General features: G+C 27.5%; 1 long non-coding RNA gene and 1 pseudogene across 1 annotated transcript; one reads left to right on the top strand and one right to left on the bottom strand.

The window, feature by feature from the left end:
- Positions 1-704: 704 nt before the first annotated feature.
- Positions 705-1,705, bottom strand: LOC126992571 (uncharacterized). The gene is made up of 3 exons (XR_007746651.1): positions 1,557-1,705; positions 1,010-1,314; positions 705-776 (listed from the first exon to the last, which is right to left on the bottom strand). It is a non-coding gene; the product is annotated as an uncharacterized LOC126992571 (long non-coding RNA).
- Positions 1,706-16,178: 14,473 nt separating this feature from the next.
- Positions 16,179-17,177, top strand: LOC126992574 (ADP-ribosylation factor-like protein 4C; annotated as a pseudogene).
- The last annotated feature ends 54,912 nt before the right edge of the window (positions 17,178-72,089 follow it).

Below are 72,089 nucleotides of genomic sequence, written 5' to 3'. Positions count from 1 at the left end.
GCACGCACGCACGCACATACGCAAGCACACACGCACGAAGGAACAGATGAACACACGCTCGCACGCACGAACACGAGCATAAACACGCACGAAGGAACGGACGAACACGCTCGCACGCACGAACACGAGTATACATACCCACGAAGGAACGGACGAACACACGCTCGCAGGCACTGACCGCCCAACGCACGCAGCACACAAGCACTCACACACGCAAGCACACACAATCACGTACCCACGCATGCACACGCACGCATGCACACACACTCACGCACAGACGCACGCATCACGCAAGCATGCAGGCACGCACGCACACACTCACACAAGCAAGCACGCAGCCACGCACGAACAAATGCACGCACTCACGCAAGTACACAAGCACGCACGAACGCAAGTACACACGAAGGCACGGACACTGATGACGACCCACGCAACAAGGCACCTTGACAACCCCTGGACACTCTCTGAACAATGGACGGACACTCTGATGACGACCACGCATCTAGCATTAAGGCCTTAGGTGTTGTGTGTTGGGTAGGGTTGCTGACTCCTCTGGGGTGATGGAGACTCATCCTGAGCAGCATGCAGCACCAAGATAAGGCGATATAGCTAGCCAGCACAAGTCAAGGGAAAATAAATAAAATAAAACCGAAGAATTAAGATTACAATATAAAGACCACAAAATAAAGAAGTGATAGAAACGCAAAAATCAAGAAAAGGAAAAAAATCTAGCAGAGTAAGTCCTTTGGTGCTGTGTGTTGGGTAGGGTTGCTGACCTCTGGGGTGAGGAGACTCATCCTGAGCAGCATACAGCACCAAGATAGGGCGATACAGCTAGCCTGCACAACAACAGGGAACGTAAATAAATAAAAATATCATCGAAGAATGGATATTACTGAAAAAGGAACACGATAATAATGAACTTGTAGAAAACATCATGAAAGTGAAAACCAATCATTGGGGCAAGCATTAAGGCCTTTGGTGTTGTGTGTTGGGTAGGGTTGCTGACTCCTCTGGGGTGAGGGAGACTCATCCTGAGCAGCATACAGCACCAAGATAAGGCAATATAGCTAGCCAACACAACACCAGGAAACGAAAAATAATGATAAAGCACACCGAAGAATGGATATTACTGAAAAGGAGCACGAGAATAAAGAAGTGATAGAAACACAACATCATGAAAGTGAAACAACTCATTGAGGCAAGCATTAAGTCCTTTGGTGTTGTGTGTTGGGTAGGGTTGCTGACTCCTCTGGGGTGAGGGAGACTCATCCTGAGCAGCATACAGCACCAAGACAAGGCGATACAGCTAGCCTGCACAACACCAGGGAACGAAAAAAAAAATAATAATAACACCGAAGAATGGATATAACAAAAAAAAAAAAAAAACATCACGAGAAAAATAAAGTGATAGAAACACAACATCAAGAAAAGGGAAAAATATCTAGCATTAAGGCCTTAGGTGTTGTGTGTTGGGTAGGGTTGCTGACTCCTCTGGGGTGAGGGAGACTCATCCTGAGCAGCATACAGCACCAAGATAAGGCGATACAGCTAACCTGCACAACGCCAGGAAACGGAAAATTAAATACCGAAGAAACGATATTACAGAAAAAGAATACGAAAATAAAAAAAAGTCATGGAAACACAACATGGACTGACACTCTGATGACGACCCACGCAACAAGGCCCCTGACACTCCCTGGACACTCTCTGAACAATGGACGGACACGCTGATGACGACCCACGCAACAAGGCCCCTGACACTCCCTGGACACTCTCTGAACAATGGACGGGCACGCTGATGACGACCCACGCAACAAGGCCCCTGACACTCCCTGGACACTCTCTGAACAATGGACGGGCACGCTGATGACGACCCACGCAACAAGGCCCCTGACACTCCCTGGACACTCTCTGAACAATGGACGGACACGCTGATGACGACCCACGCAACAAGGCCCCTGAGACTCCCTGGACACTCTGAACACTGCCCTGACCATTTGCAACAAAAAATCTCCCCACGACGTAACCTAAAAAGGACAAAATCCCCCCCGACAAAAAAAAAAAAAATAGTTAACTTTCCAAACTATAACGAAATAGTTGTCACCAACAAGACATCAAAATAAAGAAGCCATAAAAAAGAAAAAGAAAAAAAGCAACAAAGAAATCAACTCAAGCAGTAGTAAAAAAAAAAAGACCTAACAAATCTAAAAAGGTCTACTCCTGATCAATCAAAAAATAGAAAACTAAAAACATATAATGCCAAAATGTAACGAAACGTATGAACTCAAAACCAAGAAAGAAAAGTAAAAAAAAAGAAAAAAAAAATTAACCAAAAATCAAATCAACACCAAAAAAAAAAACGAAACTGAGGAAAACTAAAACTAAGAGAAAAAAGAAAACCGGCAACGGCTTGATTATCTTTGGCTTCAGCCTGGCTTAGATGGACAGACGAAGGAACACAGCAAGACAGGAATAAAGGGACGAACTGAAGTGTAAGAGAAAGAAGAAAGAAAAGAATATTATTATAAAGAAAAAAATTATAGGAGAGAGGGAAGAATGGAGGGAAGGATGGAAAAAACGAAGAAAGAAAGGAAGAAAACTATAAAGAATAGGAGAAAGGGAGGAAGTAAACAAAGAAGGCAACAAAGCAGATGTAGATTCAGAAAAAAATATACAGATGGACGGAATGAGATGAAAGGAAGAAAGAAAGGAAGAAAAATAGTTGCCTGGGTGGGATGCTGCTTAGTGTTCAGGGTGAAATGCTGACCCTGGCTTAGCGTTCAGGGTGAGATGCTGACCCTGGCTTAGTGTTCAGGGTGAGATGCTGACCCTGGCTAAGTGTTCAGGGTGAGATGCTGACCCTGGCTTAGTGTTCAGGGTGGGATGCTGACGCTGGCTTAGTGTTCAGGGTGAAATGGTGACCCTGGCTTAGTGTTCAGGGTGAGATGCTGACCCTGGCTTAGTGTTCAGGGTGAGATGCTGACCCTGGCTTAGTGTTCAGGGTGCAATACTGACCCTGGCTTAGTGTTCAGGGTGAGATGCTGACCCTGGCTTAGTGTTCAGGGTGAGATGCTGACCCTGGCTAAGTGTTCAGGGTGAGATGCTGACCCTGGCTTAGTGTTCAGGGTGAGATGCTGACCCTGGATTAGTGTTCAGGGTGGGATGCTGACCCTGGATAAGTGTTCAGGTGAGATGCTGACCCTGGATTAGTGTTCAGATTGAGATGCTGACCCTGGCTAAGTGTTCAGGGTGAGATGCTGACCCTGGATTAGTGTTCAGGGTGGGATGCTGACCCTGGCTAAGTGTTCAGGGTGAGATGCTGACCCTGGCTTAGCGTTCAGGGTGAGATGCTGACCCTGGCTTAGTGTTCAGGGTGGGATGCTGACCCTGGCTAAGTGTTCAGGGTGGGATGCTGACCCTGGCTTAGTGTTCAGGGTGGGATGCTGACCCAGGCTAAGTGTTCAGGGTGGGATGCTGACCCTGGATTAGTGTTCAGGGTGGGATGCTGACCCTGGCTAAGTGTTCAGGGTGGGATGCTGACCCTGGCTTAGTGTTCAGGGTGGGATGCTGACCCTGGCTTAGTGTTCAGGGTGGGATGCTGACCCTGGCTTAGTGTTCAGGGTGGGATGCTGACCCTGGATTAGTGTTCAGGGTGGGATGCTGACCCTGGCTAAGTGTTCAGGGTGGGATGCTGACCCTGGATTAGTGTTCAGGGTGGGATGCTGACCCTGGCTTAGTGTTCAGGGTTGGATGCTGACCTTGGCTAAGTGTTCAGGGTGGGATGCTGACCCTGGATTAGTGTTCAGGGTGGGATGCTGACCCTGGCTTAGTGTTCAGGGTGGGATGCTGACCCTTGCTAAGTGTTCAGGGTGGGATGCTGACCCTGGATTAGTGTTCAGGGTGGGATGCTGACCCTGGCTTAGTGTTCAGGGTGGGATGCTGACCCTGGATTAGTGTTCAGGGTGGGATGCTGACCCTGGCTTAGTGTTCAGGGTGGGATGATGACCCTTGCTAAGTGTTCAGGGTGGGATGCTGACCCTGGATTAGTGTTCAGGGTGGGATGCTGACCCTGGCTTAGTGTTCAGGATGGGATGCTGACCCTGGCTTAGTGTTCAGGGTGGGATGCTGACCCTGGCTTAGTGTTCAGGGTGGGATGCTGACCCTGGCTAAGTGTTCAGGGTGGGATGCTGACCCTGGCTTAGAGTTCAGGGTGGGATGCTGACCCTGGCTTAGTGTTCAGGGTGAGATGCTGACCCTGGCTTAGTGTTCAGGGTGGGATGCTGACCCTGGCTTAGTGTTCAGGGTGGGATGCTGACCCTGGCTTAGTATGCTGACCCTGGCTAGTGTTCAGGGTGGGATGCTGACCCTGGCTTAGTGTTCAGGGTGGGATGCTGACCCTGGCTTAGTGTTCAGGGTGAGATGCTGACCCTGGCTTAGTGTTCAGGGTGGGATGCTGACCCTGGCTTAGTGTTCAGGATGGGATGCTGACCCTGGCTTAGTGTTCAGGGTGGGATGCTGACCCTGGATTAGTGTTCAGGGTAGGATGCTGACCCTGGCTTTGTGTTCAGGATGGGATGCTGACCCTGGATTAGTGTTCAGGGTGAGATGCTGACCCTGGCTTAGTGTTCAGGGTGGGATGCTGACCCTGGATTAGTGTTCAGGATGGGATGCTGACCCTGGCTTAGTGTTCAGGGTGGGATGCTGACCCTTAATTAGTGTTCAGGGTGGGATGCTGACCCTGGATTAGTGTTCAGGGTGGGATGCTGACCCTGGATTAGTGTTCAGGGTGGGATGCTGACCCTGGCTTAGTGTTCAGGCTGGGATGCTGACCCTGGCTTAGTGTTCAGGGTGGGATGCTGACCCTGGATTAGTGTTCGGGGTGGGATGCTGACCCTGGCTTAGTGTTCAGGGTGGGATGCTGACCCTGGATTAGTGTTCAGGGTGAGATGCTGACCCTGGCTTAGTGTTCAGGGTGGGATGCTGACCCTGGATTAGTGTTCTGGGTGGGATGCTGACCCTGGATTAGTGTTCTGGGTGGGATGCTGACCCTGGATTAGTGTTCAGGGTGGGATGCTGACCCTGGATTAGTGTTCAGGGTGAGATGCTGACCCTGGCTTAGTGTTCAGGGTGGGATGCTGACCCTGGCTTAGTGTTCAGGATGGGATGCTGACCCTGGCTTAGTGTTCAGGGTGGGATGCTGACCCTGGATTAGTGTTCGGGGTGGGATGCTGACCCTGGATTAGTGTTCAGGGTGGGATGCTGACCCTGGATTAGTGTTCAGGGTGAGATGCTGACCCTGGATTAGTGTTCAGGGTGGGATGCTGACCCTGGCTTAGTGTTCAGGGTGGGATGCTGACCCTGGATTAGTGTTCAGGGTGGGATGCTGACCCTGGCTTAGTGCTCAGGGTGGGATGCTGACGACAGTAGGAGCCTGTGGCGGGGGTGACGTTCGAGGGACAGTAGGATGCGGTGTCGGGGGTGGCGTGCGAATGACAGAATGAGGCGGTTGCGGGGGTGCCGTGCGAGGGACAGGAGCAGGCGGTGGCGGGGTTGGCGTGAGAGGGACAGGAGGAAGCGTTGGAGGTGGTGGCGTGCGAAGGACAGGAGGAGGCGGTGCCGAGGATGTCGTGGGAGGGATAAGAGAAGGCGGTGGCGGGGGTGGCGTGCTAGAGACAGAAGGAGGCGGCGGCGCGGGTAGCTACCAAATGACTGGAAGAGGCGGTGGCGGGGGTAGCGTGCGAGGGACAGGAGGAGGCGGCAGCGGGGTTGGCGTGCGAGAGACAGGAGGAAGCGTTGGCAGTGGTGGCGTGCAAAGGACAGGAGGAGGCGATGGCGGAAATTGCGTGCGAGGAACAGAATGAGGCGGTGGCGGAGTTAGCGTTCGAAAATAGGAGGGGGTGGCGTGCGAGGGAAAGGAAGAGGCGGTGGCGGGGATGGCGTGCGAGGGAAAGGAGGAGGCGGTGGCGGGGATGGCGTGCGAGGGAAAGGAGGAGGCGGTGGCGGGGATGGCGTGCGAGGGAAAGGAGGAGGCAGCTGCGGGGCTTGCGTGCGAGGGAAAGGAAGAGGCGGTGGCGGGGGTGGCGTGCGAGGGAAAGGAGGAGGCGGTGGCGGGGATGGCGTGCGAGGGAAAGGAGGAGGCAGCAGCGGGGGTGGCGTGCGAGGGAAAGGAAGAGGCGGTGGCCGGGATGGTGTGCGAGGGAAAGGAGGAGGCAGCAGCGGGGGTGGCGTGCGAGGGAAAGGAAAGAGGCGGTGGCCGGGATGGTGTGCGAGGGAAAGGATGAGGCGGTGGCGGGGTTGGCGTGCGAGGGAAAGGAAGAGGCGGTGGCGGGGGTGGCGTGCGAGGGAAAGGAAGAGGCGGTGGCGGGGATGGCGTGCGAGGGAAAGGAGGAGGCAGCAGCGGGGGTGGCGTGCGAGGGAAAGGAAGAGGCGGTGGCGGGGGTGGCGTGCGAGGGAAAGGAGGAGGCGGTGGCGGGGATGGCGTGCGAGGGAAAGGAGGAGGCGGTGGCGGGGGTGGCGTAAAAGGGAAAGGAGGAAGCGGAGGGGGGGTTGGCGTGCGTGGGTAAGGACGAGGCGGTGGGGGGGTTGGGGTGCGAGGGAAAGGAAGAGGCAGCTGCGGGGTTGGCGTGCGAGGGAAAGGAGGAGGCGGTGGCGGGGTGGCGTGCGTGGGAAAGGAGGCGGTGGCGGGGGTGGCGTGCGAGGGAAAGGAAGAGGCGGTGGCGGGGGTGGCGTGCGAGGGAAAGGAAGAGGCGGTGGCGGGGGTGGCGTGCGAGGAAAAGGAAGAGGCGGTGGCGGGGGTGGCTTGCGAGGGAAAGGAGGAGGCAGCAACGGGGGTGGCGTGCGAAGGAAAGGAAGAGGCGGTGGCGGGGATGGCGTGCGAGGGAAAGGAGGAGGCGGTGGCGGGGGTGGCGTGCGAGGGAAAGGAAGAGGCGGTGGCGGGGGTGCCGTGCGAGGGAAAGGAGGAGGCAGCAGCGGGGTGGCGTGCGAGGAAAGGAAGAGGCGGTGGCGGGGTGGCGTGCGAGGGAAAGGAGGTGGCGGTAGCGGGATGGCGTGCGAGTGAGAGGTGGAGGCGGTGGCGGAGGTGGCGTGCGAGGGACAGGAAGAGGCGGTGGCGGGGATGGCGTGCGAGGGAAAGGAGGAGGCAGCAGCGGGGGTGGCGTGCGAGGGAGAGGAAGAGGCGGTGGCGAGGGTGGCGTGCAAGGGAGAGGAAGAGGCGGTGGCGGGGATGACGTGCGAGGGAGAGGAAGAGGCCGTGGCGGGGGTGGGGTGCGAAGGAGAGGAAGAGGCGGTGGCGGGGGTGGCGTGCGAGGGAAAGGAAGAGGCGGTGGCGGGGATGGCGTGCGAGGGAAAGGAAGAGGCGGTGGCGGGGGTGGCGTGCGAGGGAAAGGAGGAGGCGGTGGCGGGGGTAGCGTGCGAGGGAAAGGAAGAGGCGGTGGCGGGGGTGGCGTGCGAGGGAAAGGAAGAGGCAGCAGCGGGGGTGGCGTGCGAGGGAAAGGAAGAGGCGGTGGCGGGTGGTGTGCGAGGGAAAGGAGGAGGCGGTGGTGGGCGTGGCGTGCGAGGAAAAGGAGGCGGTGGCGGGGGTGGCGTGCGAGGGAAAGGAAGAGGCAGCGGGGTTGCGTGCGAGGGAAAGGAGAGGCGGTGGCGGGGGTGGCGTGCGAGGGAAAGGACGAGGCGGTGGCGGGGTTGGCGTGCGAGGGAAAGGAAGAGGCGGTGGCGGGGTTGGCGTGCGAGGGAAAGGAGGAGGCGGTGGCGGGGATGGCGTGCGAGGGAAAGGAGGAGGCAGCAGCTGGGGTGGCGTGCGAGGGAAAGGAAGAGGCGGTGGCGGGGATGGCGTGCGAGGGAAAGGAGGAGGCAGCAGCGTGGGTGGCGTGCGAGGGAAAGGAAGAGGCGGTGGCCGGGATGGTGTGCGAGGGAAAGGAAGAGGCCGTGGCGGGGGTGGCGTGCGAGGGAAAGGAGGAGGCGGTGGCGGGGGTGGCGTGCGAGGGAAAGGAGGCGGTGGGGGGGCTGGCGGGCGAGGGAAAGGAGGAGGCGGTGGCGGCGGTGGCGTGCGAGGGAAAGGAGGAGGAGGCGGTGGCGGGGGTGGCGTGCGAGGGAAAGGAAGAGGCGGTGGCGGGGGTGGCGTGCGAGGGAAAGGAGGAGGCGGTGGCGGGGATGGCGTGCGAGGGAAAGGAAGAGGCGGTGGCGGGGGTGGCGTGCGAGGGAAAGGAAGAGGCGGTGGCGGGGATGGCGTGCGAGGGAAAGGAAGAGGCGGTGGCGGGGGTGGCGTGCGAGGGGAAGGAGGAGGCGGTGGCGGGGGTGGCGTGCGAGGGAAAGGAGGAGGCGGTGGCGGGGGTGGCGTGCGAGGGACAGGAGGAGGCGGTGGCGGGGTTGGCGTGCGAGGGAAAGGAAGAGGCGGTGGCGGGGGTGGCGTGCGAGGGAAAGGAGGAGGCGGTGGCGGGGGTGGCGTGCGAGGGAAAGGAAGAGGCGGTGGCGGGGATGGCGTGCGAGGGAAAGGAGGAGGCGGTGGCGGGGGAGGCGTGTGAGGGGATGGAGGAGGCGGTGGCGGAGGTGGCGTACGAGAGAAAGGAGGAGGCGGCGACGGGGTTGGCGTGCGAGGGGAAGGAGGAGGCGGTGGCGGTAGTGGCGTGCGAGGGGAAGGAGGAGGCGGTGGCGAGGGTGGCGTGCGAATGACAGGAGGAGGCGATGGCGGGGGTGGCGTGCGAGTGAGAGGTGGAGGCGGTGGCGGGGGTGGGGTGCGAGTGAGAGGTGGAGGCGGTGGCGGGGGAGGGGTGCGAGTGAGAGAAGGAGGCGTTGACGAGGGAGGGGTGCGAGTGAGAGAAGGAAGCGGTGGCGGGGGAGGGGTGCGAGTGAGAGAAGGAGGCGGTGACGGGGGAGGGGTGCGAGTGAGAGAAGGAGGCGGTGGCGGGGGGGCAGGAGGCAGAGGTGGAGTGCGAGTGAGAGAAGGAGGCGGTGGCGGGGGTGGGGTGCGAGTGAGAGGTGGAGGCGGTGGCGGGGGTGGGATGCGAGTGAGAGAAGGAGGCGGTGGCGGGGTGGGTGCAGGAGAGAGAAGGAGGCGGTGGCGGGGAGGGTGCGAGGAGAGAAGGAGGCGGTGGCGGGGTGGGGTGCAGTGAGAGAAGGAGGCAGTGGCGGGGTGGGATGTGAGTGAGAGAAGGAGGCGGTGGCGGGGGTGGCGTGCGAGTGAGAGAAGGAGGCGGTGGCGGGGGTGGGGTGCGAGTGAGAGGAGGTGGCAGGGGTGGGGTGAGGAGAGAAGGAGGCGGTGACGGGGTTGGGGTGAGAGTGAGAGAAGGAGGCGGTGGCGGGGGTGGGGTGCGAGTGAGAGAAGGAGGCGGTGGCGGGGGTGGGGTGCGAGTGAGAGGTGGAGGCGGTGGCGGGGTAGGGGTGCGAGTGAGAGAAGGAGGCGGTGGCGGGGGAGGGGTGCGAGTGAGAGAAGGAGGCGGTGGCTGGGGTGTTGTGCGAGTGAGAGGTGGAGGCGGTGGCGGGGGAGGGGTGCGAGTGAGAGGTGGAGGCGGTGGCGGGGGTGGGGTGCGAGTGAGAGGTGGAGGCGGTGGCGGGGGAGGGGTGCGAGTGAGAGGTGGAGGCGGTGGCGGGGATGGCGTGCGAGGGAAAGGAAGAGGCGGTGGCGGGGGTGGCGTGCGAGGGAAAGGAAGAGGCGGTGGCGGGGATGGCGTGCGAGGGAAAGGAGGAGGCGGTGGCGGGGATGGCGTGCGAGGGAAAGGAGGAGGCAGCAGCTGGGGTGGCGTGCGAGGGAAAGGAAGAGGCGGTGGCGGGGATGGCGTGCGAGGGAAAGGAGGAGGCGGTGGCGGGGGAGGGGTGCGAGGGAAAGGAAGAGGCCGTGGCAGGGGTGGTGAGGGAAAGGAGGAGGCGGTGGCGGGGGTGGCGTGCGAGGGAAAGGAGGAGGCGGTGGCGGGGATGGCGTGCGAGTGAGAGGTGGAGGCGGTGGCGGGGGTGGGGTGCGAGTGAGAGAAGGAGGCAGTGGCGATGGAGGGGTGCGAGTGAGACGTGGAGGCGGTTGCGGGGGTGGGGTGCGAGGAGAAAGGAGGCAGTGGCGTGGGTGGGGTGAGGAGAGAAGGAGGAGGCGGTGGCGGGGGGGGGGTGCGAGTGAGAGAAGGAGGCGGTGGCGGGGGTGGGGTGCGAGTGAGAGAAGGAGGCGGTGGCGGGGGAGTGGTGCGAGTGAGAGGTGGAGGCGGTGGCGGGGGAGGGGTGCGAGTGAGAGAAGGAGGCGATGGCGGGGGAGGGGTGCGAGTGAGAGAAGGAGGCGGTGGCTGGGGTGTTGTGCGAGTGAGAGGTGGAGGCGGTGGCGGGGGAGGGGTGCGAGTGAGAGGTGGAGGCGGTGGCGGGGTAGGGGTGCTAGGGAAAGGAGGAGGCGGTGGCGGGGATGGCGTGCGAGGGAAAGGAGGAGGCGGCGACGGGGCTGGCGTGCGAGGGAAAGGAAGAGGCGGTGGCGGGGATGGCGTGCGAGGGAAAGGAGGAGGCAGCAGCGGGGGTGGCGTGCGAGGGAAAGGAAGAGGCGGTGGCCGGGATGGTGTGCGAGGGAAAGGAAGAGGCCGTGGCGGGGGTGGTGTGCGAGGGAAAGGAGGAGGCGGTGGCGGGGGTGGCGTGCGAGGGAAAGGAGGAGGCGGTGGCGGGGATGGCGTGCGAGTGAGAGGTGGAGGCGGTGGCGGGGGTGGGGTGCGAGTGAGAGAAGGAGGCGGTGGCGGGGGAGGGGTGCGAGTGAGAGGTGGAGGCGGTGGCGGGGGTGGAGTGCGACGGACAGGAGTAGGCGGTGGCGGAGATGGCGTGCGAGGGATAGGAGAAGGTGTTGGCGGTGGTGGCATGCGATGGACAGGAGGAGGTGTTGGCGGGGGTGGCGTGCGGTAGACAGGAGGCGGCGGTGGCTGGGGTGGTGTTTGAAAGACTGGAGGAGTCGGTGGCGAGGGTGGAGTGCGAGGGACAGGAAGAGGCGGTGGCGAGAATGGCGTGGGTGGGAGAGGAGGAGGCGAGGGCGGGGATGGCGAGCGAATGACTGGAGTAGGCCGTGTCGGGGGTTGCGTGCAAGGGACAGGAGGAGGCGGCGGCGGGTTTGGCGTGCGAGGGACAGGAGGAAGCGGTGGCGGGGGTGGCGTGCGATGGACATGAGGAGGCGGTGGCGGTGATGGCGTGCGAGGAACAGAATCAGGCGGTGGCGGGGTTGGCGTGCGAGGGACAGGAGGAGACGGGGGCGTGGGTTGCGTTTGAGGGACAGAAGGAGACGGTGGCTTGGGTGGCGTGCGAGGGACAGGAGGAGACGGGGGCGTGGGTGGCGTGCGAGGGACAGGAGGAGGCGGTGGCGGGGGTGGCGTGCGAGGGACAGGAGGAGGCGGTGGCGGGGTTGACGTGCAAGGGACAGGTGGAGGCGGTGGAGGCGGTGGCGTGGGTGGCGTTCGAGGGACAAGAGGAGGAGGTGGCTTGGGTGGCGTACGAGGGACAAGAGGAGGAGGTGGCTTGGGTGGCGTGCGAGGGACAGGAGGAGACGGGGGCGTGGGTGGCGTTCGAGGGACAGAAGGAGGCGGTGGCGGGGGTGGCGTGCGAGGGACAGTAGGAGGCGGTGGCGGCGTTCGATAGATAGTAGGTGGAGGTGGCGGGGGTGTAATGTTGTGTGATATGTTTCCTTTCCAGGTAATGTTGTGTGATATGTTTCCTTTCCAGGTAATGTTGTGTGATATGTTTCCTTTCCAGGTAAGTTGTGTGTATTTTTTCTCTCCAGGTAATGTTGTGTGATATGTTATCTCTTCAGGTACTATTGTGTGATATGTTTCTTCTCCAGGTAATGTTGTGTGATATGTTTCTTCTCCAGGTAATGTTGTGTGATATGTTCCCTCTCCAGGTAATGTTGTGTGATATGTTTCTTCTCCAGGTAATGTTGTGTGATATGTTCCCTCTCCAGGTAATGTTGTGTGATATGTTCCCTTTCCAGGTAATGTTGTGTGATATGTTTCCTTTCCAGGTAATGTTGTGTGATATGTTTGCTTTCCAGGTAATGTTGTGTGATATGTTTCCTTTGCAGGTAATGTTGTGTGATATGTTCCCTTTCCAGGTAATGTTGTGTGATATGTTCCCTTTCCAGGTAATGTTGTGTGATATGTTCCCTTTCCAGGTAATGTTGTGTGATATGTTCCCTTTCCAGGTAATGTTGTGTGATATGTTCCCTTTCCAGGTAATGTTGTGTGATATGTTTCCTTTCCAGGTAATGTTGTGTTATATGTTCCCTTTCCAGGTAATGTTGTGTGATATGTTCCCTTTGCAGGTAATGTTGTGTGATATGTTCTTTTTCAGGTAACGTTGTGTGATATGTTCCCTCTCCAGGTAATGTTGTGTGATATGTTCTTTTTCAGGTAACGTTGTGTGATATGTTCCCTTTCCACGTAATGTTATGTGATATGTTTCCTCTCCAGGTAATGTTGTGTGATATGTTCCCTCTCCAGGTAATGTTGTGTGATATGTTCCCTTCCATGTGATATGTTCTTTTTCAGGTAATGTTATGTGATATGTTTCCTTTCCAGGTAATGTTGTGTGATATGTTCCCTCTCCAGGTAATGTTGTGTGATACGTTTCCTCTCCAGGTAATGTTGTGTGATATGTTTCCTCTCCAGGTAATGTTATGTGATATGTTCCCTCTCCAGGTAATGTTGTGTGATATGTTTACTATCCAGGTAATGTTGTATGATATGTTCCCTCTCCAGGTAATGTTGTGTGATATGTTTCCTCTCCAGGTAATGTTATGTGATATGTTCCCTCTCCAGGTAATGTTGTGTGATATGTTCCCTCTCCAGGTAATGTTGTGTGATATGTTTACTATCCAGGTAATGTTGTGTGATATGTTTACTATCCAGGTAATGTTGTATGAAATGTTCCCTCTCCAGGTAATGCTGTGTTATATGTTTCCTCTCCAGGTAATGTTGTGTGATATGTTTACTATCCAGGTAATGTTGTGTGATATGTTTCTTCTCCAGGTAATGTTGTATGAAATGTTCCCTCTTCAGGTAATGTTGTGTGATAAGTTTATTCTCCAGGTAATGTTGTGTGATAAGTTTCCTTTTCAAGTAATGTTGTGTGATATGTTACCTCTCCAAGTAATGTTGTGTGATATGTTTCCTCTCCAATTAATGTTGTGTGATATGTTTCCTCTCCAGGTAATTTTGTATGATATGTTTCCTCTCCAGGTAATGTTGTGTGATATGTTCCCTCTCCAGGTAATGTTGTGTGATATGTTTCCTCTCCAGGTAATGTTGTGTGATATGTTTCCAGGTAATGTTGTGTGATATGTTTCCAGGTAATGTTGTGTGATATGTTCCCTTTCCAGGTAATGTTGTGTGCTATGTTTCCTTTTAAGGTAATGTTGTGTGATATGTTCCCTTTCCAGGTAATGTTGTGTGATATGTTTCCTTTTAAGGTAATGTTGTGTGATATGTTTCCTTTTAAGGTAATGTTGTGTGATATGTTTCCTTTCCAGGTAATGTTGTGTGATATGTTTCCTTTCCAGGTAATGTCGTGTGATATGTTTCCAGGTAATGTCGTTTGATATGTTTCCAGGTAATGTCGTGTGATATGTTTCCAGGTAATGTCGTGGGATATGTTTCCAGGTAATGTCGTGGGATATGTTTCCAGGTAATGTTGTGTGATATGTTTCCAGGTAATGTTGTGTGATATGTTTCCAGGTAATGTTGTGTGATATGTTTCCAGGTAATGTTGTGTGATATGTTTCCAGGTAATGTTGTGTGATATGTTTCCAGGTAATGTTGTGTGATATGTTTCCAGGTAATGTTGTGTGATATGTTTCCAGGTAATGTCGTGTGATATGTTTCCAGGTAATGTTATGTGATATGTTTCCAGGTAATGTTGTGTGATAAGTTTATTCTCCAGGTAATGTTGTGTGATAAGTTTCCTTTTCAAGTAATGTTGTGTGATATGTTTCCTCTCCAAGTAATGTTGTGTGATATGTTTCCTCTCCAGGTAATTTTGTATGATATGTTTCCTCTCCAGGTTATGTTGTGTGATATGTTCCCTCTCCAGGTAATGTTGTGTGATATGTTTCCTCTCCAGGTAATGTTGTGTGATATGTTTCCAGGTAATGTTGTGTGATATGTTTCCAGGTAATGTTGTGTGATATGTTCCCTTTCCAGGTAATGTTGTGTGCTATGTTTCCTTAAAAGGAAATGTTGTGTGATATGTTTCCTTTTAAGGTAATGTTGTGTGATATGTTTCCTTTTAAGGTAATGTTGTGTGATATGTTTCCTTTCCAGGTAATGTTGTGTGATATGTTCCCTTTCCAGGTAATGTTATGTGATATGTTTCCTTAAAAGGAAATGTTGTGTGATATGTTTCCTTTTAAGGTAATGTTGTGTGATATGTTCCCTTTCAAGGTAATATTTTTTTATATGTCTCCTTTCCAGGTAATGTTGTGTGTTGTGTTTCCAGGTAATGTTACGTGATATGTTTCCAGGTAATGTTGTGTGATATGTTTCCACGTAATGTAATGTGATATGTTTCAAGCTAATGTCATGTGATATGTTTCCAGGTAATGTCGTGTGATATGTTTCCACATAATGTCGTGTGATATGTTTCCAGGTAATGTTGTGTGATATGTTTCCAGGTAATGTCGTGTGATATGTTTCCAGGTAATGTCGTGTGATATGTTTCCAGGTAATGTTGTGTGATATGTTTCCAGGTAATGTCGTGTGATGTGTTTCCAGGTAATGTTGTGTGATATGTTTCCAGGTAATGTCGTGTGATATGCTTCCAGGTAATGTCGTGTGATATGTTTTCAGGTAATGTTGTCTGATATGTTTCCAGGTAATGTTGTGTGATATGTTTCCAGGTAATGTCGTGTGATATGCTTCCAGGTAATGTCGTGTGATGTGTTTCCAGGTAATGTTGTGTGATATGTTTCCACGTATTGTCATGTGATATGTTTCCAGGTAATGTTGTGTGATATGTTTCCAGGTAATGTCGTGTGATATGTTTCCACGTATTGTCATGTGATATGTTTCCAGGTAATGTCGTGTGATATGTTTCCAGGTAATGTCGTGTGATATGTTTCCATTTAATGTCGTGTGATATGTTTCCAGGTAATATCGTGTGATAAGTTTCCACGTATTGTCATGTGATATGTTTCCAGGTAATGTCGTGTGATATGTTTCCAGGTAATGTCATGTGATAAGTTTCCACGTATTGTCATGTGATATGTTTCCAGGTAATGTCGTGTGATAAGTTTCCACGTATTGTCATGTGATATGTTTCCAGGTAATGTCGTGTGATATGTTTCCAGGTAATGTCGTGTGATATGTTTCCAGGTAATGTCGTGTGATATGTTTCCAGGTAATGTCGTGTGATATGTTTCCAGGTAATGTCGTGTGATATGTTTCCAGGTAATGTCGTATGATATGCGGTGTTGGCCACGGTTCGTCTAACCCACTAACCGCTGATTAGCGAGGCAAGTTTTTTCATTAGGTGATTAGATTTTTTGTTAACTTTGTAAAGTGTTAGTGAACCAATTAGCTTCCACTGAATATAGTTTCTCGTCCGCCAACTTTAAGTCCACTAAAAAAATCATACAGGTTTGTGGGCAGACACAGCACCAGCTGAGCCTCATGGCGCAATAATTCCAGGGCTTCCACTTTTGGGTAAATTAATCATTAAAATAGGGTAATTGGACGCTTATTAGTGAAATCTATTGTCTAAGCTACAACTCATTGAAATTTCAGTTCACTAGGTCTGTTTTTAAGGATTTTAGAGCCATAATACTAAACCGAAGATAAATCCATATACAGTAAAATAGCGGTTAGCGGTTAGCGTTAGCTTCCACTAATTTCTTTATCGGTTTAGCGGTTTAGCATATGCGAAGTTAATATTATAGTCAGTGGATTACCAGTTAGCAAAGCTAACTTTTTGGTTAGCGGTGCCCACCACTGCTGGACACACTGCCGCTTCCAACACGCTGCAGCGTCTACTCTGTGACTGTTGAGTAGTGTACTCCGTAGAGTGCCCAACGCTGTCTGCTACTCCAGCTGAGCAGTGGACTGTTTTAGGCTACTACTCAGAAGGCTGCACTGTATCAACTGTGTTGCCTACTGTAGAATGCTACGTAGCAACTCACAGGGGTACTTTGTAGCCACTTACAGGGCACTCTGGCTACTCAGACGAATGGCTGAGGAAAAGGAGGAGGAGGAGGAAGGTGGCCAGGATGAATGTGAGAGTGGCGGCACGCGTGTGGCATGCGGCGGCCGGCCAGGCCAGTGTGGCTGTGTGCGGGTTGGCAGGTGGACACGGGCAGTGCGCACACCGCCGCGCCGCGCCTCGCCACACATGCAGCTGTTGGGGCAGGAGCTGGGGGCCTCGTGGGCGGCGTGCTGGGCGTGGGCCGCGTGGTGGCGGCGGGGCTGGCGGGCCTGGCGGGGCTCGTGGTGGGGCCGCCCACACTGGTGCTCGTGGGCCTCGACTCGTCGGGCAAGACTACGGCGCTGCTGCGGCTCAAGTACGGCCACTACGTGAACACCGTGCCCACCGTCGGCTTCAACTGCGAATGTTTGCGGGGCGGCGGCTGCTCCTGGGTGGCATGGGACGTGGGCGGCGCTAAGCGCGTGCGACCCCTTTGGCGCGCCTACACGCGCGGCGCCGACGCGGTGCTGTTCGTGGAGGATGCCAGCAGCGGCGAGGAGTGGCTGGAGGAGGCACGCCACGAGTTGCACGTCCTGGTGCGCCGGCAAGCGGCATAGAGCGCCGCGCTGCGCCGCTCACGGCCGCCGCTGCTGGTGCTGGCCAACAAACAGGATCTGCCGGGAGCCAGGACGCCCGCCGCCATGGCTGACGCCCTCGGCCTGCACGACCTGCCGCCCGCCCAGCCCTGGGGCCTTGCACCCGCCTGTGCCGTCACCGGCGAGGGTCTGCCCGAGGCCATGGATCTCCTGCGCCGCCTCCTCCTCAAGGCACGCCGGGCCTCGCTCTCACGGGGTTGACTTGCGGGTCACCCTATGCTCCCCGCCGCCCCCACCTCCTTCAGTTTATCCCTGCCCAGCCCCGCACCAGACCCCTGGACCCCCGAGGCGTGAGGCGAGGGAGCCCGAGTACTCGTATGGGGACAGGCGGGGAACTACAGACAACTGAGTGCCACTGGTGGCTGACGTATGTGATAATGTGTGTGTGTGTGTGTGTGTGTGTGTGTGTGTGTGTGTGTGTGTGTGTGTGTGTGTGAAGCGTGCATGCAGTGTTTGAAGGGGTGTATTTATAATATTTATTGTGCAATAGCCAGAAACGTCATACATACACAAGCACGTAGCCCGTACCCAGAGATCCGTCACTTGTGAGTCGCTCATCCGGGAAAAGTAATAGTTGGCAATCGTGAGACTTGTGTGATCAGACCATTACACACACACACACACACACACACACACACACACACACACACACACACACACACACACACACCGCTCCGGTAGCTCAGTCGGTTAGAGCGCGGCGCTGCAAGGCTTCAAGGTCAAACAGGCGGCGGTTCGAGCCCCGCTCAGGCCGGATTCTTTCCGTTGACTAGGAGTGGTTACTGTCCCCCCTTGAGCAAGGGGGATGGGGTGTGTGGTGTGTGAGGTCCTGGCAGTACCCAGAGATCGACGATAATGAGCATGCACTTCCTCGTGTCGGGAGGGTACCTGCTGGCGGAAGCGAGTCCAACTCGTGATCAGGCCTTGGTAAATTACACACACACACACACACACACACACACACACACACACACAACAGGCTCTGGTCAGTGTTACATGTAGTACAGCTGTATTATACGTACGCGCATCCCTTGAAACAAATGTATATGTAAATAGCCGTATTTATAAAGATGTAGGAAATATATTTTGTTATACTGTTGAAACTATGTGGAAGTATTATTATCTTTACCACTCTTCTATCGATCTACGTTGGACGCGCACAGAAACTAATTGTCTTCTTTCATCATTATAGGACAAAACCAGGCACGGAAAAAAAACGAGAAAAACAAGAACAACAGCACCATAAAAAAATACGAGTAGAAAAGAAGAACCAGATTAAGAACTAGAAAAAGATCAAGAACACGAATAACTAGGAGAGCCAGCAGATCAAGAACAGGAGGAAGAACAAGAACCAGTAAAAAAAAGAGGAAAAAAAACACAGACGGAGAAAGTGAACGTAAACAACATTACAAAGAGCAGTATATTAAAACTAACCGCGTGACCTGCTATGCCTCCTGACCCTCCCTGATCTGACCTGACCTCTTGTTTACCGTGACCGTGACCTCTGACCGCTCGTGACCCTTTATGATCCCCGCTGTCCCCACCAAAACAACCGAACATAGAGGATTCAGAGAGCTTCAAAACATCTATTGACCCTCTTGGTAAAGTAACACGCAAACAGGTGATGTGGTGGTGGTGGTGGTAGTAGTAGTAGTAGTAGTAGTAGTAGTAGTAGTAGTAGTAGTAGTAGTAGTAGTAGTTGTAGTAGTAGTAGTTGAAGTAGTAGTTGAAGTGATAATAGATGTAGTTGTTACTGTTGTTGTTGTAATAGTAGAAGTAGTCCCCCAAGACTGGGTGGGATGGGGATCACCAACCCTGAGACGCTGGCAGATAAGGAGAACCAAAACTCCATCAGCCTTACCAGGTCACTCATCAACAGGATCATCGCTCAGGAGGCAGAGGACGAGATAGACCAAACAGAAATAAGAGATATTAAAAGAAAAATCTTAGAAGAAAGGCAACAGGCCCAAAAAGACGAGCTGGACCGTCTTACACACCACCTGTCCACAGAAATGTGTAGAAAAATACACACAGCACAGGAGGCAGGCGCCTCTAACTGGCTAACGTCATTACCAATCAGAGCAAAGGGCTTCAGCCTCAACAAACAAGAATTTGTCGACGCCATTGCTCTGAGATATGGCTGGCCGATTGAGGGACTGCCTGATCTCTGTGCATGTGGATCACCAAATGATGTCACCCACACCATGACATGTAAAAAAGGAGGCTTTGTCTGTATTCGACACGATGAAGTGAGGGATCTGACAGCCAGCATGCTCGGGAAGGTATGCCAAGACGTCACTACCGAGCCGGCACTGCTTCCCCTGGACGGCGAACACCTTCGGTACAGGACAGCCAATACCTCACAGGAGGCACGGGTTGATGTAAGTGCCCGCGGATTCTGGGTGCGCGGACAGCGGGCGTTAATGGACATCCGCATATTCGACCCGATGGCTGCCTGTCACCGTGAGTTGCCCCTGCAAGCCGCCCACCACAGGAACGAGCAGGAGAAGACAAGGGCATACGGTGAAAGAATCCAACATGTGGATCAGGGCAGCTTCACCCCCCTCGTCTTCACCACATCCGGCGGGATGGGTCCCAGGGCCCAATGCTTCTACGCACGTCTCGCGGAACTAATCTCAGAAAAGAAGCATCAGCCAAGGAGCCACGTTGTCGCCTGGATGAGGTGTCGCCTCTCGTTCTCCCTGCTCAGGTCGGCCATCCTATGTCTCAGGGGCACCAGACACTCTGGCCCGAGAGCCACCAACATCTCCAATATGGACTATGAAGCCACAGTGGTGGAGAGTGACATTAGGGTGGGTCGGGAGTGACTGGAGTAGGGAAGGAAAGGGGGATCTAGACGTAATAGATGATAGGTGATTTAGTGTCAGGTAGTATTAGTGATATGGTTGGATGCCACAGTCATTAGCGAACAGAGTTGGGGCTAATGACCTCCAAGCTATGGAGCCCTCCATGATTATGTGTCGGGAAAATAAACATGGGTGGAGGTATCATTTATGTTGTAAAAAAAAAAAAATGTAGAAGTAGTAGCAGCAGTAGTAGTAGTAGTAGTAGTAGTAGTAGTAGTAGTAGTAGTGGTTGTTGTTGTTGTTGTTGTTGTTGTTGTTGTTGTACGAAGAAAAAGAAAAAAATAGAAAAAGAAAAGAAGAAAAAGAAAGAAAGGAAAAGAAAAAAACAAAAAACAAAAAAACAAAAACAAAACAAGAAAAGAAAGAAAGGAAAAACAAGAACAAATGCAAAAACAAAATAAAACAACAAAAACAAAAACAAAACATCAAAACAAAAAGAAGAAAAAAGGAGAGCAAAACAGAGCACCCACACAAAACGTTGGTTACTCAGGAGAAAGCCGCCAGAAACGTTCCTCACAGCCCCACCAACACACACACACGCGGCACTGGAGAAAGCGTCGCTGATTTCACGTTGGGCGACACGCTGGCGGCTGGTTCATATAATTATCCATTTTACAAGTTTCTCTCTTAGCTTCCAGGACTTTTTTATAACTTAATTCCATATCATATTTTTCTATCTCTTAACACAACTCCCAGACCTTCTAAGCATAACTGAATTTGGCATCATATTGTATTTATTTTATTTATTTACAAGCTTCTCTCTCACACACGGTTTCTTTTTTTTTTATAACTGAATTTCGCATCATATATTCATTTATCTCTACCACAATTCCAAGGTATTTTCTATGTATCTTTCACTTTAACCTCATATTGTATTTATTTTATTTATTTACAATCTTCTCTCTCACACACGGCTTCCATATTTTTTTTTTTTATAACTGAATTTCATATGATATATTCATTTATCTCTGACACGATTCCAAGGTGCTGTCTATGTCTCTTTCAGTTGAACCTCATATTGTATTTATTTTATTTATTTACAAGCTTCTCTCTTACACACGGTTTCTTTTTTTTTTATAAATGAATTTCACATGATATATTCATTCATCTCTGACACAGTTCCAAGGTGCTGTCTATGTATCTTTCAATATATATACAAAATATACATTAAATGTTTTAAATATGTATGAAAATATATTATATTATATATATTTTTATTGATATTTCCGTTATTTATGTGTATTTTGAATATGTTTTCTCATAGAAATTTACATTATTTTATTGGTATTTTGTCTATTTATTTTGATACGAATTACATGATTATTTGTGTATTTTGTACATTTTTTTATACGTATTTACATTATTTAATGTGTATTTTGTTTATATATTTTTATACAAATTTACGTTATTATATGTGTATTTGTATGAGTATTTTGATACAAATTTACATTATTTTATGTATGAGAAAACATATACAAATAACGCAAATTTCTATAAAAATATATGTACAAAAATGCACATAAAATAAAGTAAATTTGCATAAAAATATATATACAAAACACACACTAAATAATGTAAATGCGTACATAAAATAACTTAAATTTGTATAAAACTATATACAAAAATACACAAAAATAATTTAAATTTGTTTGAAAGGAAATATACAAAATACACATAAAATTAGGTAAATTTGTATTGAAATACATATACAAAATACACATCAAATAATGTAAATTTGAATGAAAATATATAAACAAATACACTTAAAATAACGTAAATTTGTATAAAATATATATGCAAGATACACATTAAATAATGTAAATGTGTATAAAAAAATATATACAAAAAACAAATAGAATAATGTAAAATCGTATCAAAATAAATACTCAGAATATCAATAAAATAATGTAAATTTGTATGAAAATAAAGATGCAAAATTCCGAAAAATTATCGCATTTTTTATAAAAATATATTTACCAAAATACACATAAAATATTTAAATTTGTATTGCAATAAATATACAAAATGCATATACAGTAATGTAAATTTGTATTGAAAGAGATATTCAAAAATACATATAAAACAATGTAAATTTGTTTCAAAATATATGTACGAATACACATAAAATAAAGTAGATTTCTATAGAAATATATATACAAAATACATATGAAATTATGTAAATACGTATAAAAATATATATACAAAATACATATCAAATAATGTAAATTCGTGTCAAAATAAATAAACAAAATATCATGAAAAAAATGTGTATTTGTATGAAAATAGATAATAGATAATAAATTTGTATAAAATATATATGCAAGATACACATTAAATAATGTAAATATGTATAAAAAAGTATATACAAAAAACAAATAGAATAATGTAACATCGTATCAAAATAAATACACCGAATATTAATAAAATAATGGTAATTTGTATGAAAATAAAGATGCAAAATTCCCATAAAATAGGGCATTTCTTATAAAAAAAATATATACCAAAATACACATAAAATATTTAAATTTGCATTGAACTAAATATACAAAATGCACATACAATAAGGTAAACTTGTATTGAAAGAGATATGCAAAAATACATATAAAACAATGTAAATTTGTTTCAAAATATATATACGAATACAAATAAAAAAAAAGTAGATTTCTATAAAAATATATATACAAAATACACATAAAATTAAGTAAATACGTATAAAAAAAAGTATACAAAATACACATAAAATAATGTAAATTCGAAGTAAAATAAATAAACAAAATACCAATAAAAGAATGTGTATTTGGATAAATATAAATATACAAAAGACACATACAAAATAAACATAAAATAAGGTAGATTTGTAATAAAATATATGTACAAAATACACATAAAATAATGTAAATTTATATGAAGATATATATACAAATCACATAAAATACCATGAATTTGTATAAAAATATATATTCAAAATAAATATTAAATAATGTAAAAGCGTATGAAAATATATATACAAAGTACATATAAAATAATGTAAACTCGTATCAATATAAATTAGCAAAACACCAATAAAATAATATATATTTGAATGAAAATAGATTTATAAAATACACATAACATAACTAAAATTTCTGTTAAAATATATACAAAAATACATAGAAATAATTTGAGTTTGTATGAAAATAGATATACAAAATACACATAAAACTAGGTAAATTTCTTTTGAAATGTATATACAAAATACCCGTAAAATATTGTAAATTTGTGTCAAAATATATAAACAAATACATAGAAAATAACGTAAATTTGTATAAAAATATATACAAAATACACTTAGAATAATGTCAATTTGTATCAAAATGAATGAGCAGAATATCAATAAAATAATGTAAATTTGTATGAAAATAAAGATGCAAAAAACCCAAAAAATAAAGCATATGTTTATAAAAATACAGATACAAAAATACACATCGAATAATTAAATTTGTATTAAAATTAATATACAAAATGCGTATATAATAAGGTAAATTTGTATTAAAAAAAATGCAACATACACGTTTACTCATAAAATTTATATATTTTATTGGTATTTTGTTTATTTATTTTGAGAATTATATGATTATATGTGTATTTTGTACATATTTATATTTACATTTATTATTTATTGTATTTTGTTTATATATTTTGATACAAATTTACATTATTATATGTGTATTTTGTATAATTTTTTTTATACGTATTTACATTATTTAATTTATGTATTTTGTATATATATTTTTATAAAAATCTACCTTATTTCATGTGTATTCGTATATATATTTTGAAACAAATTTACATTGTTTATATGTATCTTGCATATCTATATTTGTGTATTCTGTATTTATTTTTGTTATACATAGAATAATGTAAAATCGTATCAAAATAAGTACACAGAATATCAATAAACTAATTTAAATTTGTATGAAAATGAAGATGCAAAATACCCATAAGATAAAGCTTTTTTTTTTTTTAAATACATATACAAAAATACACATAGAATAATTAAATTTGTATTAAAATTAATATACAAAATGCACACATACAATAAGATAAATTTGTATTGAAAAAAAAACGCAAAAAACAAATAAAACAGTGTAAATTTGTTTTAAAATATATATACGAATACACATAAAATAACATAGATCTCTATAGAAATATATATACAAAATACACATGAAATTATGTAAATACGTATAAAAATATATATATAAAATACATATTAAGTAATGTAAATTCGTGTCAAAATAAATAAACAAAATATTATAAAAAGAATGTGTATTTGTATGAAAATAAATAATAGATAATAAATTTGTATGAAATATATATGCATGATACACATTAAATAATGTAAATATGTATAAAAAAATATATATCCAAAAAACAAATAGAATAATGTAAAATCGTATCAAAATAAATACAAAGAATATTAATAAAATAATGTAAATTTGTATGAAAATAAAGATGCAAAATTCCCATCAAATAGCACATTTCTTATAAAAATATATATACCAAAATACACATAAAATATTTAAATTTGTATTGAAATAAATATACAAAATGCATATACAATAAGGTAAACTTCTATTGAGAGAGATATGCAAAAATACATATAAAACAATGTAAATTTGTTTCAAAATATATATACGAATACACATAAAATAACGTAGATTTCTATAAAAATATATATACAAAATACACATAAAATTAGGTAAATACGTATAAAAAAATGTAAACAAAATACACATAAAATAATATAAATTCGGAACAAAATAAATAAACAAAATATCAATAAAAGAATGTGTATTTGTATAAATATAAATGTACAAAATACACATACAAAATAAACATAAAATAAGGTAAATTTGTAATGAAATATATGTACAAAATACACATAAAATAATGTAAATTTATATGAAAATATATATACAAATACACATAAAATACCATGAATTTGGATAAAATTATATATTCAAAATAAATATTAAATAATGTAAATGCGTATCAAAATATATATACAAAGTACATATAAAATAATGTAAATTCGTATCAATATAAATCAACAAAATACCAATAAAATAATATATATTTGAATGAAAATAGATTTACAAAATACACATAACATAACTAAAATTTGTATTGAAATATATACAAAAATACATAAAAATAATTTGAGTTTGTATGAAAATAGATATTCAAAATACACATAAATCTAGGTAAATTTCTTTTGAAATATATATAAAAAATACCCATAAAATATTGTAAATTTGTGTTAAATTATATAAACAAATACACATAAAATAACGTAGATTTGTATGAAAAATATATCCAAAATACACATAGAATAATGTCAAATCGTATCAAAATGAATGAGCAGAATATCAATAAAATAACGTAAATTTGGATGAAAATAAAGATGCAAAATACCCATAAAATAAAGCATATTTTTATAAAAATACATATACAAAAATACACATAGAATAATTAACTTTGTATTAAAATTAATATACAAAATGCATATACAATAAGGTAAATTTGTATTGAAAAAATAAGAAAAATACACATAAAAGTGTAAATTTGTTTAAAAATCTATATACGAATACACATAAAATAACGTAGATTTCTATTGAAATATATGTACAAAATACACATGAAATGATGTAAATACGTATAAAAATATATATAAAAAATACACATTAAATAATTTAAATTCTCGTCAAAATAATTAAACAAAATATCAATAAAAGAATGTGTATTTGTATGAAAATAGATATACAAAATACTCATAAAATAACCTATGTTTGTATAAAACTATATACAAAATTACACAAAAAATAATTTAAATTTGTATGAAAATAAATATACAAAATACATTTAAAATTATTTTGTATATCTGTTTTATACAAATGTACGTTATTTTATGTGAATTTGTTTTCATTTCATACAAATTTACATTATTTTATGTGTATTTTGTATATGTATTTAAATACAAATTTAATTAATTATGTGTATTTTGTATATCTTTTTTCATACAAATTGAAATTTATGTTTTTGTTTTTTTGTATATATTTTTATTCAAATTTTCGTAATCTTATAAAAAAATATATACCAAAATACACATAAAATATTTAAATTTGCATTGAAATAAATATACAAAATGCACATACAATAAGGTAAATTTGTATTGAAAGAGATATGCAAAAATACATATAAAACAATGTAAATTTGTTTCAAAATATATATACGAATACAAATAAAAAAACGTAGATTTCTATAAAAATATATATACAAAATACACATAAAATTAAGTAAATACGTATAAAAAAATGTATACAAAATACACATAAAATAATGTAAATTCGAATTAAAATAAATAAACAAAATACCAATAAAAGAATGTGTATTTGGATAAATATAAATATACAAAATACACATACAAAATAAACATAAAATAAGGTAGATTCCTAATAAAATATATGTACAAAATACACATACAATAATGTAAATTTATATGAAAATATATATACAAATACACATGAAATACCATGAATTTGTATAAAAATATATATTCAAAATAAATATTAAATAATGTAAAAGCGTATAAAAATATATATACAAAGTACATATAAAATGAAAATTAAGATGCAAAATACCTATAAAATAACGCACTTTTTATAAAATTATTGATACCAAAATACACATAAAATATTTGAACTTGTATTAAAATAAATATACAAAATGCACATACAATAAGGTAAATTTGTATTGAAATAGATATGCAAAATACATATAAAATAATGTAAATTTGTTTTAAAATATATATACGAATACACATAAAATAACGTAGATTTCTATAAAAATACATATACAAAATACACATAAAATTAAGTAAATACGTATAAAAAATGTAAACAAAATACACATAAAATAATGTAAAATCGTATATATGTAAATAAAAAATATACCAATGAAAGAATGTGTATTTGTATAAATATAAATATATAAAATGCACATAAAATAACGTAAATTTATATAAAACTATATACATAAAATAACGCAAATTTCTATAAAAATATATGTACAAAAATGAACATTAAATAAATTTGCATAAAAATATATATACAAAACACACATTAGATAATGTAAATGAGTATAAAAATATGTATACAAAATACCTATGAAATAATCTAAATTCGTATCGAACTAAATTAAGAAATACCAATAAAATAATGTAATTTTGGATGAAAATATATATACAAAATACACATAAAATAACCTAAATACAAATACAAATATACATATAAAATAATTTAAAATTCAATGAAATAAATATACAAAATAAACATAAAATAAGGTAAATTTGTAATGTAATAATTATATGAAAAAATACTCATAAAATAATATAAATTTGTATGAAAATATATATACAAATACACATTAAATAACATGAATTTATAAAACATGTGTATCAAAATATATACTTATACACACAATAAAATAACGTAATTTTTTCATGAAAATGTAAATACAAAATACACATAAAATAATTTAAATACGTAGTAAAATATATATACAAAAAACACAAAAAATAATATAAATATGTATGAAAATATATAAACAAATACACATAAAATAATGTAAATTTGGATAAAATATATATACAAAATGAACATTAAATAATGTAAATATGTATAAAAAAATATATACAAAAAACACATAGAATAATGTTAAATCGTATCAAAATAAATAAAGAGAATATCAATAAAATAATGTAAATTTGTATGAAAATACATATACAAAATACACATAAAATAACGTAAATTTGTATAAAAGTATATATAAAAATACACAAAAATAAATTAAATTTGTATGAAAATAAATATACAAAATACACATAAAATTAGGTAAATTTGTATAGAAATACATGTACAAAATACACATAAAATAATGTAAATTTGAATGGAAATATATAAACAAATACACTTAAATAAACGTAAATTTGTATAAAATATATATACAAAATACTCATTATATAATGTAAATATGTATAAAAAATATATATACAAAACACAAATAGAATAATGTAAAATCGTATCATAATAAATACATAGAATGTAAATAAAATAATGTAAATTTGTATGAAAATAAAGATGCAAAATACCCATAAAATAACGCATTTTTTATAAATATAAAAAATACACATGAAAGGATGTAAATACGTATATATATATATATATATATATATATATATATATATATATATATATATATATATATATATATATATATATATATATATATATATATATATATATATACACAAGACACTGAAAATAATGTAAATTCGCGTCAAAATAAATAAACAAAATATCAATAAAAGAATGTGTATTTGTATGAAAATAAATATACAAAATACACATTAGATAACATAAATTTGTATAAAACTATATACAAAAATACACAGAAATAATTTTAATTTGTATGAAAATAAATATACAAAATACACATAAAATTAGGTAAATTTGTATTGAAATACATATACAAAATACACATAAAATAATGTAAATTTGAATGAAAATTCATAAACAAATACACTTAAAATAACGTAAATTTGTATAAAAAAATATATACAAAACACAAATAGAATAATGTAAAATCGTATCAAAATAAATACACAGAATATTAATAAAATAATGTAAATTTGTATGAAAATAAAGAAGCAAAATACCCATAAAATAACGCTTTTTTTTTAAATATATATACAAAAATACACATAAAAAATTAATTTTTATTAAAATAAATATACAAAATACACATACAATAAGGTAAATCTGTATTGAAATAGTTATGCAAAATACATATAAAACAATGTAAATTTGTTTCAAAACATATATACGAATAAACATAAAATAACGTAGATTTGTATAAAAATATATATACAAAATACACATAAAATTAGGTAAATTTGTATTGAAATACATATAAAACATACACATAAAATAATGGACATTTGAATGAAAATATATAAACATATACACTTAAAATAACGTAAATTTGTATCAAATATATATACAAAAATACATATTAAATAATGTAAATATGTATAAAAAAAATATATACAAAACACAAATAGAATAATGTAAAATCGTCTCAAAAATAAATACACAGAATTTTAATAAAATAATGTAAATTTGTATGAAAATAAAGATGCAAAATACCCATAAAATAACGCATTTTTAAAAAAAATATATGTACCAAAATACACATAAAATATTAAAATTTGTATGAAAATAAATATAAAAAATGCACATACTATAAGATAAATTTGTATTAAAATAGATATGAAGAATACATATAAAACAATGTAAATTTGTTTCAAAATACATATACGAATACACACAAAATAACGTAGATTTCTATAAAAATATATACAAAATACACATAAAATGAAGTAAATACGTTTAAAAAGATGAATACAAAATACACTTAAAAATCGTATCAAAATAAATAAACAAAATACCAGTAAAAGAAAGTGTATTTGTATAAATATAAATATAGAAAATACACATAAAATATCGTAAATTTGTATAAAACTATATACAAAAATACACAGAAGTAATTAAATTTGTATGAAAATATATATACAAAATACAGCTAAAATAAGCTAAATTTGAATTGAAATATACATACAAAATACATAAAATAATGTAAATCTGTATCAAAATATTTATACAAATACATATAATAACGTAGATTTGTTTAAAAATATATAAACAAAATACACATTAAGTAATGTAAATACGTATAATAAATATGTACAAAATACACATATAATCATGTAATTCGTATCAAAATAAATAAACAAAATAGCAATAAAATAATGTAAACTTGTATGAGAAAACATATACAAATAAAGCAAATGTCTATAAAAATATATATATACAAAAATGCACATAAAATAAAGTAAATTTGCATAAAAATATATATACAAAACACACACTAAATAATGTAAATGCGTACATAAAATAACCTAAATTTGTATAAAACTATATACAAAAATACACAAGAATAATTTAAATTTGTTTGAAAAGAAATATAATATTAGGTAAATTTGTATTGAAATAAATATACAAAATAAACATAAAATAAGGTAAATTTGTAATAAAATATATGTAAAAATACACATAAAATAATATAAATTTGTATGAAAATATATATACAAATACACATAAAATAACATGAATTTGTATAAAATTTGTCTCAAAATATATACGAATACACACAATAAAATAACGTAAATTTTTATGAAATTGTATTTATAAAATATACATAAAATAATTTAAATACGTAGAAAAAATATATATACAAAATACACATAAAATAATACAAACTCGTAACAAAATAAATACACAAAATTCCAATAAAAGAATGTATATTTGTAGGAAAATATATATACAAAAAACAAATAAAATAACTAAAATTTGTATAAAAATATATACAAAAATACACAAAAATAATTTAAATATGTTTGAAAATAGATATGCAAAATACACATAAAGTTAGGCATATTTGTTTTGAAATACATATACAAAACTCACATAAAATAATGTAAATTTGTATGAAAATATATAAACAAATACACATAAAATAACGTAAATTTGGATAAAATATATATGTACAAAATATACTTTTAAATATTTTAAATATGTATAAAAATATATTATATTATATATATTTTTATTGAAATTTGCGTTATTTATGTGTATTTTGTATATGTTTTCTCATAGAAATTTACATTATTTTATTGGTATTTTGTCTATATATTTTGATACGAATTACATGAATGTTTGTGTATTTTGTACATTTTTTTTATACGTATTTACATTATTTATTTTGTTTATATATTTTTATACAAATTTACGTTATTATATGTGTATTTTTATAAGTATTTTGATACAAATTTACATTATTTTATGTATTTTGTTTATATATTTCATTTCAAATTTAGCTTATTTTATGTGTATTTTGTATATCTATTTTAATACAAATTTAATTACTTCTATGTATTTTTGTATATAGTTGTATATAAATTTACGTTATTTTATGTGTATTTTGTATATTTATATTTATACAAATACACATTCTTTTATTAGTATTTTGTTTATTTATTTTGATACGAATTTACATTATTTAATGTGTATTTTGTATATATATTTTTCTACGTATTTAAATTAATTTATGTGTATTTTGTATATATATTTTATAGAAATCTACGTTATTTTATGTGTATTCTATATATATTTTGAAAGAAATTTACACTGTTTTATGTGCATTTTGCATATTTTTTCAATACAAATTTATCTTATTGTATGTGCATTTTGTATATTAATTTTAATACAAATTTGATTATTCTATGTTTATTTTTGTATAAGTATTTTTTTTAAATATGCTTTATTTTATGGGTATTTTGCATTTTTTTCATACAAATTTACATTATTTTATTGATATTCTGTGTATTTATTTTGATATGATTTTACATTATTCTATGTATTTTGTATATATATTTTATATAAAATATATGTTATTTATGTGTATTTGTTTTCATTTCATAGAAATCTACGTTATTTTATGAGTATTCGTATATATATTTTCATACAAATTTACATTATTGATGTGTATTTTGCATATCTATTTCAATACAAATTTACTTTATTGTACGTGCATTTTGTATATTTATTTTAATACAAATTTAATTATTTTATATGTATTTTTGTATATATATTTTTATGCAAATATGCGTTATTATATGGATATTTTGCATTTTTATTTTCATACAAATTTACATTATTTTATTGATATTCTGTTTATTTATTTTGATACGTTATTTTATTGTGAGTATTCGTATATATTTTGATACAAATTTTATACAAATTCTTGTTATTTAATGTGTATTTGTATATATGTATTTTGATACAAATTTATATTATTTTATGTGTATTTTTACATATATTTCATTACAAATTTACCTTATTTTATGTTTACTTTGTATATTTATCTCATTCAATTTAATATTATTTTATGTGTATATTTGTATTTGTATTTAGGTTATTTTATGTGTATTTTCTATATATATTTTCATCCAAAATTACATTATTTCATTGGTATTTTCTTAATTTAATTCGATACGAATTTAGATTATTTCATAGGTATTTTGTATACATATTTTTATACTCATATTTTTTTTATACTCATATTTTTATGCAAATTTATTTGATGTGCATTTTTGTACATATATTTTCATAGAAATTTGCGTTATTTTATGTGTTTTTTGTATATGTTTTTTCATACAAATTTATATTATTTCATTGGTATTTTGTTTATTTATTTTGATACGAATTACATGATTATATGTGTATTTTCTACATATTTTTTATACGTATTTATATTATTTAATGTGTATTTTGTTTATATATTTTTATACAAATTTACGTTATTATATGTGTATTTGCATAAATATTTTGATACAAATTAACTTTATTTTATGTATTTTGTATATATATATTTCAATTCAAATTTAGCTTATTTTGTGTGTATTTTGTATATCTATTTTCATACAAATTTAATTACTTTTGTGTATTTTTGTATATAGTTTTATATAAATTTACGTTATTTTATGTGTATTTTGTATATTTATATTAATACAAATACACATTTTTTTATTGGTATATTGTTTATTTATTTTGATACGAATTTACATTAAATTATGTGTATTGTGTATACATTTTTTATACGTATTTACCTCATTTTATGTGTATTTTGTATATATATTTTTATAGAAATCTACGTTATTTTATGTGTATTCGTATATATATTTTGAAACAAATTTACATTGTTTTATATGTATTTTGCATATCTATTTCAATACAGATTTACCTTATCGTATGTGTATTTTGTATATTTATTTTAATACAAATTAATTTTTTGTGTATTTTTGTAAATATATTTTTATAAAGAAAATGCGTTATTTTATGGGTATTTTGCATCTTTATTTTCATACAAATTTACATTATTTTATTAACATTCTGTGTATTTTTTTTGATACGATTTTACATTATTCTATTTGTGTTTTGTATATATATTTTTTATACATATTTACATTATTTAATGACTATTTTGTATATATTTTATACAAATTTACATTAATTTAAGTGTATTTGTTTATATATTTTCATTCAAATTTACATTATTTTATGTGTATTTTGTATATGTATTTCAATACAAATTTACCTAATTTTATGTGTATTTTGTATATTTATTTTCATACAAATTTAATTTATTTTTGTGTATTTTTATATATAGTTTTATACAAATTTACGTTATTTTATGTGTATTTTATATATGTATTTTCATACAAATACACATTCTCTTATTAATATTTTCCTTATTTATTTTGTCACGAATTTACATTATTTAATGTGTATTTTGTATATATATTTTTATACGTATTTACATCATTTCAATTGTATTTTGTATATATATTTCTATAGAAATCTACGTTATTTTAAGTGTATTCGTATATATATTTTGAAACAGATCTTCATTATTTTATGTGTATTTTGTATATATATTTAATTACAAATTTGCCTTATTTTATGTTTATTTTTATATCTATTTTCATTCAAATTCAAATTATTTTATGTGTATATATTTATTTGTATATATGTTCTTTTAGGTGTATTTTCTATATATATTTTCATTCAAAATTACATTATTTTATCGGTATTTTGTTCATTTTTTTCGATACGAATTTAGATTATTTCATGTGTTTTTTCTATACATATACATATAGAGTAAATTTCTATGAAAATATATATTCAAAATACATATAAAATTATGTAAATAAGTATAAAAATATATATATCAAATACACCTAAAAAAATGAAAATTCGTATCAAAATAAATAAAAAAAATTCCGATAAAAGAACGTATATTTGTAGGAATACACTTAAAATATTTAAATTTGTATTGAAATAAATATACAAAATGCATATACAATAATGTAAACTTGTATTGAAAGAGATATGCAAAAATACATATAAAACAATGTAAATTTGTTCAAAATATATATACGAATACACATAAGATAACGTGGATTTCTATAAAAATATATATACAAAATACACATAAAATTAAGTAAATACGTATAAAAAAATTTATACAAAATACACATAAAATAATGTAAATTCGATTAAAAATAAATAAACAAAATACCAATAAAAGAATGTGTATTTGTATAAATATAAATATACAAAATACACATACAAAATATACATAAAATAAGGTAAATTTGTAATGATATATATGTACAAAATACTCATAAAATAAGGTAAATTTATATGAAAATATATACAAATACACATAAAATTCCATGAATTTGTATATTTGAATTCAAAATAAATTTTAAATAATGTAAATGCGTATAAATTTTTTATATAAATACATATACAAAAATACACATAGAATAATTAAATTTGTATTAAAATTAATATACAAAATCCATATACAATAAAGTAAATTTGTATTGAAAAAATATGCAAAATACACATAAAAGTGTAAATTTGTTTCAAAATCTATATAAGAATACACATAAAATAACGTAGATTTCTATAGAAATATATATACAAAATACACATGAAATGATGTAAATACGTATAAAAATTTATATACAAAATACACATTAAATAATGTAAATTCGCGTCAAAATAAATAAACAAAATATCAATAAAATAATGTGTATTTGTATGAAAATAGATATACAAAATACACATAAATTAACCTAAAATTGTATAAAACATTTTAAACATGTATAAAAATATATTATATTATATATATTTTTATTGAAATTTGCGATATTTATGTGTATTTTGTATATGTTTTCTCATACAAATTTACATTATTTTATTGGTATTTTGATTATTTATTTTGATACGAATTTACATTATTTTATATGTATTTTGTATATATATTTTTATACGCATTTACATTATTTGATATTTATTTTGAATATATATCTTTATACAAATACATGGTATTTTATGTGCATTTGTATATATATTTTCATATAAATTTACATTATTTTATGTGTATTTTGTACATATATTTCATTACAAATTTACCTTATTTTATGTTTATTTTATATATTTATTTCATTTAATATTAAATTATTTTATGTGTATATTTGTATTTGTATTTAGATTATTTTAAGTGTATTTTCTATATATATTTTAATCCAAAAAAATACATTATTTTATTGGTATTTTGTTAATTTCATTCGATAAGAATTTAGATTATCTCATAGATATTTTGTATACATATTTTAATACGCATTTACATTATTAATGTGTGTTTTGTATATATATTTTTATGCAAATATACTTTATTTTATGTGCATTTTTGTACCATGTGCATGTAAATATGCAAAAAAAATACATACAAAATACACATAGAATAATGTAAAATCGTATCAAAATAAATACACAGAATATCAATAAAATAAAGTAAATTTGTATGAAAATAAAGAAGCAAAATACCCATAAAAAAGCATATTTTTATAAAAAAATGTATAAAAAACACACATCAAATAATTAAATTTGTATTAAAATAAATATACAAAATGCAGGTACAATATGGTAAATTTGTATTGAAATAGATATGCAAAACACACATAAAACGAGGTAAATTTATTTCAAAATATATATATACGAATACACATAAAAAAATGTAATTTTCTATAAAAATATATATAAAAAATACATACAAAAATACACAAAAATAATTTAAATTTGTATGAAAATAAATATACAAAATACACATAAAATTTGGTAAATTTGTATTGAAATACATATACAAAATACACATAAAATAATGTAAATTTGAATTAAAATATATAAACAAATACACTTTAAATAACGTAAATTTGTATAAAATATATATACAAAATACACATTAAATAATGCAAATTTGAATGAAAAACATATATACAAAACACAAATAGAATAGGGTAAAAATGTATCAAAATAAATACACAGAATATTAATAAAATAATGTAAAATTGTATGAAAATAAAGATGCAAAATACACATAAAATATTTAAATTTGTATTAAAATAAATATACAAAATGCACATTCATTAAGGTAAATTTGTGTTGAAATAGATATGCAAAATACATATAAAACTATGTAAATTTGTTTAAAAATATATATACGAATACACAAAATAACGTAGATTTCTAAAAAAATATATATACAAAATACACATAAAATTAAGTAAATACGTATAAAAAAAATATATACAAATTACACATCTAAATTTGTATGAAAATATTTATACAAATACACATAAAATACCATGAATTTGTATAGAATTTGTATCAAAATATATACGAATACACACAAGAAAATAACGTAAATTTTTATGAAAATGTATATACTAAATACACATAAAATAATTTAAATACGTAGAAAAGTATATATACAAAACACACATAAAATAATGTAAATTCGTATCAAAATAAATAGACAAAATTCCAATAAAAGAGTGTATATTTTTAGGAAAATATATATACAAAATACAAATAAAATAACTAAAATCTGTATAATAATATATACAAAAATACAGAAAAATAAGTTAAATTAGTTTGAAAATAGATATGCAAAATACACATAAAATTAGGCAAATTTGTATTGAAATACATATACAAAATACACATAAAATAATGTAAATTTGTATGAAAATATATAAAGAAATACACATAAAATAACGTAAATTTGGATAAAATATATATACAAAATAAACATTAAATAATGTAAATATGTTTGAAAAAATATATATACAAAATACACATAGAATAATATTAACTCGTATAAAAATAAATAAACAGAATATCAATAAAATAATGTAAATGTAATAAAAATAAATATACAAAAATACACATGAAATAATTAAATTTGTTTTAAAATAAATATAGAAAATGCACATACAATAACGTAAATTTATATTAAAATAGATATGCAAAATACACATAAATAATATTTTTTTTATCAAAAGATATATACGAATACACATAAAATAGAGTAAATTTCTATGAAAATATCCATACAAAATACATATATAATGATGCAAATAAGTATAAAAATATATATACCAAATACCCCTAAAATAATGTAAACTCGTATCAAAATAAATAAACAAAATTCCGATAAAAGAACGTATATTATTTTGGAAAATAAATATACAAAATACACATGAAATAGCAAAAATTTGTATAAAAATATATACACACACACAAAAAAAAATAATTTCAATTTCTATGAAAATAGATATACAAAATACACATATTATTAGTTAAATTTGTATTTAAATACATGTACAAAATATACATAAAATAAGGTAAATTTGTGTGAAATGAAAACAATTACACATAAAATAACGTACATTTGTATAAAATATATATATTCAAAATACACATGGAATAATGTAAAATCGTATCAAAACAAATAAAAAGAGTATCAATAAAATAATGTAAATTTGTAAGAAAATAAAGATGTAAAATACCCATAAAATAAAGCATATTTTTATTAAATTACATATACAAAAATACACATAGAATAATTAAATTTGTATTAAAATTAATATACAAAATGCACATACAATAAGGAAAATTTGTATTGAAAAAATATGCAAAATACACATAAAACAGTGTAAATTTGTTTCAAAATATATATACAAACACACATAAAATAACGTAGATTTCTATAGAAATATATATACAAAATACACATAAAATGATGTAAATACGTATGAAAATATATATACAAAATACACATTAAATAATGTAAATTCGCGTCAAAATAAGTAAACAAAATATCGATAAAAGAATGTGTATTTGTATGAAAATAGATATACAAAATACACATAAAATAGCCTAAATTTGTATAAAAATATATACAAAAATACACAAAAATAATTTAAGCTTGTATGAAAGTAAATATACAAAATACACATAAAATTAGGTAAATTTCTGTTGAAATACGTATACAAAATACACATAAAATAATGTAAATTTGAATGAAAATACATAAACATATACACTTAAAATAACGTAAATTTGTATAAAATATATATACAAAATAAAAACTAAATAATGTAAATATGTATAAAAAAATATATAGAAAACACAAATAGAATATTGTAAAATCGTATCAAAATAAATACTCAGAATATTAATAAAATAATGTTAATTTGTATGAAAATAAAGAAGAAAAATACCCATAAAATAACACATTTTCTTATAAAAATATATATACCAAAATACACATAAAAAAATTAAATTTATATTAAAATAATTATACAAAATACACATACACTAATTTAAATTTGTATTGAAATAGATATGCAAAATACATATAAAACAATGTAAATTTGTTTCAAAATATATATACGAATACACATAAAATAACGTAGATTTCTATGAAAATATATATACAAAATACACATAAAATGAAGTAAATACGTATAAATAAAATGTATACAAAATACACATAAAATAATGTAAATTCGTATCAAAATAAATAAACATAATACCAATAAAAGAAGGTGTATTTGTATAAATATAAATATAAAAAAATACGCATGAAATAACGTAAATTTATATCACACTTTTTATGTGTATTATGTATATTTATATTTATACAAATACACATTCTTTTATTGGTATTTTGTTTATTTATTTTGATACAAATTTACATTATTTTATGTGTATTTTGTATACATTTTTTTATCCGTATTTACTTCATTTTATGTGTATTTTGTATATATATTTTTATAGAAATCTACGTTATTTTATGTGTATTCGTATATATATTTTGAAACAAATTTACATTGTTTTATATGTATTTTGCATATCTATTTCAATATAAATTTACTTTATTGTGTGTGTTTTTTATATATTTATTTTAGTACAATTTTTTTTTATGTGTATTTTGATATATATATATATATATATATATATATTTTTACAAAAAAAATAAAGCCTTTTATTTCCATACAAATTTACATTATTTTATTAATATTCTGTGTATTTATTTTAATACGATTTTATATTATTCTATTTGTGTTTTGTATATATTTTTTTATACAAATTTACATTATTTTAAGTGTATTTGTTTATGTATTTTCATTCAAATTTACATTATTTTATGTGTATTTTGTATATGTATTTAAATACAAATTTACCTAATTTTATGTGTATTTTGTATATTTATTTTCATACAAATTTAAATTATTTTTATGTATTTTTGTATATAGTTTTATACAAATTTAGGTTATCTTATGTGTATTTTGTATATTTATTTTCATACAAATACACATTCTTTGTTTGATATTTTGTTTATTTATTTTGACGCGAGTTTTCATTATATAATGTGTATTTTGTATATATATTTTTATACGTATTTACATAATTTCATGTGTATTTTGTATATATATTCCTATAGAAATCTACGTTTTTTTATGTGTATTCGTTTATATATTTTGAAACAAATTTACACTGTTTTATGTGTATTTTGCATTTTTTTTCAATACAAATTTACCTTATAGTATGTGCATTTTGTATATTAATTTTAATACAAATTTAATTATTCTATGTGTATTTTTGTATATGTATTTTTTTTTTTAAATATGCTTTATTTTATCGGTATTTTGCATCTTTATTATCATACAAATTTAAATTATTTTATTGATATTCTGTGTACTTATTTTGATACGATTTTCCGTTATTCTATGTGTATTTTGTATATATATTTTATACAAATGTACCTTATTTTATGTGTATTTGTTTTCATTTCATACAAATTTACATTATTTTATGTGTATTATGTACATGTATTTAAATACAAATTTAACTAATTATATGCGTATTTTGTATATCAATTTTCATACAAATTGATATTATTTTTGTGTTTTTTTTTGTATATATTTTTATACAAATTTTCGTTATTTTATGTGTATTCTGTATATTTATTTTCCTACAAATATAAGTTTTTTATCGGAATTTTTTTTATTTTTTTTTATACGAATTTACATTATTTAGGTGTATATGATATATATATATATATATATTTTTATACTTATTTACATCATTTTATATGCATTGTGTATGTATATTTTCATAGATATTTACTCTATTTTATGTGTATTCGTATATATATTTTGATACAAATTTACATTATTTATGTGTATTTTGCATATCTATTTCAATACAAATTTACTTTATTGTATGTGCATTTTGTATATTTATTTTAAAACAAATTAAATTATTTTATGTGTATTTTCGTATATATATTTTTATGCAAATATGCGTTATAATATGGGTATTTTGCATCTTTATTTTCATACAAATTTACATTATTTTATTGATATTCTGTTTATTTATTTTGATACGATTTAACATTATTCTATGTGTATTTTGTATATATATATATATATATATATATATATATATATATATATATATATATATATATATATATATATATATATATATATATATATATATATATATATATATATATATATATATATATATTTTATAGATATTTACATTATTTAATGTTTATTTTGTATATATATTTTATCCAAATTAACGTTATTTTATTTGTATTTGTTTATATATTTTCATACAAATTTACATTATTTTATGTGAAATTTTTATATGTATTTCAATACAAGTTTGCCTAATTTTATGTGTATTTTGCATATATTTTTTTTTTAACAAATTTAAATTATTTTTGTGTATTTTTGTATATATTTTTATACAAATTCTCCTTATTTTATTTGTATTTTGTGTATTTTGTATGTATTTTTTTTTTTACATATTTACATGCACATGGTACAAAAAAGCACATAAAATAAAGTAAATTTGCATAAAAATATATATACAAAACACACATTAAATAATGTAAATGCGTTTAAAAATATGTATACAAAATACCTATGAAATAATTTAAATTCTTATCGAATTAAATTAACAAAATACCAATAAAATAATGTAATTTTTTGGATGAAAATATATATAGAAAATACACATAAAATAACCTAAATACAAACTCAAATAAACACATAAAATAATTTATTATTAAATGAAATATATATACAAAATAAACATAAAATAAGGTAAATTTGTCATGAAATATATGTACAAAATACACATAAAATAATGTAAATTTTTATGATAATATATATACAAATGCAGATAAAATACCATGAATTTGTATAAAAATATATATTCAAAATAAATATCAAATAATGTAAATGCGCATAAAAATATATATACAAAGAACATATAAAATAATGTAAATTCGTAACAAAATAAATAAACAAAATACCAATAAGATAATGTAAATTTGTATGAGAAAACATATACAAAATACACATAAATATCGCAAATTTCAATAAAAATATATATAATATAATATATTTGTATACATGTTTAAAATGTTTTATACAATTTTAGGTTATTTCATGTGTATTTTGTATATCTATTTTCATACAAATACACATTCTTTTATTGATATTTTGTTTATTTATTTTTACGCGAATTTACATTATTTAATTTGTATTTTTAATATAAATTTTTATATGTATTTACATCATTTCATGTGTATTTTGTATATATATTTCTATAGAAATCTACGTTATTTTATGTGTATTCTTATATAGATTTTGAAACAAATTTACACTTTTATGTGTATTTTGCATATTTTTTCAATACAAATTCACTTTATTGTATATGCATTTTGTATATTAATTTTAATACAAATTTAATTATTCTATGTGTATTTTTGATTATGTATTTATATAAAAATATGCTTTATTCATGGGTATTTTGCATCTTTATTTTCATACAAATTTACATTATTTCATTGATAATCTGCTCATTCATATCGATACGATTTGACACTATTCTATGTGTATTTTGTATATTATTTTCATACAAATTTACGTTATTTTATGTTTATTTGTTTATATATTTTGACACAAATTTACAATATTTTATGGGTATTTTGTATATATATTTCAAAAGAAATTTAACTAGTTTTATGCGTATTTTGTATATATATTTTCATACAAACTCAAATTATTTCTATGTATTTTTTGTATTTATTTTAATACAAATTTTAGTTATGTTATGTGTATTTTGTAAATCTATTTTCATTCAAATATATATTATTTTATTGGTGTTTTGTTGATTTATATTGATACGAGTTTACATTATTTTATATGTACTTTGTATATATATTTTTTATACGCATTTACATTATTTAATATTTATTTTGAATATATATTTTTATACAAATTCATGGTATTTTATGTGTATTTGTATATATTTTCATATAAATTTACATTATTTTATGTGTATTTTGTACATATATATCATTATAAATTTACCTTATTTTATGTATATTTTGTATGTGTATTTTGTATATTTATATTTATACATATACACATTCTTTTATTGATATTTTGTTTATTTATTTTGATTCAAATTTACATTATTTTATGTGTATATTGTATACATTTTTTTATACGTATTTACTTAATTTTATGTGTATTTTGTATATATATTTTTATAGAAATCTACGTTATTTTATGTGTATTCGTATATATATTTAGAACAAATTTACATTGTTTTATATGTATTTTTGCATATCTCTTTCAATAGAATTTTACTTTATTGTATGTGCATTTTGTATATTTATTTCAATACAAATTTAAATATTTTATGTGTATTCCTGCAAATATACGTTCTTTTATCGGAATTTTTTTTTTTTTATTTTGATACGAATTTTCATTTTTTTAGGTGTATTTGATATATATATTTTTATACTTATTTACATAATTTTATATGTATTTTGAATATATATTTTCATAGAAATTTACTCTATATGTATATGTATAGAAAATACACATGAAATAATCTAAATTCGTATCGAGAAAAAAAGAACAAAATACGAATAAAATAATGTAATTTTGAATGAAAATATATATAGAAAATAGACATAAAATAATGTAGATTTGTTTCAAAATATATATACGAATACACATAAAATAACGTAGATTTCTATAAAAATATATATACAAAATACACATGAAATGATGTAAATACGTATAAAAATATATATACAAAATACACATTAAATAATGTAAATTCGTGTCAAAATAAATAAGGAAAATATCAATAAGAGAATGTGTATTTGTATGAAAATACATATATAAAATACACATAAAATAACGTAAATTTGTATAAAACTATATATAAAAATACTCAAAAATAAATTAAATTTGTATGAAAATAAATATACAAAATACACATAAAATTAGGTAAATTTGTATTGGAATACATATACAAAATACACATAAAATAATGGAAATTTGAATGAAAATATATAAACAAATACACTTAAATTAACGTAAATTTGTATAAAATATATATACAAAATACTCATTAAATAATGTAAATATGTATAAAAAATATATATACAAAACACAAATAGAATAATGTAAAATCGTATAAAAAAATACACAGAATGTTAATAAAATAATGTAAATTTGTATGAAAATAAAGATGCAAAATACCCATAAAATAACGCTTTTTATTAAAATATATTTACAAAAATACACATAAAAAAATAATTTGTATTAAAATAAATATACAAAATACACATACAATAAGGTAAATTTGTATTGAAATAGATATGCAAAATACATATAAAACAATGTAAATTTGTTTCAAAATATATATACGAATACACATAAAATAACGTAGATTTCTTTAAAAATATATATACAAAATACACATAAAATGAGGTAAATAAGTGTAAAAATTGTATACAAAATACACATAATTTAATGTAAACTCGTATCAAAATAAATAAACAATATACCAATAAAAAAATGTGTATTTGTATTAATATAAATATATAAAATACACATAAAATAACGTATATTTATATAAAACCATATACAAAAATACACAAAAGTAATTAAATTTGTATGAAAATAGATACACAAAATACACACAAAATTAGCTAAATTTGAATTGAAATATATATACAAAATACATAAAATAAAGTAAATTTGTTTCAAAATATTTAAACAAATACACATTAAATAATGTAAATATGTATAAAAAATATGTACAAAATACACATATACTCATGTAATTCGTATCAAAATAAATAAACAAAATACCAATGAAATAATATAAATTTGTATGAAAAAATAACGCAAATTTCTATGAAAATATATGTACAAAAATGCACATCAAATAAATTTGCATAAAAATATATATACAAATCACAGATTAGATAATGTAAATGAGTATAAAAATATGTATACAAAATACCTATGAAATAATCTAAATTCGTATCGAATTCAATTAAGAAAATACCAATAAAATAATGTAATTTTGGATGAAAATATATATAGAAAATACACATAAAATAACCTAAATACAAATACAAATATACACATAAAATAATTTAAGATTGAATGAGATAAATATACAAAATAAACATAAAATAAGGTAAATTTGTAATGAAATATAGATAAAAATACACATAAAATAATATAAATTTGTATGAAAATATATATACAAATACACATTAAATAACAAGAATTTGTATAAAATATGTATCAAAATATATACGAATACACACAATAAAATAACGTAAATTTTTATGAAAATGTATATTCAAAATACACATAAAATAATTTAAATACGTAGAAAAATATATATACAAAATACACATAAAATAATGTAAATTTGTATGAAAATATATAAAGAAATACATATTAAATAATGTAAATATGTATAAAAAATTTTTTTACAAAATACACATAGAATAATGTTAAATCGTATCAAAATAAATAAACAGAATATCAATAAAATAATGTAAATTTGTATGAAAAAAAAAAAGAAAAATATCCATATAATAACACATATTTGCATAAAAATATATATACAAAAATACATTTAAAATAATTAAATTTGTATTAAAATAAATATACAAAATGCACGTACAATAAAGTAAATTTGTATTGAAATAGATACAAAATACACATCAATAACGTAAATTTGTATGAAAATATATATACGAATACTCATAAAATAGAGTAAATTTCTATGAAAATATACATAAAAAATAGATACACAAAATACACATATAACTAGTTAAATTTGTATTTCAATACATGTACAAAAAAAACATAAAATAATGTAAATTTGTATGAAATGAAAACAAATATACATAAAATAACGTATATTTTATATAAAATATATATACAAAATACACATAGAATAATGTAAAATCATATCAAAATAAATACACAGAATATCAATAAAATAATGTTAATTTGTATGAAAATAAAAATGCAAAATACCCATAAAATAAAGCATATTTTTATAAAAATACATATTCGAAAATAAACATAGAATAATCAAATTTGTATTAAAATTAATATACAAAATGCACATACAATAAGGTAAATTTGTATTGAGAAAATATGCAAAATACACATAAAAGAATGTAAATTTGTTTCAAAATATATATACGAATACACATAAAATAACGTAGATTTCTATAGAAATATATATACAAAATACACATGAAATGATGTAAATACGTATAAAAATATATATACAAAATACACATTAAATAATATAAATTCGTGTCAAAATAGATAAACAAAATATCATGAAAAGAATGTGTATTTCTATGAAAATAGATATACAAAATACAAATAAAATAACCTAAATTTGCATAAAACTATATACAAAAATACACAAAAATAATTTAAACTTGTATGAAAATAAATATACAAAAAACACATAAAATTAGGTAATTTTGTTTTGAAATACATATACAAAATACACATAAAATAAAGTAAATTTGAAGGAAAATATATAAACATATACACTTAAAATAACGTAAATTTGTATCTAATATATATACAAATAAACATTAAATAATGTAGATATGTATAAAAAAATAGATACAAAACACAAATAGAATAATGTAAAATCATATCAAAATAAATACACAAAATATTAATAAAATAATGTAAATTTGTATGAAAATTAAGATGCCAAATACCCATATAAAAATAAATATTATATATTATAAAAATATATATACGAAAACACATAAAATATCTGATTTTGTATTAAAATAAGTATACAAAATGCACATACAATAAGGTAAATTTGTATTGAAATAGATACGCAAAATACATATAAAACAATGTAAATTTGTTTCAAAATATATAAAGGAATACACATAAAATAACGTAGATTTCTATAAAAATATATATACAAAATACACATATAATTAAGTAAATACGTATAAAAAAATATATACAAAATACACATAAAATAATGTAAATTTATATAAAACTATATACAAAAATACATAGAAGTAATTAAATTTGTATTAAAATAGATATACAAAATACACATAAAATAAGCTAAATTTGAATTGAAATATATATACAAAATACATAAAATAATGTAAATTTGTATCAAAATACATATAAAAGTGCACATATAATAATGTAAATTTGTATAAAAATATATAAACAAAATACACATCAAATAATGTAAATACGTATAAAAAAAATATGTTCAAAACACACAAATTATCATGTAATTCGTATCAAAATAAATAGACAAAATACCAATAAAATAATGTAAATTTGTATGAGAAAACATATACAAAATACACATAAATAACGCAAATTTCAATAAAAATATATATAATATAATATATTTTTATACATATTTAAAATATTTAATGTATATTTTGTATATATATTTTATCCAAATTTACGTTATTTTATGTGTATTTGTTTATATATTTTCATACAAATTTACATTATTTCATGTGAGTTTTGTATATGTATTGCAATACAAATTTGCCTAACTTTATGTGTATTTTGCATATATATTTTCAAACAAATTTAAATTATTTTTTGTGTATTTTTGTATATATTTTTACATAAATTTTTGTTATTTTATTTGTATTTTGTATATATATTTTCCAACAAATATACTTTCTTTTATTGGAATTTTGTGTATTTATTTTTTTACGAATTTACATTATTTTGTGTGTATTTTGTATATATATTTTTCTACGTATTTAAATTATTTTATGTGTATTTTTTATATACATTTTCATAAAAATTTACGTTATTTTATTGTGTGTGTTCGTATATAATTTGATACAAATTTTATACAAATTCATGTTATTTTATGTGTATTTCTATATATTTTCATACAAATTTAAATTATTTTATGTGTATTTTTACATATATTTCATTACAAATTTACCTTATTTTATGTTTATTTTGTATATTTATTTTATTCAGTTTCAAATTATTTATTGTGTATATATGTGTTTGTATTTAGGTTATTTTTGTGTGTTTTCTATATATATTTTCATCCAAAATTACATTATTTTATTGGTATTTTCTTAATTTAACTCGATACTAATTCAGATTATTTCATAGGTATTTTGTATACATATTGTTATGCTCATTTACATTATCTAATGTGTGTTTTGTATATATTTTTTTATCCAAATTAATTTTATGTGTATTTTTGTACATATATTTTTAGAGAAATTTGCGTTATTTTATGTGTATTTTGTATATGTTTTCTCATACAAATTTGCATTATTTTATTGTTTTTTTGTTTATTTATTTTGATACGAATTACATGATTATATGTGTATTTTGTACATATTTTTTTTATACGTATTTAATTAATTAATGTGTATTTTGTTTATATATTTTTATACAAATTTACGTTATTATATATGTATTTGTTAAAAATATTTCGATACAAATTTACTTTATTTTATGTATTTTGTATATATATTTCAATTCAAATTTAGCTTTTTTGTGTGTATTTTGTATATCTATTTTCATACAAATTTAATTACTTCTGTGTATTTTTGTATAATTTTTTTTTTATAAATATACGTTATTTTATGTGCATTTTGTATATTTATATATATACAAATACACATTCTTTTATTGGTATTTTGTTTATTTATATTTATACGAATTTACATTTTTTATGTGTATTTTGTATACATTTTTTTTACGTATTTACTTATTTTTATGTGTATTTTGTATATATATTTTTATAGAAATCTTCGTTATTTTATGTGTATTCGTATATATATTTTGAAACAAATTTACATTGTTTTATATGTATTTTGCATATCTATTTTAATACAAATTTACCTTATTGTATGTGCATTTTGTATATTTATTTTGATACAAATTCAAATATTTTATGTGTATTTTGGTATATATAATTTTATAAAAAATGCGTTATTTTATAGGTATTTTGCATCTTAATTTTCATACAAATTTACATTATTTTATTAATATTCTGTGTATATATTTTGATACGATTTTATATTATTCTATTTGTGTTTTGTATATATTTTTTCATACATATTTACATTATTTAATGTGCATTTTGTATATATATTTCATACAAATTTACGTTATTTTAAATGTATTTGTTTATATATTTTCACTCAAATTTACATTATTTTAAGTGTATTTTGTATATGTATTTCAATACAAATTTACCTCATTTTATGTGTATTTTGTATATTTATTTTCATACAAATTTAAATTATTTTTGTGTATTTTTGTATATAGTTTTATACAAATTTAGGTTATTTTATGTGTATTTTCTATATCTATTTTCATACAAATACACATTCTTTTATTGATATTTTGTTTATTTATTTTGACGCGAATTTACATTATTTAATGTGTATTTTGTATATATATTTTTAAACGTATTTACATAATTTCATGTGTATTTTGTATAGTTTTAAACAAATTTACATTATTTAATGTGTATTTTATATATTTATATTTATACAAATACACATTCTTTTATTGGTATTTTGTTTATTTATTTTGATACGAATTTACATTATTTTATGTGTATTTTGTATACATTTTTTTATACATATTTACTTAATTTTATGTGTATTTTGTACATATATTTTTATAGAAATCTACCTTATTTCATGTGTATTTGTATATATATTTCGAAACAAATTATACATTGTTTATATGTATTTTGCATATCTATTTTTGTGTACTCTGTATTTATTTTTGTTATACATAGAATAATGTAAAATCGTATCAAAATAAGTACACAGAATATCAATAAAATAATTTAAATTTGTATGAAATTAAAGATGCAAAATACCCATAAAATAAAGCATTTTTTTTAAATACATATACAAAAATACACATAGAATAATTAAATTTGTATTAAAATTAATATACAAAATGCACATACAATAAGGTAAATTTGTATTGAAAAAATACGCAAAATACTCGTAAAACAGTGTAAATTTGTTTCAAAATATTTATACGAATACACATAAAATAACGTTGATTTCTATAGGAATATATATAAAAAATACACATGAAATGATGTAAATACGTATAAAAATATATATACAAAATACACATTAAATAATGTAAATTCGCCTCAAAATAAATATACAAAATATCAATTAAAGAATGTGTATTTGTATGAAAATAGATACAAAATACACATAAAATAACCTAAATTTGTATCAAACTATATACAAAAATACACAAATTTTTTTTTAATTTGTATGAAAAAAATTATACAAAATACACATAAAATTAGGTAAATTTGTATTGAAATACATATACAAAATACACATAAAATAATGTAAATTTGAATGAAAATACAAACAAATACATCATTTCATGTGTATTTTGTATATATATTTCTATAGAAATCTACGTTATTTTATGTGAATTCGTATATATATTTTGAAACAAATTTACATTGTTTTATGTGTATTTTGCATATTTTTTCAATACAAATTTACCTTATTGTATGTGCATTTTGTATATTAATTTTAATACAAATTTGATTATTCTATGTTTATTTTCGTATATGTATTTTTTTTATAAATATGCTTTATTTTATGGGTATTTTGCATTTTTATTTTCATACAAATTTACATTATTTTATTGATATTCTGTGTATTTATTTTGATATGATTTTACATTATTCTATGTGTATTTTGTATCTATATTTTATATAAAATATACGTTATTTTATGTGTATTTGTTTTCATCTCATACAAACTTACATTATTTTATGTGTTTTGTGTACATGTATTGATATATGAATTTAACTAGTTATATGTGTATTTTGTATATCTATTTTTTATGTATATTTTCATAGAAATTTACTCTATTTTATGAGAATTCGTATATATATTTTCATACAAACTTCCATTATTGATGTGTATTTTGCATATCTATTTCAATACAAATTTACTTTATTGTACGTGCATTTTGTATATTTATTTTAATACAAATTTATTTATTTTATATGTATTTTTGTATATATATTTATATGCAAATATGCGTTATTATATGGATATTTTGCATTTTTATTTTCATACAAATTTACATTATTTTATTGATATTCTGTTTATTTATTTTGATACGATTTAACATTATTCTATATGTATTTTGTATATATTTTTTTTATACATATTTACATTATTTAATGTGTATTTGTTTATATATTTTCATACAAATTTACATTATTTTATGTGTATTTTTCATATATATTTTTCAACGTATTTAAATTATTTTATGTGTATTTTGAATATACATTTTCATAAAAATTTGCGTTATTTTATTGTGTGTATTCGTATATATTTTGATACAAATTTTATACAAATTCTTCTTATTTAATGTATATTTGTATATATGTATTTTAATGCAAATTTATTTGATGTGCATTTTTGTACATATATTTTCATAGAAATTTGCGTTATTTTATGTGTTTTTTGTATATGTTTTTCCATACAAATTTATATTATTTCATTGGTATTTTGTTTATTTATTTTGATACGAATTACATGATTATATGTGTATTTTGTACATATTTTTTTATACGTATTTACATTATCTAATGTGTATTTTGTTTATATATTTTTATACTAATTTACGTTATTATATGTGTATTTGTATAAATATTGTGATGCAAATTTACTTTCTTTTATGTATTTTGTATATATATATATATATATATATATATATATATATATATATATATATATATATATATATATATATATATATATATATATATATATATATATATATATATATATATATATATATATATATATATATTTGTATGTAAATTTATTTACATACAAATGAATTTATTTTTGTGTATTTTTTTATATAGTTTTATACAAATTTACGTTATTTTATGTGTATTTTATATATGTATTTTCATACAAATACACATTCTCTTATTGATATTTTCCTTATTTATTTTGTCACGAATTTACATTTTTTTATATGTATTTTGTATATATATTTTTATACGTATTTACATCATTTCATGTGTATTTTGTATATATATTTCTATAGAAATCTACGTTATTTTAAGTGTATTCGTATATATATTTTGAAACAAATTTTCATTATTTTATGTGTATTTTGTATATATATTTCATTACAAATTTGCCTTATTTTATGTTTATTTTTATATCTATTTTCATTCAAATTCAAATTATTTTATGTGTATATATTTATTTGTATATACGTTGTTTTATGTGTATGTTCTATATATATTTTCATTCATAATTACATTATTTTATCGGTATTTTTTTCTTTTTTTTCGATACGAATTTAGATTATTTCATGTGTATTTTCTATACATATACATATAGAGTAAATTTCTATGAAAATATATATTCAAAATACATATAAAATTATGTAAATAAATGTAAAAATATATATATCAAATACACCTAAAAAAATGAAAATTCGTATCAAAATAAATAAAAAAAATTCCGATAAAAGAACGTATATTTGTAGGAATACACATAAAATATTTAAATTTGTATTGAAATAAATATACAAAATGCACATACAATAATGTAAACTTGTATTGAAAGAGATATGCAAAAATACATATAAAACAATGTAAATTTGTTCAAAATATATATACGAATACACATAAAATAACGTGGATTTCTATAAAAATATATATACAAAATACACATAAAATTAAGTAAATACGTATAAAAAAATGTATACAAAATACACATAAAATAATGTAAATTCGAATCAAAATAAATAAACAAAATACCAATAAAAGAATGTGTATTTGTATAAATATAAATATACAAAATACACATACAAAATATACATAAAATAAGGTAAATTTGTAATGATATATATGTACAAAATACACATAAAATAATGTAAATTTATTTGAAAATATATACAAATACACATAAAATACCATGAATTTGTATAAAAATATATATTCAAAATAAATTTTAAATAATGTAAATGCGTATAAAAATATATATATATATATATATATATATATATATATATATATATATATATATATATATATATATATATATATATATATATATATATATATATATATATATATATATATATATATATATACAAAGTACATATAAAATAATGTAGATTCGTATCAATATAAATCAACAAAATACCAATAAAATAATATATATTTGAATGAAAATATATTTACAAAATACACATAACATAACTAAAATTTGTATTAAAATATATACAAAAATACATAGAAATAATTTGAGTTTGTATGAAAATAGATATACAAAATACGCATAAAACTAGTTAAATTTCTTTTGAAATATATATACAAAATACCCATAAAATATTGTAAATTTGAGTCAAAATATATAAACAAATACACATAAAATAACGTAAATTTGTATGAAAATAATATACAAAATACACATAGAATAATGTCAAATCGAATCGATATGAATGAGCAGATTATCAATGAAATAATGAAAATTTGTATGAAAATAAAGATGCAAAATACCCATGAAATAAAGCATATTTTTATATAAATACATATACAAAAATACACATAGAATAATTAAATTTGAATTAAAATTAATATACAAAATGCATATACAATAAAGTAAATTTGTATTGAAAAAATATGCAAAATACACATAAAAGTGTAAATTTGTTTCAAAATCTATATAAGAATACACATAAAATAACGTAGATTTCTATAGAAATATATATACAAAATACACTTGAAATGATGTAAATACGTATAAAAATTTATATACAAAATACACATTAAATAATGTAAATTCGCGTCAAATAAATAAACAAAATATCAATAAAAGAATGTGTATTTGTATGAAAATAGATATACAAAATACACATAAAATAACCTAAAATTGTATTAAACATTTTAAACATGTATAAAAATATATTATATTATATATATTTTTATTGAAATATGCGATATTTATGTGTATTTTGTATATGTTTTCTCATACAAATTTACATTATTTTATTGGTATTTTGTTTATTTATTTTGATACGAATTTACATTATTCTATATGTACTTTGTATATATATTTTTATTCGCATTTACATTATTTGATATTTATTTTGAATATATATCTTTATACAAATTCATGGTATTTTATGTGCAATTGTATATATATTTTCATATAAATTTACATTATTTTCTGTGTATTTTGTACATATATTTCATTACAAATTTACCTTATTTTATGTTTATTTTGTATATTTATTTCATTTAATATTAAATTGTTTTATTACATTATTTTATTGGTATTTTGTTAATTTAATTCGATAAGAATTTAGATTATTTCATAGGTATTTTGTATACATATTTTTATACGCATTTACATTATTTAATGTGTGTTTTGTATATATATTTTTATGCAAATTTACTTTATTTTATGTGCATTTTTGTACCATGTGCATGTAAATATGCAAAAAAAAAAATACATACAAAATACACATAGAATAATGTAAAATCGTATCAAAATAAATACACAGAATATCAATAAAATAAAGTAAATTTGTATGAAAATAAAGAGGCAAAATACCCATAAAAAAGCATATTTATATAAAAATATGTATAAAAAACACACTTCAAATAATTAAATTTGTATTAAAATAAATATACATAATGCACGTACAATATGGTAAATTTGTATTGAAATAGATATGCAAAACACACATAAAACAATGTAAATTTCTATAAAAATATATATACAAAGTACACATAAAATAAGGTAAATACGTATAAAAAATGTATACAAAATACACATAATTTAATGTAAATTAGTATGAAAACAAATAAACAAAATACTAATAAAAAAATGTGTATTTGTATTAATATAAATATACAAAATACATACAAAAATACACAAAAATAATTTAAAATTGTATGAAAATAAACATACAAAATACACATAAAACTAGGTAAATTTGTATTGAAATTTATATACAAAATACGCATAAATTAATGAAAATTTGAATAAAATATATAAAAAAAACTTTAAATAACGTAAATTTATATAAAATATATCTACAAAATACACATTAAATAATGCAAATATGTATGAAAAAAATATATACAAAACACAAGTAGAATAGTGTAAAATCGTATCAAAATAAATACACAGAATATTAGTAAAATAATGTAAATTTGTATGAAAATATAGATGCAAAATACCCATAAAATAACGCATTTAAAAAAAAAAAAATATATATATATATATATATATATATATATATATATATATATATATATATATATATATATATATATATATATATATATATATATATATATATATATATATATATTTTTTTTTTTTTTTTACAGCAAAGGAGACAGCTCAAGGGCACAAAAAAGTAAACATTAATAAAAAAAAAAAAAGCCCGCTACTCGCTGCTCCTAAAAAGAATCGAAAGAGGTGGCCGAAAGATAAGTCAGTTTCGGGAGGAGAGGTGTCCTGATACCCTCCTCTTGAAAGAGTTCAAGTCGTAGGCAGGAGGAAATACAGATGAAGGAAGATTGTTCCAGAGTTTACCAGCGTGAGGGGTTTGGACAGTATAGGGATGAGCATGAGTAGAAAGTCGAGTGCAGCGGGGCCGCGGGAGGGGGGGAGGCATGCAGTTAGCAAGTTCAGAAGAGCAGTCAGCGTGGAAATATCGATAGAAGATAGAAAGAGAGGCAACATTGCGGCGGAATTTAAGAGGTAGAAGACTATCAGTATGAGGAGGAGAGCTGATGAGACGAAGAGCCTTTGCCTCCACTCTGTCCAGAAGAGCTGTGTGAGTGGAGCCCCCCCACACATGAGATGCATACTCCATACGAGGGCGGACAAGGCCCCTGTATATGGACAGCAACTGTGCAGGGGAGAAGAACTGGCGGAGACGGTACAGAACGCCCAGCCTCGAGGAAGCTGATTTAGTAAGAGATGAGATATGAAGTTTCCAGTTGAGATTTTGAGTTAAGGATAGACCGAGGATGTTTAGTGTTGAGGAAGGTGATAGCTGGGTGTTGTCAAAGAATAGGGGATAGTTGTTTGGAAGATTGTGTCGAGTGGATAGGTGGAGAAACTGTGTTTTTGAGGCGTTGAAGGACACCAGGTTCTTCTTGCCCCAATCGGAAATAATAGTAAGGTCTGAGGCTAAGCGTTCTGCAGCCTCCAGCCTTGAGTCGTTAAGTTCCTGAAGGGTGGGTCTTCTATTAAAAGAAGTTGAATAATGCAGAGTGGAATCATCGGCGTAGGAATGGATAGGACAGTTCGTTTTGGAAAGAAGATCATCAATGAACAACAGAAAAAGAGTGGGAGATAGGACAGAACCCTGTGGGACACCACTGTTAATAGATTTAGGGGAAGAACAGTGACCGTCTACCACGGCAGAAATAGAACGGTCAGAAAGGAAACTGGAGATAAAGGTACAGAGAGAAGGATAGAAACCGTAGGAGGGTAGTTTAGAAAGCAAAGATTTGTGCCAGACCCTATCAAAAGCTTTTGATATGTCCAGCGCAATAGCAAAAGTTTCACCGAAACGGCTAAGAGAGGATGACCAAGAGTCAGTTAAGAAGGCTAGGAGATCACCAGTAGAACGCCCCTTGCGGAACCCATACTGGCGATCAGATAGAAGGTCAGAAGTGGAAAGGTGCTTTTGAATCTTACGGTTAAGGATTGATTCAAAAGCTTTAGATAGACAAGAAAGTAAAGCAATAGGACGGTAGTCCTATCCTATCTATCTATCTATCTATCTATCTATATCTATATCTATATATCTATATCTATATATATATATATATATATATATATATATATATATATATATATATATATATATATATATATATATATACCAAAATACACATAAAATATTTAAATTTGTATTAAAATAAATATACAAAATGCACATTCATTAAGGTAAATTTGTATTGAAATACATATGCAAAAAACATATAAAACAATTTAAATTTGTTTTAAAATATATATACGAATACACAAAGTAACGTAGATTTCTATAAAAATATATATACAAAATACACATAAAATGAAGTAAATAAGTATAAAAAAATGTATACAAAATAACCATATAAATGTGTATGAAAATATATATACAAATACACATAAAATAATATGAATTTGTATAAAATTTGTTTCAAAATATATACGAATACACACAATAAAATGACGTAAATTTTTATGAAAATGTATATACAAAATACACATAAAATAATTTAAATACATAGAAAAATATATATACAAAATACACATGAAATAATGTAAATTCGTATCAAAATAAATAAACAAAATTCCAATAAAAGAATGTATATTTGTAGGAAAATATATATACAAAATACAAATAAAATAAGTAGAATTTGTATAAAAATATATTCAAAAATACAAAAAAATAATTTGATTTTGCTTGAAAATATATATACAAAATACACATAAAATTAGGCAAATTTGTATTGAAATACATAAAAAAAATTCACATAAAATAATGTAAATTTGTATGAAAATATATAAACAAATACACATAAAATAACGTAAATTTGGATAAAATATATATACAAAATAAACATTAAATAATGTAAATATGAATAAAAAATATATATATATACAAAATACACATAGAATAATGTTAAATCGTATCAAAATAAATAAACAGAATATCAATAAAATAATGTAAATTTGTATGAAAATAAAGATGCAAAATACCCATATTGTAACGCATAGTTGCATAAAAATATATATACAAAAATACACATAAAATAATTTAATTTGTATTAAAATAAATATACAAAATGCACATATAATAAAGTAAATTTGTATTGAAATAGATATGCAAAATACACATAAATAATGTAAATTTGTATCAAAATATATATACGAATACACATAAAATAGAGTAAATTTCTATGAAAATATACATACACAATACATATAAAATGATGTAAATAAGTATAAATAAATAAATATATATATATATATATATATATATATATATATATATATATATATATATATATATATATATATATATATATATATATATATATATATATATATATATATATATATATATATATATATATATATATATATAAATAATAAATAAAAATCAAAATAAATAAAAAAAATAAAATAAAAAACGTATATTTGTATGAAAATAAATATACAAAATACACATAAGATAACCTAAATTTGTATAAAACTATATACAAAAATACATAAAAATAATTTAAATTTGTATGAAAATAAATATACAAAATACACATAAAATTAGGTAAATTTGTATTTAAATACATATACAAAATACACATAAAATAATGTAAATTTGAATGAAAATACATGAACAAATACACTTAAAATAACGTAAATTTGTATAAAAAATATATACAAAACACAAATAGAATAATGTAAAATCGTATTAAAATAAATACACAGAATATTAATAAAATAATGTAAATTTGTATGAAAATAAAGAGGCAAAATACCCATAAAATAACGCATTTTTTTTATTTATAAAAATATATATATACCAAAATTCACATAAAAAATAAATTTGTATTAAAATAAATATATAAAAAACACATACAATAAGGTAAATTTGTATTGAAATAGATATGCAAAATACATATAAAACAATGTAAATCTGTTTCAAAATATATATACGAATACACATAAAATAACGTAGATTTCTATAAAAATATATATACAAAATACACATAAAATGAGGTAAATACGTATAAAAAAATGAATACAAAATACCAATAAAAGAATGTGTATTTGTATAAATATAAATATACATAATACACATAAAAAGTATTATATAAATTTACGTTATTTTATGCGTATTTTTTATATTTATATTTATACAAATACACATTCTTTTATTGGTATTTTGTTTATTTATTTTGATACGAATTTACATTATTTTATGTGTATTTTGTATACATTTTTTTATACGTATTTACTTCATTTTACGTGTATTTTGTATATATATTTTCATAGAAATCTACGTTATTTTATGTGTATTCGTATACATTTTTTAAACAAATTTACATAGTTTTATATGTATTTTGCATATCTATTTCAATACAAATTTAAATTAGTGTATGTGTATTTTGTATAATTATTTTAATACAAATTTAAATTTTTTATGTGTATTTTGGTATATATATTTTTATAAGAAAATGTGTTATTTTATGGGTATTTTTCTTCTTTATTTTCATACAAATTTACATTATTTTATTAATATTCTGAGTATTTATTTTGATACAATTTTACAATATTCTATTTGTGTTTTCTATATATATTTTATTTTTTATTTTTACATCAATTAGTTTGTATTTTGTATATATATTTCATACAAATTTGCGTTATTTTAAGTGTATTCGTTTATGTATTTTCATTCAAATCTACATTATTTTATGTGTATTTTGTATACGTATTTAAACACAAATTTACCTAATTTTATGTGTATTTTGTATACTTATTTTCATACAAGTTTAAATTATTTTTTCTGTATTTTTGTATATATTTTTATACAAAATTAGGTTAATTTATGTGTATTTTGTATATCTATTTTCATACAAATACACATTCTTTTATCGATATTTTGTTTACTTATTTTGACGCGAATTTACATTATTTAATGTGTATTTTGTATATATATTTTTATACGTATTTACATCATTTCATGTGTATTTTGTATATATATTTCTATAGAAATCTACGTTATTTTATGTGTGTTTGTAAATATATTTTGAAACAAATTTACACTGTTTTATGTGTATTTTGCATATTTTTTCAATACAAATTTTCCTTATTGTATGTGCATTTTGTATATTAATTTTAATACAAATTTAATTATTCTACGTATATTTTTGTTTATGTAATTTTATAAAAATATGCTTTATTTTATGGGTATTTTGCATCTTTATTTTCATACAAATTTGCATTATTTTATTGATACTCTGTGTATTTGTTTTGATACGATTTTACATTATTCCATGTGTATTTTGTATATATATTTTATACAAATGTATGTTATTTTATATGTAATTGTTTTCATTTCATACAAATTTACATTATTTTATGTGTATTATGTACATGTATTTAAATTCAAATTTAACTAATAATATGTGTATTTTGTATATCTATTTTCATACAAATTGATTTTTTTTGTGTGTATATATTTTTGTACAATTTTTTGCTATTTTATGTGTATTTTGTATATTTATTTTCCAAAAAATATACGTTATTTTATCGGAATTTTGTTTATTTATTTTGATACGAATTTACATTATTTTAGGGGTATTTGGTATATATATTTTTCTACTTATTTACATCATTATATATGTATTTTGTATGCATATTTTCATAGAATTTTACTCTATTTTATGTGTATTCGTATATATCTTTTGATAAAAATTTACATTATTTATGTGTATTTTGCATATCTATTTTAATATAAATTTACTTTATTGTATGTGAATTTTTATATTTATTTTAATACAAATTTAATTATTTCATGTGTATTTTTGTATATTTATTTTTATTACATTTACATTATTTTATTGATATTCTGTTCATTTATTTTTATACGAGTTAATATTATTTTATGTGTATTTTTATATATATATTTTTTTATACATATTTACATTATTTAATGTCTATTTTGTATATATATTTTATCCAAATTTACGTTATTTTATGTGTATTTCTTTAAATATTTTCATACAAATTTACATTATTTTATGTGTATTTTGTATATGTATTTCAATACAAATTTGCCTAATTTTATGTGTATTTTGCATATCTATTTTCAAACTAGTTTAACTTATTTTTTGTGTATTTTTGTATATATTTTTATAAAAAAAATTGTTATTTTATTTGTATTTTGTATATATATTTTCCTACAAATATTCACTCTTTTATTGGAATTTTGTCTATTTATTTTGATACGAATTTACATTATTTTATGTGTGTTTTGTATATATACTTTTCTACGTATTTAAATTATTTTATGTGAATTTTGTATATGCATTTTCAAAAAAATTTACGTTATTTTCTTGTGTGTATTCGTATATATTTTGAAACAAATTTTATACAAATTCATGTTATTTTATGTGTATTTGTATATATATATTCATACAAATTTAGATGTGTATTTTATATTCCTTTTTTTAATACGTATTTACTTAATTTTATGTGTATTTTGTATATATATTTTTATAGAAATCTACGTTATTTTGTGTATTCGTATATATATTTTTAAACAAATTTACATAGTTTTATATGTATTTTGCATATATATTTCAATACAAATTTACCTTAATGAATGTGCATTTTGTATATTTATTTTAATACAAATTTAAATATTTTATGTGTATTTTGGTACATATATATTTTCTAAAAAAATGCGTTATTTTATGGGTATTTGCATCTTTATTTTCATACAATTTTACATTATTTTATTAATATTCTGTGTATTTATTTTGATACGATTTTACCCTATTCTAGTTGTGTTTTGTATATATTTTTTTCATTCATATTTGCATTATTTAATGTGTATTTTGTATATATATTTTATACAAATTTACGTTATTTAAAGTGTATTTGTTCATATATTTTCATTCAAATTTACATTATTTTATGTGTATTTTGTATATGTATTTCAATACAAATTTACCTAATTTTATGTGTATTTTGTATATTTATTGCCATACAAATTTATATTATTTATGTGTATTTTTGTATGTATTTTTTATATATATTTTTATAGAAAATTGCGTTTTTTTATGTGTATTCGTATATATATATTTTGAAATAATGTAAATTTGTGTGAGAAAACATATACAAAATACACATAAAATAACGCAAATTTCTATAAAAATATATGTACAAAAATGCACATAAAATAAAGTAGATTTGCATAAAAATATATATACAAAACACATTAGATAATGTAAATGAGTAAAAAAATATGTATACAAAATACCTATGAAATAGTCTAAACTCGTATCAAATTAAATTAAGAAAATACCAATAAAATAATGTAATTTTGGATGAAAATATATATAGAAAATACACATAAAATAACCTAAATACAAATACAAATATACACATAAAATAATTTAAAATTAAAAGAAATAAATATAAAAATAAACATATAATAAGGTAAATTTGTAATGAAATATATGTAAAAATACACATAAAATAATATAAATTTGAATGAAAATATATGTACAAATACACATAAAATAACATGAATTTGTATAAAATTTGTATCGAAATATTTACGAATACACACAATAAAATAACGTAATTTTTTATGAAAATATATATACAAAATACACATAAAATATTGTAAAAATGTAAGGAAAATATATACAAAATACACCTAGAATAATGTAAAATTGTATCAATATAAATGTACAGAATATCAATAAAGTAATGTAAAAATGAAAACAAAGATTATCTAATGTGTGTTTTGTATATATATTTTTATGCAAATTTATTTTATGTTAATATTTGTACATATATTTTTAAAAAAATTTGCGTTATTTTATGTATATAGTTTTCTATAAATTTACTTTATTTTATGTTTATTTTGTATATTTATATTTATACAAATACACATTCTTTTATTGGTATATTGTTTATTTATATTTTTACGAATTTACATTATTTTATGTGTATTTTTTATATATTTTTTTATACGTATCTACTTAATTTTGTGTTTATTTTGTATACATATTATTATAGAAATCTACGTTATTTTATGTGTATTCGTGTATATATTTTGAAACAAATTTACATTATTTTATATGTATTTTGCATATCTATTTCAATACAAATTTACCTTATTGTATGTGCATTTTGTATATTTATTTTAATACAAATTCAAACATTTTATGTGTATTTTGGTATCTATAATTTAAAAAAAAAATGCGTTATTTATAGGTATTTTGCATCTTAATTTTCATACAAATTTACATTATTTTATTAATATTCTGTGTATATATTTTAATACGATTTTACATTATTCTATTTGTGTTTTGTAGATATTTTTTTATACATATTTACATTATTTAATGTGTGTTTTGTATATATATTTCAAACAAAATTATGTTATTATATGTGTATTTGTTTATATATTTTCTTTCAAATTTACATTATTTCATGTGTATTTTGTATACAAAATACACAAAAAATAACGTAAATTTGTATTAAACTTTATACAAAAATATACAAAAGTAATTAAATTTGTATAAAAATATATAAACAAAATACACATTAAATAATGTAAATTTGTATAAAAAAACACATACAAAATACACATAAAACAACGGAAATTTCTATAAAAATATATGTACAAAAATGCACATAAAATAAGGTAAATTTGCATAAAATTATATATACAAAACACACATTAAATAATGTAAATGCGTATAAAAATATGTATACAAAATACCTATGAAATAATCTAAATTCTTATCGAATTAAATTAACAAAATACCAATAAAATAATGTAATTTTTCGATGGAAATATATATAGAAAATACACATAAAATAACCTAAATACAAATTCAAATATACACATAAAATAATTTAATATTAAATGAAATAAATATACAAAATAAGCATAAAATAAGGTAAATTTGTAATGAAATATATGTACAAAATACACATCAAATAATGTAATTCGTATCAAAATAAATAAACAAAATACCAATAAAATAATGTAAATTTGTATAAGAAAACACATACAAAATACACATAAAAGAACGGAAATTTCTATAAAAATATATGTACAAAAATGCACATAAAATAAAGTAAATTTGCATAAAATTATATATACAAAACACACATTAAATAATGTAAATTCGTATAAAAATATGTATACAAAATACCTATGAAATAATCTAAATTCTTATCGAATTAAATTAACAAAATACCAATAAAATAATGTAATTTTTTGATGGAAATATATATAGAAAATACACATAAAATAACCTAAATACAAATACAAATATATACATAAAATAATTTAATATTAAATGAAATAAATATACAAAATAAACATAAAAAAGGTAAATTTGTAATGAAATATATGTACAAAATACATATCAAATAATGTAAATTTATATGAAAATATATATACAAATACACATAAAATACCATGAATTTGTATAAAAATATATATTCAAAATAAATATTAAATAATGTAAATGCGTATAAAAATATATATACAAAGTACATATAAAATAATGTAAACTCGTATCAAAATAAATCAACAAAATACCAATAATATAATATATATTTGAATAAAAAGAAATTTAAAAAATACACATAACATAACTAAAATTTGTATTAAAATATATACAAAAATACATAGAAATAATTTGAATTTGTATAAAAATAGATATAAAAGATACGCGTAAGACTAGGTAAATTTCTTTTGAAATATAAATACAAAATACCAATAAAATATTGTAAAATTTTGTCAAAATATATAAACAAATACACATAAAATAATGTAAATTTGTATGAAAATAGTATACAAAATACACATAGAATAAAGTCAATTCGTATCAAAATGAATGACCAAAATATCAATAAAATAATGTAAATTTGTATGAAAATAAAGATGCAAAATACCCACGAGATAAAGCATATTTTTATAAAAATACATATACACAATTAAATAATGTAAATTCGCGTCAAAATAAATAAACAAAATATCAATAAAAGAATGTGTATTTATATGAAAATAGATATACAAAATACACATGAAATAACATAAATTTGTATTAAACTATATACAAAAATACACAAAAATAATTTAAATTTGTATGAAAATAAATATACAAAATACACATAAAATTAGGTAAATTTGTATTTAAATACATACACAAAATACACTTAAAATAATGTAAATTTGAATGAAAATATATAAACAAATACACTTCAAATAACGTAAAATTGTATAAAATATATATACAAAATATACATTAAATAATGTAAATATATATAAAAAAATATATACAAAACACAAATAGAATAATGTAAAATCGTATCAAAATGAATACACAGAATGTTAATAAAATAATGTAAATTTGTATGAAAATTAAGATGCAAAATACCCATAAAATACGCATTTTTTATAAAAATATACATACACAACACATAAATACACATGAAATAATTGAATTTGTATTAAAGTAAATTTACAAAAAGCGCATAAAATAAGATAAATCTGTATTTAAATAGATATGCAGAATACATATAAACAATGAAAATTTGTTTCAAAATATATATACGAATACACATAAAATAAGGTAGATTTCTATAAAAATATATATACAAAATACACATAAAATTAAGTAAATACGTATAAAAAAAATGTATACAAAATACACATACAATAATGTAAATTCGTATCAAAATAAATAAACAAAAAACCAATACAAGAATGTATATTTGTATAAATATAAAAATATAAAATACACATTAAAATTCTGCTTATTTATTTTGATACGATTTAACATTATTCTTTGTGTATTTTGTATATATATTCTTATACATATTTACATTATTTAATGTATATTTTGTATATATATTTTTTCCAAATCTACGTTATTTTATGTGTATTTGTTTATATATTATCATACAAATTTACATTACTTTATGTTTATTTTGTATATGTATTTCTATGCAAATTTGCCTAACTTTATATGTATTTTGCATATCTATTTTCAAACTAATTTAAATTATTTTTTTGTATTTTTGTATTTATTTTCATACAAATTTGAGTTATTTTATTTTTATTTTGTATATATATTTTCCTACAAATATACATTCTCTTATTGAAATTTTGTTTATTTATTTTGATACGAGTTTACATTATTTTATGTGTATTTTGTATACATATTTTTCTACGTATTTACATTATTATATGTGTATTTTGTATATATATTTTAATAAAAAATTACATTATTTTATAGTGTGTATTCGTATTTATTTTGATACAAATTTTTTGCAAATTCATGTTATTTTATGTATATTTGTATATAAATTTTCATAGAAATTTATATTATTTTATGTGAATTTTTACATATTTTTCATTACAAATTTACTTTATTATATGATTATTTTGTATATTTATTTCGTTCAATCTTAAATTATTTTATGTGTATATTTGTATTTGAATTTAGGTAGTTTTATGTGTATTTTCTATATATATTTTCATCCAAAATTACATTATTTTATTGGTATTTTCTTAATTTAACTCGATACGAATTTAGATTTCTTCATAGGTATTTTGTATACATATTTTATGTGTATTTTATATATGTTTTCTCATACAAATTTATATTATTTTATTGGTATTTTGTTTATTTATTTTGATACGAGTTATATGATTTTATGTGTATTTTGTACATATTTTTTTTATATATATTTACATTATTTAATGTGTATTTTGTTTATATATTTTTATACAAATTTACGTTATTATATGTGTATTTGTATAAATATTTTGATACAAATTTACTTTATTTTATGTATTTTGTATATATATATTTCAATTCAAATTTAGCTTATTTTGTGTGTATTTTGTATATCTATTTTCATAAAATTTAATTACTTCTGTAGATTTTGAAATAAATTTAAACTGTTTTATGTGTATTTTGCATATTTTTTCAATACAAATTTACCTTATTGTATATGTATTTTGTATATTAATTTTAATACAAATTTAATTATGCTATGTGTATTTTTGTATATGTATTTTTATAAAAAATATGCTTTATTTTATGGGTATTTTGCAGTTTTATTTTCATACAAATTTACATTATTTTATTTATATTCTGTTTATTTTTTTTTTTAAACAATTTTACATTTCTCTATGTGTATTTTGTATATCTATTTTTATACGTATTTACTTAATCTTATGTGTATTTTGTGTATATATATATATATATATATATATATATATATATATATATATATATATATATATATATATATATATATATATATATATAGATATATATATAGATATATATATATATATATATATATATATATATATATATATATATATATATATATATATATATATTTATAGAAATCTACGTTATTTTATGTGTATTCGTATATATATTTTGAAACAAATTTATATTGTTTTATATGTATTTTTGCATATCTCTTTCAATACAAGTTTACCTTCTTGTATGTGCATTTTGTATATTTATTTCAATACAAATTTAAATATTTTATGTGTATTTTGGTATATATATTTTTATAAGAAATGCGCTATTTGATGGGAATTTTGCATCTTTATATTCATACAAATTTACATTATTTTATTAATATTCGGTGTATTTATTTTGATACGATTTCACATTATTCTATTTGTTTTTTGTACATATTTTTTTTATACATATTTACATTATTTAATGTGTATCTTGCATATATATTTCATAAAAAATTATTATCTATTATTTAGTTTCATACAAATACACATTCTTTTCATGATATTTTGTTTATTTATTTTGACACGAATTTACCTAGATAAGTATTTTGTATATATATATATATATATATATATATATATATATATATATATATATATATATATATATATATATATATATATATATATATATATATATATATATATATATATATATATTTATACGTATTTACATAATTTCATGTGTATTTTGTATATATATTTCTATAGAAATCTACGTTATTTTATGTGTATTCGTATATATATTTTGAAACAAATTTACTTTGTTTTATATGTATTTTTGAATATCTCTTTCAATACATATTTACCTTACTGTATATGCATTTTGTATATTTATCTCAATACAAATTTAAATATTTTATGTGTATTTTGGAATATATATTTTTATAAAAAATGCGCTATTTTATGGGAATTTTGCATCTTTCTTTTCATACAAATTTACATTATTTTATTGATATTCTGTGTATTTATATTGATAGGATTTTACATTATTCTATTTATTTTTTGTATATATTTTTTTATACTCATTTACATTATTTAATGTGTATCTTGCATGTATATTTTATACAAATTTACGTTATTTTAAGTGTATTTGTTTATATATTTTCGTTCAAATTTACCTAATTTTATGTGTATTTTGTATATCTCTTTTCATACAAATTTCAAATATTTTTGTGTATTTTTGTATATAGTCTTATACAAATTTACGTTATTTTATGTACGCATTTACATTATTTAATGTGTGTTTTGTATATATATTTTTAAGCAAATTTACTTGATTTCATGTGCATTTTTGTACATATATTTTTTTAGAAATTTGCGTTATTTTATGTGTATTTGTATATGTTTTCTCATACAAATTTACATTATTTTATTGCTATTTTGTTTATTTATTTTGATACGAATGAAAATAGATATACAAAATATACATAAAATAAACTAAATTTGTATTGAAATATATATACAAAATACATAAAATAATGTAAATTTGTATCAAAATATTTTAACAGATGCGCATAAAATAACGTAAATTTGTTTTAAAATATACAAAATACACATTAAATAATGTAAATATGTATGAAAAAATTTATATAAAACACAAATAGAATAATGTAAAATCGGATCAAAATAAATACACAGAATTTTAATAAAACAATGTAAATTTGTATGAAAATAAAGATGCAAAATAAACATTAAATAACGCATTTTTTATAAAAATATATATACCAAAATACACATGAAAAAATTAATTTGTATTAAAATAAATATACAAACTGCACATACAATAAGGTAAATCTGTATTGAAATAGATATGCAAAATACCTATAAAACAATGTAAATTTGTTTCAAAATATATATACGAATACACATAAAATAACGTAGATTTGTATAAAAATATATATACAAAATACTCATAAAATGAAGTAAATATGTATAAGAAAATGTATACAAAATACTCATAAAATAATGTAAATTCGTATCAAAGTAAATAAAAAAAATACCAATAAAAGAATGTGTATTTGTATAAATATAAACATACAAAATACACATAAAATAACGTAAATTTGTATAAAACTATATACAAAAATACACAGAAGTAATTAAATTCGTATGAAAATAGATATACAAAATACAGATAAAATAAGCTAAATTTGAATTGAAATGTATATACAAAATACATAAAATAATGTAAATTTGTATCAAAATATTTTTAAAAATACATATAACAACGTAAATTTGTTTAAAAATATATAAACAAAATACACATTAAGTAATGTAAATACGTATTAAAAATATGGTCAAAATACACATATAATCATGTAATTCGTATCAAACTAAATAAACAAAATATCAATAAAATAATGTAAATATACATATAAAATAACGCTAATTTCTATAAAAATATATGTCCAAAAATGAACGTAAAATAAAGTAACTTTGGATAAAAATATATATACAAAACACACATTAAATAATGTAAATGCGTACATAAAATAACCTAAATTTGTATAAAAGTATATACAAAAATACACAAAAATAATTTAAATTTGTAAGAAAAGAAATATACAAAATACACATAAAATTAGGTTAATTTGTATTGAAATATATATACAAAATACACATAAAATAATGTAAATTTGAAAGAAAATATATAAACAAATACACATATAATAACGTAAATTTGTACGAAATATATATACAAAATATACATTAAATAATGTAAATATGTATACAAAAATATATACAAAACACAAATAGAATAATGTAAAATCGTATCAAAATATATACACAGAATATTAATAAAATAATGTAAATTTGTATGAAATTTAAGATGCAAAATACTTATAAAATAACGCTTTTTTTTTTTTAATTATTGATACCAAAATACACATAAAATATTTGAATTTGTATTAAAATAAATATACAAAATGCATATACAATAAGGTAAATTTGTATTGAAATAGATGTGCAAAATACATATAAAATAATGTAAATTTGTTTCAAAATATATATACGAATACACATAAAATAACGTAGATTTCTATAAAAATACATATACAAAATACACATAAAATTAAGTAAATACGTATAAAAAAATGTATACAAAATACACATAAAATAATGTAAATTCGTATAAATGTAAATAAACAATATACCAATAAAAGAATGTGTATTTGTATAAATATAAATATACAAAATGCACATAAAATAACGTAAATTTATATAAAACTATATACATAAAATAACACAAATTTCTATAAAAATATATGTACAGAAATGAACATAAAATAAATTTGCATAAAAATATATATACAAAACACACATTAGATAATGTAAATGAGTATAAAAATATGTATACAAAATACCTATGAAATAATCTAAATTCGTATCGAATTAAATTAAGAAAATACCAATAAAATAATGTATTTTTGGATGAAAATATATATACAAAATACACATAAAATAACCTAAATGCAAATACAAATATACACATAAAATAATTTAAAATTGAATGAAATAAATATACAAAATAAACATAAAATAAGGTAAATTTGTAATGAAATATATGAAAAAATACACATAAAATAATATAAATTTGTATGAAAATATATATACAAATACATATTAAATAACATGAATTTGTATAAAATTTGTATCAAAATATATACTTATACACACAATAAAATAACGTAATTTTTTTTATGAAAATGTATATACAAAATACACATAAAATAATTTAAATACGTAGAAAAATATATATACAAAAAACACATAAAATAACGTAAATTTGTATAAAAATATATAAACAAAATACACATTAAATAATGTAAATACGTATAAAAAAAATACAAAATACACAAATAATCATGTAATTCGTATCAAAATAAATAGACAAAATACCAATAAAATAATGTAAATTTCTATGAGAAAACATATACAAAATACACATCAATAACGCAAATATCAATAAAAATATATATAATATAATATATTTTTATACATATTTAAAATATTTAATGTATATTTTGTATATATATTTTATCCAACTTTACGTGATTTTATATGTATTTGTTTATATATTTTCATACAAATTTACATTATTTTATGTGAGTTTTGTATATGTATTTCAATACAAATTTGCCTAACTTTATGTGTATTTTGCATATCTATTTTCAAACAAATTTAAATTATTATTGTGTATTTTTGTATATATTTTTATACAAATTTTTGTTATTTTATTTGTTTTTTGTATATATATTTTCCTACAAATATACATTCTTTTATTGGAATTTTGTGTATTTAATTTTTTACGAATTTACATTATTTTATGTGTATTTTGTATATATATTTTTCTACGTATTTAGATTATTTTATGTGTATTTTATATATACATTTTCATAAAAATTTACGTTATTTTATTGTGTGTATTCGTATATACTTAATTTTATGTGTATTTTGTATATATATTTTTATAGAAATCTACGTTTTTTTATTTGTATTCGTATATATATTTTGAAACAAATTTACATTGATTTATATGTATTTTTTGCATATCTCTTTCAATACAAATTTACCTTATTGTATGTGCATTTTGTATATTTATTTCAATACAAATTTAAATATTTTATGTGTATTTTGGTATATATATTTTTATAAGAAATGCGCTATTTTATGGTAATTTTGCATCTTTATTTTCATACAAATTTACATTATTTTATTAATATTCGGTGTATTTATTTTGATACGATGTTACATTATTCTATTTGTTTTTTGTATATGCTTTTTTATACATATTTACATTATTTAATGTGTATCTTGCATATATATTTTTTTTACAAATTATTATCTATTATCTATTTTCATACAAATACACATTCTTTTCATGATATTTTGTTTATTTATTTTGACACGAATTAACGTTATTTGATATGTATTTTGTATATATATTTTTATACGTATTTACATAATTTCATATGTATTTTGTATATATATTTCTATAGATATCTACTTTATTTTATGTGTCTTCTTATATATATTTTGGAACAAATTTACATTGTTTTATATGTATTTTTGAATATCTCTTTCAATGCAAATTTACCTTACTGTATATGCATTTTGTATATTTATTTCAATACAAATTTAAATATTTTATGTGTATTTTGGTATATATATTTAAAAAAAAATGCGATAATTTTTGGGAATTTTGCATCTTTATTTTCATACAAATTTACATTATTTTATTGATATTCTGTGTATTTATTTTGATACGATTATACATTATTCTATTTGTTTTTTGTATATATTTTTTTATACACATTTACATTATTTAATGTGTATCTTGCATATATATTTTATACAAATTTACGTTATTTTATGTGTATTTGTTTATATATTTTCATTCAAATTTACATTATTTGATGTGTATTTTGTATATGTATTTCAATACAAATTTACCAAATTTTATGCGTATTTTGTATATTTCTTTTTCAAACAAATTTAAATTATTTTTGTGTATTTTTGTGTATAGTTTTATACAAATTTAAGTTATTTTATGTACGCATTTACATTATTTAGTGTGTGATTTGTATATATATTTGTATGCAAATTTACTTTATTTTATGTGCATTTTTGTACATATATTTTTATAGAAATTTTCGTTATTTATATATGTTTTCTCATACAAATTTACATTATTGTATTGCTATTTTGTTTATTTATTTTGATACGAATTACATGATTATATGTTTATTTTGTACATATTTTTTATACGTATTTACATTACTTAATGTGTATTTTCTTTATATATTTTTAAAC

This window comes from Eriocheir sinensis, unplaced genomic scaffold (assembly GCF_024679095.1).
Source record: "Eriocheir sinensis breed Jianghai 21 unplaced genomic scaffold, ASM2467909v1 Scaffold49, whole genome shotgun sequence".
Lineage (NCBI taxonomy): Eukaryota > Metazoa > Arthropoda > Malacostraca > Decapoda > Varunidae > Eriocheir > Eriocheir sinensis.
This window is presented reverse-complemented; position numbering and strand designations above follow the sequence as displayed.